The sequence below is a fragment of the Lactuca saligna genome, chromosome 2, assembly GCF_052625555.1.
Source record: "Lactuca saligna cultivar CGN05327 chromosome 2, ASM5262555v1, whole genome shotgun sequence".
NCBI lineage: Eukaryota > Viridiplantae > Streptophyta > Magnoliopsida > Asterales > Asteraceae > Lactuca > Lactuca saligna.
The window spans coordinates 118,652,334-118,724,422 of NC_136418.1; the positions used below are offsets into that span (position 1 = coordinate 118,652,334).

Consider the following 72,089-nt stretch of genomic DNA (forward strand, 5'->3'; position numbering starts at 1 on the left):
CAACTCCACTATTTTTATATTTTTATTAAAATAATAATTATTTATCCTCATGTATTTTCAGACCCCATGTCGCGAATTTCTCCTTCGCCTCTCATATTTGGAAATATACAATGAGGTGAGCTTCTGAAGTACTATCTTTTTCAGTGATTCATTTACAATTTAAAAAGGAACCCTAATCTCCATTTTTCTTTTATTAACAAATCTGAAAATTGTCTTATGTTTTTGTTTTTTTTAAGGTTGTTAATGACTTGTTGAATCCAGCTGGACAAAATCTAAGAATAAGAGAGGACACTCAAGTGAAGTTCTATAACTTCTATACCGATACCTGTTATATGATTCTCCTTTATATAAGAAGTCAAAAAAAAATTATAAATCAAAATTATTTATACAATAATTATTATTTACAGGGAACCTTTGTTGATGGTGTAAAAGAAGAAGTTGTATTATCTCCTGCCCATGCCCTTTCCATTATTGCAGCAGGAGAAGGTAATAACAAATATTTCATTAGACTTTTAGTTATTTAACTTTTTTAATCGATGAATTTTTTTTATTTTTTTTTACTTTTTTATTTTGTTGCTAATTCAGAGCAAAGACACGTTGGTTCCACAAACTTAAATCTTCACAGCAGCAGAAGTCACACAATATTTACAATGGTAATATTCTATTCCTTCCAAAAGTAATTAAAAAATATCATAATTTTATTTTACTTTTTATGTTTATGATTCTTAATTTCTTATTACTTTCTAACAGACAATCGAGAGTAGCCCATGTGGTGATAATAATGAAGATGAGGCTGTTAACTTGTCACAACTTGTATGCCCCTGAACCTTATTTTAGACATATTTATTTCCCCAGGGGTATTATCGTCATTTTACCTCGTTTTACAGAACCTCATAGATCTAGCTGGCTCCGAGAGCTCTAAAGCTGAAACTACTGGTATTCGTAGAAAAGAAGGGGCCTATATTAATAAAAGCCTCCTAACTCTTGGAACTGTAATCATTCTCATTAACTCATTACTTTATCAGTATAATCTCCAAGGGTAAAAACGGAAAAAAAGATTTGTGATAAATAATAAATTGTCACAGGTTATATCAAAACTATCAGATGGAAGGGCTGCTCATATACCATACAGAGACTCAAAGTTGACCAGACTTCTTCAGTCTTCTTTAAGTGGTCATGGAAGGGTATCTGTAAGTCTTTTATGCAACTTCCATATTTATTATTTAATCCCCATATATATTTTATTTATTTATTTATTATTTCAGCTTATTTGCACTGTTACTCCCTCTTCAAGCAATTCAGAGGAGACACACAACACATTGAAATTTGCACATCGAGCAAAACACATTGAAATTAACACATCACAAAACAAGGTTTGGGAGATTTGAATTTTATGTTGTGTAATTGGGAGTTTTGGAAGTAAAAGTTTTTTTTTTTTTTTTGCAGATTATTGATGAAAAATCCCTTATTAAGACATATCAAAATGAAATCAGATGTTTAAAGGAGGAGTTGGATGAGTTGGAGAGAGAAATTGTAACAGTTCCTCAATTGAAGCATACTGGAGCTAAAGATGCTTTGTTAAGTCAAATACAAAGTCTCACAAAATTGATTTTAGTTTCCACCAAATCTTCTCATCAATCTGATCCAGTAATCAGATATTCTTTTGGGGAAGAGGAGGTAAGTCTCTTTAACTTAGCTATTGAAAATTACGGTTTTGTCCTTGCAAAGAATTTTTTAACTTTTCTCCTCTCTAAAATGAATTTTTTTCCCTCAAGTTGTTGCTGTGTTGTGTATATCAATTGTTTGAAGAATCTTAAAAAATTATATACTAATAACTTTTTAAGAGTATAAGGGTAATATAGTCATTTTACATGGGGTTAACAGTTTAATATATGGTTTAAAATGTGTCAAGTAGTAAGAGATGAAAAGTGTTGCAAAACGTCATTTTTAGGGACCAAAATCTTTTAAGGATGAAATCTGTAATTTTCAACAGGCCACGGGGACGAAAGCTGTAATTTTATCAATATGGTAACAAACAACTTCATGTTGAAAATTCTAGTTTTCACTTTTCACCCTGTGTTTCGTTGAAAATTGCAGTTTTAGTCCCTGAAATGAAGTTTTGTAACACTTTCCGACACGTCACTCTTATCAGTTGAGTGAATAATCCAAAAAAATTAATATCGAAGTTTAACAACGATAAAACGCTTAATAATAAACGTAAGAGCAAGGGCAAAACAGTCATTTTACATGGAGTAATATGTTTACTATAGACTGTGTCAGATGGTGCGATTTACAAAAAGTGTTACAAAACTTCACTTACTTACTTTAGGGACAAAAAATTAAAAAAAAAACATTAAAAATTCAATACCGGGGATGAAATCTGTGATTTCAACAAACTACAGGGATGAAAAGTGTAATAAAGCCTAACTTGAATGGATGATCTTATAAATGGACAGCTTGTGTATCTCCCTGAAAGAAAGCGGGACTTAAGTTTAGATCATGAGAACATTGATTTGCATGTTTCTATTAATGGAGGCATAGAAACAAAAGAAGACAAAAAGATAAAGAAGCCTGGACTTCTTAAGTGGTTAAAACCACAGGTAGTCTGTTTAATTTTTTTTTTAATCGAGTTTAAAAAACCAGTGGAAGTGATAAATCTTGTTTTTTTTTTTTTTTTTTTTTTTTTTTTTTTGACTAGAAACGAGATGGTTTGACTTTGACTTTGACTAGTGGTAGTGATAAATCAAGCACACCTTCAACTCCTGCAAGTAGTCATATTCTTCCTACTGTTGAATCTAGACCTTCATACTCTTCACTCTCAGAAGCTACATCTGTTGGCTTTTTATTAGAACACAAACAAGATCTAGATATCAACAAGGAGGTAAAACTTAAAAGTAGTCTTCATTTTTATTTTTTATTTTTCTAAAAAAATAAATTTGTAATCAATCTTTATACAACTTATATCATATATTATCGTTCACTAATATAATCACTATGACAATAGGTTTAAAAAAAGGTTAATCACAACATAACACCGTTTTCTTAACAAAATTCATTTTACTTTTGCGAAATGACATCATCATTTGTGGTAAAAAAAAAAAGGCATTTTGAGAAATGGGTGGTTATTTTGTAATTAACGTTGAAAAGTATTTTGTAAGTGATGTGAAAATTGAAAATTATTGGATGTTTTCTAAAAACTTAATATGCATATACTATTTTTTAAACGATTATGTTAAAAAATATTTTTTAAAAACAAAAAAGTTTTACTATCTCCTTTGATAGGTTGAAGTCGCATATAGTGAAGTAATCGAAGAGCAACTAACCCAAAAGGTGAACTTTTACTTTTACTTTTACTTTATTATTATTATTATTGTTACTTTTAGTTTTCTTACATCTTGTATTTCCACAGAATAACGAATTAAAAGGACTTGATGAAACAATCACATCCTTGAAACAACAACTTGGTTCAGAAAAAAACACAGATACAAATGATTCACTTGAGATCGAACACCAACAACTGAAAGAAAAAATAGTCAACCTTACAGAGTCAAAGGAGAGATTAGAATCCGAAAACACAAGACTAAAAGAACAAAACTCATACGCAAAAGAATTAGCTTCAGCAGCTGCAATGGAGCTCAATATCCTATCTGAAGAAATCATAAAACTAATGAACCAAAACGAGAAACTATCAGCTGAGTTGGCAGCACACAGTAGTAACAGTAATTCTAATTCCCCAAGAAATACGACTAAGAGGAATGGACATAGAAAAAGTGTGAGTCAATTGGAGTTATTAAAGAGAGAAGTCGCAATGAGTAAAGAGAGAGAAACGGCTTATGAAGCTGTTTTGTCTGAAAAAGCTGAAAGAGAATCTGAATTGGAACAAATGGTGATGGAATCAAATCAACGTGAGGAGTATCTTGAAAATGAGTTGGCAAATATGTGGATTCTTGTGTCAAGGCTAAGAAAATCGGAAGATGTTGAAATTGATGCTTCTGAGTCGAGTAAAGAGAGTGGTTTTGAGATCTCAGAGGACATATAAAAGGATTTGTACAAAAGGGAATTTTTTTTTTTTTTTTAAACTTTTATTAGCTTAATTTGTGCTTGCAATTTGTAAATAAATAATTGAGTGAGTTAGAGTTTTCTGGTTTGGGTTTGGGTATAACTTATTTTTTCCCTTCTGAGGTGAGTTGATTGAGTTGAGTTGAGTTGAGTTGAGAGTGAGTCAAAGTTGATTGAGTGTTTGGTCTTGTACATATGTTTGGTGTGGTGAATGGAAATTGGTAATTGGTTTTTGAATAATTGTATATGGTATTCTGTTATAAATTATATAATAATTGCTAAATAACCTAAATAAGAAACATTATACTTTAGTGGATAAGCAATTTTGAGAACTAGTTAGTTTATAAATTGGCGGATTTTGTTGTGTTGCAACATATTATGATCCTAGTATAAAACGAAATTAAATATTAATGCAAAAAGAAACTTTCATACAAACATTGTGTGCCCAACATTGGTTTAAGTCTTGCCAAATGGGAATATGACTGTTAAGGTAATTAACTTTTCGGATTTTTCACATATAAGTAACTATCTTTTTTTTGTACACATCTAGGTAACAAACTTTTTGGAATTGTTCGCATATGACCATTATGACCTGCTGTAGCAGGTTACATCCAGCTACAGCAGGTCATAATGGTTATATGTGAACAGTTTCATCAAGTTCGTTACCTAGATGTGTATAAAAAAAATAGTTACCTAAATATGAACAAAACCAAAAGTAATAGTAAATTATATGAATGGTCCCTATGGTATAGGGGAATCTTTGCATTTGGTCCCTAACTTATTCTTTTTAACTCGGATGGTCTCTACTGTTTATTTTTGTTGCGCGCTTAGTCCCTGTCTTACCTAAAAAGACTATTATGCCCTTATTAATTTATTTTTTTTAAATAATTTTCTTATTTATGTTTTTTTATATGTTTAAAAAAATTAATAGACCTCACATATCTGTATCTCCTCATCGTAAATCTGAAACCACATTTGAGAAATTTAATTTGGATCCCACCGATCACCATCCCATCTCACATCCTCTTCAACCTCTATTTTTCTTCAATCTTTAGTGACATGGAAGTCTTCACCATCTTTTATTTTTATCCTTCAACTCTGGCGAACAAACACCATAACCCACAGTATCTACACTTTATTGGGTTGTGGTGTTGGTTCGCTGAAGTTGAAGGACCGAAAAAGAATAGATGGTGAAGACTTCATTATCATTAAATATGGAAAAGAAATAAAAGTTTAGGATGATGAAAGATAGGATGGTGAGGAGATACAGATATGTAAGGTCTATTAGTTTTTTTAAACATATAAAAAATACATAAATAAGAAAATTAATTTTAAAAAAATTAAATTAATAAGGACACACTAGTCTTTTTAGGTAAGACATGGACCAAACGCAACAAAACAAAATAGTAGGGACCATCCGAATTAAAAAAAAAATAAGTTAGGGACCAAACGCATAAATTCCCCCAAACCACAGGGACCATTCGTGTAATTTACTCTTACTTTTGGTTTGTTCATATTTGGGTAACTATTTTTCTTTTGTACATATCTAGGTAACGAACTTGTTGAAAGTGTTCACATGTAACCATTATGACCTACTGTAACCAGAGGTAACCTGCTACAGCAGGTCATAATGGTCATATGTGAACAGTTTCATAAAGTTTGTTACCTAGATGTATACAAAAAAAAGATAGTTACCTACATGTAAACAAACCGAAAAATTAATTACCTTAGTTAGTCTTATTCCCCTTGCTAAATATGATGTGTTTTGTATTTGCCTATTTGTTGGTTTTGCCGTTGCTGTCTAAAATCTATAACTGGCTATGTTTCAATATGGAAATTTTCAAGTTTATGTGACATTTCGATTTAGGTTTTATGTTCACCAACGAATTTACATTTTTTCAGTTATTTAAGAAACTAGTTTTTTTTAGCATATTTTAGTTTACTTAAATTCTTTCAAGTCATTATATTGAACATAATCAAAGTATATTAAATTACAAGTCGAAAGGTTGCATCATTAAATTTTAGAGATATTTATTTATAAAAATGACCAGAAAATGTGTAGAATTACCAATTTTTTTTACACTAAGGAATGAGTAACAATTTTTTTTACACTAAGGAATAAGTAATTCCGGACTTGGTGGTAATGTATAGTGTTTATTTTTTTTCTCATTTGTATTAAATATTTTTCAAAAACTCTTTCGCCCATATTTTAAACGGTCATTTCGAAATGTTTAATATAACCGATTTTTCAATCAAATTTCACATTTTAAGTCATTGTATCATACCTACTTCTTATTTGTTATGTTTCTTTGACATTTTGTTAGATTTCAGTAAAACACGAAACATTTTTTTTTTGAAATTTCAGAATTGTTCATCAGATTTCAGGCTTGTTCTTAAAATCTCATAATAATTTTTGTTTTTTTTGGAATGTTAGTCTGAAGTGTACTTTTCGTCTTAAAAACAATTTTAATCCAAAATGTCTGAAAACCGGATAAAGATATCATTTTTCTACTACACAAAAAACTATTTAATTACATTGAAAATTTTAGTTAAATACTACATTGAACAATAGTTAAACAACAAATAAAGGACAATTTGGTAGTCTAAGACTAAACCAGATCTGATTGAATCAATGCTTGATTCATTCAACATGTGTTATGTTTAGGATCCAGAGGTTTCGAATTATGGTATCAAATGGTCTAAATAACCGAGTCAGACCTAGGGCGTGTTTGGTAAAATTAGTTGGTAGCGGGTAGCTTGTAACGGATAGCATTTTGTTAAACGCTACATGAAGTAACATTCAGATTTGGAGTTTGTTTAAACTAAACGCTAGAAACTTGTAGTGCCGAACAAAACTTTCTATTCAAAACGGAACATTTTGTCAAACGCTAGAAACTACAAACTCTCAAATGCTCTGTGCCGAACACGCCCCTAACCTTTTATCATGCTCTGGAAAAAGCATACAAACAACCCATGAGTGTTTTAAATTAATTAGATATAATCATAGTTAATTTAACATTAAATTGAAAAATTAAACATAATTGTATTCATCTATTGAAATCATTGAAATATCAAATAAACTAAAAATATAGACTAAACTGCACAAATGGTCCCTGTGGTATGTCGAAAATTGCCACTTTGGTCCAAAAAAGTTTGGACTAGCACCAGAGGTCCAAAGTTTTCATTTTGTTGCTTGTTTGGTCCAATTTATTTTAAACTTTTTTAAAATACCAATTTTGCCCTTTGTATTTTCTTTTTCTATTTATTTGTATTACAATAATTAAAAAAGAAAAGAAAAAAACTCACCTGCATCACTACCCTACCCCTCCCTGCACTTCCCCTTCTCTTCTCTCTCTCTCTCTCTCTCCCTCTCTCTCTCTCTCTCTGTGAATTTTCACAAAACGAAACTAACGTCACCACCAACTTTCGGCGAATGGGGGTTCCGACCACCATAGATTATTCCCGATCGGAGTAACACAACCTCTCCATTTCTTTATCTCTCTCAACACCATTATAACTTGATGAAGATAGTAATCCAAAGAACAGATGGTTTGGTCGGAGAAAGAATTTAGTTAGAAACAGAGGTTGGGACATACTAAAGAAGACGAAGGGCAGCGAAGACGTGAAAACCCAGATCGAAGTCGAAGGTGGCTTCATCCTTCAGTAGTTCTGATTTGAAAACCTAGATACACATCATCGTCTTCACACATCGATGGCGCCTTCATCTGGAAACTCGAGCCACAAACTCCGCCTTCGTTTCTCTCTCTTCTTCAGTGAGTCTCGTCCTTATCATATCCTTCTTCTTCTTCTTCGGCGAAAACCATCTATCGTCGACGTCTTTCTTCGTCGAAAACCCTAATCTAGATGAGATAAGGTAGAGGTGCTAGGGTTTTAGAAATTATTGATGGTTTTTATCAAAAATTGGGTTTACAGAGATGGTTTCCCGACAGAGAAGAGGAACTAAGCAGGTGAAAAGATGGTTATCGGTGGTAGTAATCGATTATGGTTTGTTGTATGTAATGTCGGCTTTCAGATTTGCCAGAGGTTGGTGGTGGTGGAGACGATAGGGGTTGAAGGTGGTGGTGACTGACGGCGACGACGGTGGTGTAGTCGGTGATGAAGGGTTCGTGAGAATTACAAAGAACAAACGAAAATGGAAGAATAGAGAGGGAGAGAGAGAGAGAGAGAGAGAGAGAGAGAGAGAGAAGAGAAAGAGATATTTATTTTTATTTTTATTTTATTTTTTTAATCTAAAAACTATAAAAGCAAATAAGAAAAAGGGAAAATCATATTAATAGGGGCAAATTCGTCATTTTATAAAAAATCAGAACATACTGGACCAAAAACGCAACAAAATGAAAGTTTTGGATCACTGGTGCTAGTCCAAACTTTTTTGGACCAAAGTGGCAATTTTCGACATACCACAGGGACCATTTGTGCAGTTTAGTCAAAAATATATATAAAGTTTATCTTTTAGATAATTGAAAATATCCAACCAGATAGTTTTTTTAATTACTCAACAATAATAATAGTTATAATAAAAATTAAATTGAAAATTATATTTAACTAAAACTTACATAAAATAAAAAAATTATGTCACCGTGAAAATAACAATTGGTATTAAAAAACATTATATAGGTTCATTTGAGACCACCTATATTTTGTGAGACCGTGAGACGCATTTTTTTATTTTTTTTTATTTTTTTTTATTTTTTTTTATTTTTTTTAGTTAATTCATGTTCCGAAAATAATATTTAAAAAAAGAATTTTTTGATTTTTCCATTTATTTTGCATTTTAAAATTATTTTTAGAATATGTACAGTGTAATATTCTATTTAGAATATTTCACGTATTTTTAAAAAAAATATATAATTTTTTTTATTTTTTTTAGTTAATTCAAGTTCCGAAAATAATATTTAAAAAAAGAATTTTTAGATTTTTCCATTTATTTTGCATTTTAAAATTATTTTTTAGAATATATCAGTGTAATATTCTATTTAGAATATTTCACGTATTTTAAAAAAAAACGGAATTTTTTTAATTTTTTTTTATATTTTTTTATATTTTTTTTATTTAATTCAAGTTCCGAAAATAATATTTAAAAAAAGAATTTTTGGATTTTTCCATTTATTTTGCATTTTAAAATTATTTTTAGATTTGATCTCACGGTCTCACAAAATTAGAATGGTCTCAAATGAACCTGAACATATATATATATATATATATATATATATATATATATATATATATATATATATATATATATATATATATTAAAGGACATTCTCCTCTTCATAATTTGACCACTTTATTTTACTTCTTTATAATTTTGCCACTCAAGTTTCAACAAATTTTTCATTTTTATAATTTTGCCACTTTATTTTTACTTCTTTATATTTTTGTCACTCCTCTTCATAATTTGACCACTTTATTTTACTTCTTTATAATTTTGCCACTAAAGTTTCAACAAACTTTTCATTTTTATAATTTTATCATTTTATTTTTACTTCTTTATATTTTTGTCCTAAACTTTCACTTTTACTTGTTTACAACCCTTTTTCTTTATTCTTTATCATTTTCGTCTACCGTATTCTTCTATCATTTATATTTTTTCTAAAACGATTCAGTTGTGACTTTTCTCACATGTTTTTTAATATTTTCTCAAAAGTGCTCTATTTCTTTAATTCATTTACAGTTTTGTCTCCTATTTTTCAATATTATTCTACTTTGATACTTTTTTTTTCTTTTATTATCCACCCGAACTTTTTAACATTCAGACTTTCATCATATATTTTCTAAAAAGTTGCTAAATTCAATCAATTTTCTTTATTTTTTGGAATTTTCGTCAAACATAGTCTTCTACCCTTCATTTTTTTTCTAAAAAGAATGACCTATGCAAAGCATGGGCCTTTTCCTAGTTAGAATAAAAACATACACAAATGTGTGAGTGTGTATGCATATATATATATATATATATATATATATATATATATATATATATATATATATATATATATATATACACAGAGAGAGAGAGAGAGAGAGAGAGAGATCATAGGTCTTGGCATAAATATTTATCTTAAACCATATTAGTTTGAATTTCGTTTGTAAATTGTTTTCAACCATTATAACTAGAACTCTTTCAACTTATGTTTTTTAAAAGGATAATGACTTAATATGGCAACATAGTTTTTGTAATGTACATGTTTAGTCCTTATTGTTATTTTTTTTATAAAATAAGCCCTTGAACTTATTGTTTTTATACACATTCAGTCCTTATGATCGGATACTTCATATTAAGTTCATGGTTTGTACATAAGGACCTTTAGTGCAAGATTTGGTAACCATAAGGACCATCTATATCAATATTGTAAAAGTTAGACCAAAAGTGCATATTGGAACAAAACACAGTCACCAAAACTGTAATTTACTCTCAAATCTATTTCCAATTAGGGATGAAAAAAACCCATACCCAATGGGGAATCTAAAACCCACACCTGGTTTGACCAGGGAATCCCCAAGTTGACCGAGGATGGGGAATCCCTAAATAAAAAAAGCAAGGATGGGGATACCCCTAGTCCTCCGCCCTAGACCCGGCCCCGGTAGATATTAATATATAAAAATAATACAAAACATATATTTATAGTAAATTTTATAATACCTAAAATTTGGTCTGAGTAAGTGAGTAACCCAACTCATTAGTAATTATTTAGTTGAAATTATACTTTTACTTCTTCAATTGTTTAATTTAACCCTATGTACAAGTGTTTTTTTTTCCTTTGTTTATCTATCATTACCTCAAATAACACTCTGATAACTTTTTTCTACTTGATTTTCCACATATGTTTTTTCATATATGTATTTAAATTGGAAGAAAAAATAGTTATAGTTTTTATGCAATCTATAAATATTTTTATGTTTTGTAAAATCTTTAAACTTATGTTGGTAAAATTGAGATTTACAGTTTTTCTTTAGGTTAAAGATTTCATATTAAAATAGAAAAAGAATTTCATGATTCCCCGTTTGGGGTATGGATGTGGATTCGTTTGTATTCCCTGATGGGGATGGGGACGAGAATAAGGATAAAATTGGGGTCCCAAGTTTCCCGGCACCGTTTCCATCTCTATTTCCAGCCGACAATCAAATAAATACTTGAAATAACTTATTAGATTAATATTTGGGTAAATTACAGCAATAGTCCATGTGTTTGTACGAACATTTTGGATTAGGTTCCTAAAAGATTTTTATTGTTGATTTCATCCCTAAGGTTTCAATTCATTTTGAATCAAGTCCCCCATTATCAATACCGCTTAGTTTAAACTGTTAAATGTATGTGAATTTACTTATATACCCTTACTATTCTTAACTTATTTTTGTATTATTTATAAGATAAAATTGCAAAAATGGTCCCTATGGTATGTATTTTTTCCGGGATTTGGTCCAAACCACAACTTTTTTTGGATTGATGATCATTTTGACCATGTTTGTATGTGGAAAAGGTCCCTCACATAATTGAAAAGACTATTATACACTTCTTCCTTTTTTTAATAATTTTTTAATATTTAATAAATATTAAAAACAAATAGGCCCACATCTCTCTCTCTCTCTTTCTTTCTTTCTTTCTTTCTTTCTTTCTTTCTCTCTCTCTCTCTCTCTTTTTCTCTCTCTCTCTCTCTCTCTCATTTCTTACCTACCATTACATCCAGATTTTTTGGATACTTATTCAAAACTCAAGAACAATAGACACATATACATACTCATGTACATACAAACATACACACACCTACTCTCACTCTCTCCATATTTTTTTTTGGTTTGTTATATATTTAATTAGTCTCTTTTGATCACAAAATTAATTCCAAATTAATTCTTGATCAATACTAATTAAATAATATGATTTCATATTAATATATTAGAACTTATAATATATTAATATAAATCATAAATAACCTTTTCTCACTTGTCTATCAATTGTTCTGATGTCATGCAACCCAAATGGATCATGCTACTCTCGGGTCGAGTACATACCAATAATAGTTATAGGCTTAGACATCTAATCCAACAGTATCCCACTTGGATAAGTCTAAAACTATTATTCAAGTATGAGTCCAAGATCCAGACTAGCAATCGTAGCTCTTAAAGCCGTTGTCGAACTCTGACCTAGTCAAATGACGTGTCCATTAGATAAGGGATCATATATTCCTCCATTCTAGATATCATATGGACTGAGACATGGATTATAATCATTCTCTTTGTCTATTTATTGTTTCCCGGTTTCCGATTTATGACGACTGACTAATTGAACAAATCAAATTCGTCTAGGCTTAGCCAAGCACTTAGGTGTGTCATCACTAAATCATCGAGGGGCCCACAGATATCGTTTGTATCCCTCCAATGGTAAAAGGAATGGGCAAACTTTGACCCAAATGCTCGCTTGTACTTACTCATCAAATCACACACAACGATATGTTTTATAACAACCAAGTTGCTGGTTACGTTTACATATGTCAATGTACAACCAACTCGTAACTACAATTCACATGTCTCTGTTTGAAGAATATAAGATATTATCGTCTCATGATCACTCGTGATAAAATCCATGAAGTGATTCAAATGAGCATGGGTTGAATCCAGTACTCGAATCTTATTCCAGAAGCACTCATGAACACTGCATCCACTTTGTCCCAGCCAAACTACAGACCCATTCATGACAGTCTTGCCTTAATACCTACCCCTAAAGTATGATCGATTGTGGATGGTTTGAATAAATTAGTTATTCGGGAAGTCAAAACATGCAAAGTGAAACACAAGAGTAATCGAATCCAATATGGTCTCAGAACTTATGAATATAAATAAAACACCTTTTATTTAATCACCATATTGATTACACATTATTAATTGCATAATGTTTCAAATAATCAACTTAATACTTGAACTGAAACAATAGTCATGTCATGCTCTAAGCATGCACACTATGTTTGTCCAAACAATAGTTATTCCATACTCCAAGTATGCACACTATGTTTGTCTATGATCCTTACTTTGTGAAATAAACCAATTGAACATGATTCCAATTATGCTCATTTCACAATCCCAAATCCTTATCGTAAACGTAAGAATACCAAATTTTTGTCATTTACTGTAATATGTTAGATTTTAAATTCATATGCATTGGTCCTCTTGTAATGACTATGCACAAAAGTCACAAAGACTTGGCAACAGACATTACAAAGTATTCCAATGGAGATCAATTCCATGGAAATGAAGTCTCACATTCAAAGTGCTTTCCTTTGAACATCCTTCTTGCATTAAGTTTTTTTTTCTAATCTTACACAGATTTGAAGAATAACTTCCTCCTATAGAACCATTTCCATATTCCCATTTTGACTCTTACTTCTGAACAAGAGTTGCCTCTTTTCAGAATATGTCAATATGGTCCCTCTCCAAAATTTTACACATACTTCCAACTGTCCATGAGAAACCAATCTTAGGTAAACCTCGGATTATCCTCGATAATTGCTTAATCATTTCAGTCATATCCGGTTCTCTTCCTTTTTCCCCCCTTAATTCCCTAGGCATTTGGAAAATTTAGAACGGATAAGTATTATAGCACATGCAATCGATCCTATATCTGAAGCATACAAGACACGATTCATGATGTCTCACATAAAGACATGATACTTGACCAATCTTTTGCTACAATATTTCTTATAATTTTCCATGTTCTTATAATTCGAATTATGAAAAGGGATGCCGTAATCATAATCGAATTTTAGAACGCAAATAATGTAATCATGACTAAATTTGATTAAAATCTCACAATCTAAGCTTTTAGATTTGAAAGGAAGTATACTTTCCTCTCCTTCAATTATAGCAAAACAAAATTTTCAACCCCTGCAACTTCACGAATTGAAACTTTTGTTTTCTATAATTAACATTGCTAACTTGCAATATTTAGCATAATTAATTATGCTCCCACTAGCATAATAATTATTATCTTACCAGTATAACACTTATGTTCCCACTAGCTTTGACACGTACTCAGAAATCAACTGGACTTCTAGAAATCGATGCCTCATTGACTTTCATTACCAAAGTTCAGATTTCTAATACAAGATGCTTCGATAAAACTTTATCTAAGTTTCTCAAAATCATACACCTTTCCTTAGATAGATCACATGTGTGTCTAAACAATTATGAAGAGGGATGTCGTAATGATAATGGTTAGACCTTTTTCCATTCTCACAATTCAAACCATGAAGAGGGATGACGTAATCATGATCAAATTTGAGAATGCAAACATCACAATTGTTATCTCCTTAAAATCTTCTTAGTGAAAGCGTTTCCTCATCATCATTTTCATGAATCGAAGAGAAACCTTATGAAACTTAGATTTTATGGTGTATGTGTTCCTATCCATGTGAATTTGTCAAAACCATAATCACAAGACAAGGTTAGTGACAAATTCAAACTCATATGGACTGAACTTGTTTAATCTTAATTTCTTACCACCTGGTAGCACAAGGGCCTACCATTGCTTCCAAGTTGTTATGCACACAATTGAGAACTCATAGAACTCGCATACATAGTCAATTTTACTGGAATAGGCACATAAACAAGAATTATGTCAGCACGATAAGTTACAAACCTCAAGTCGTGTGCTAGTGATAAACTACATGTTTTATTCTTGATTAGTTCTTGAAAGACTTTCAAGATCTTTAAGACTCCACTGACCTCTTGACATATAAGTTTCTTTTTTTCAAATACCATTACTTGATAACAAACATTCAAGACTTAGTGAGGATTCTTATCAAGACAAACACTTCACACAGTTGGCCTTAGTTGGTCTTTGTTTTATCCAAAACATCACAACTTACCAATTTCAAATGTTCAAGAGTAGAAAACATTTTACTCTTACATTTGAGAAGTTTTATAAACCTTCTTTAAGATATGTCACTCAAGTTAAAATCTTGGAGTATGACTCTAAGAATTGCTTTGGAATGAAGTATGACTCATCTTCTTGATTTAACCACTTTAACAATTCATGACTCCTCTTCTTATCCATAAGAATGCACTAATATGTCCTTAGAGGATCAATTGTGATATTGTTTCATAATCATTAAGATGATCATAAAACACGATACTAAAGTACTCTCCCATCTTTTCATATTTGAGAAACTTTTATCTTTCTGCCTAATTTGATTCTTCTCATTCGTTCTGCCATACATTGAAACTTTTCCAATGTTTCAGAATTATTCTTAAACTTGTAACTATAACCATATTTACTAAACTTTAGTAAATCATGACGAATAGTCTTATCAATCTTTGTGGTGGACTTGATCAGTGCACAAGAACGTGTACTCGGTCCCTTAGTCCTTCACTTGACTCACATATACATGTGAACAAGGAATTAGTCTTAATTTTCCAAAGATGAAAATTCTCATTCATCATACAGTGCAACTTGCATGATTCCAAGTTTTTGTCCAATTGAAACTTGGGTGATGAGATTCTTTCCTTATTTGGTAAATTTAGACACTACCACAAATGAAAGAATCAAATTCATATTTCCAATATTGCTAGAAACATACAAACATCAATTTTTCATAAATGCCATTATAAAGAAATATAAAACAAAAACAAATTTTTATTTATTTATAAAACGCGAAACTTTTCCTTACAATGCAATTACAAGTAAAAAACTATGCTATTACATATTTCCTAGCAATGTATCATAACTCACAAGGAGTAGCTCAACAATCCGATCTTCGAACCATGCGATTGAAATCCATCTTCGCGATCAGATTCATCATACTCTTCTTTTAAGCTTCCTTCCCTTTGCTTGATCCTGCCAAACATCAAAATGCAACCTAGTCACATCATGTATTAAGAATCAATAATTAGAAACTTAACAGAGTTAGATAGTGTACTTACCTGAAGCAGAGTCAAACATTTTGTCTCTACTTTCTTTTAGATCTTTCAAGTAGTTAGGACAGCTTTGCTTCCAATGTCCCTTCTCTTGACAGTAAAAACATACAGACTCTTTGGGAATGGTACACAGAACTATCACAAACTAAGCCTTTCTCTCTACTATTTGGTAAACTGGGTTGACCATGGTCAATCCCTTTCCATTGGGAAGAGAAAACTTTTCTGGACTTCCAATGTTACCATTGTCAATGTCCATGGAAGTTTGAGAAGTAGATCTTCCACCCAAATTTAGTTTTCCAGTGCGCCAAAACATTGTTGATTCAGCAGCAACAAGCAAATAGATAAGATCAATAAGGGTCATGTAGTGGTATGTCACATAGTAGTCTTTAATGAACTCACTATATGACTTAGGAAGTGATTGAAATATTAAGGTTAGGACCCAACACAATATTTTATAACTCTTAATCAAGTTAGTTGATTTAAGTCCTTAATATAACACCCAATATGAAATCTTAAGGTTAGGACCCAACACAATATTTTATAACTTGGAAGAGAAATGTCGTAATCCAAGCTATAAAATATTTGAAGGTAGGTAAATGATGATTAACCAATTTCCACCATGAAAAACGAAATTGTTCATTAAGTTCTAATTGGATTGAAACTCCTAGATCCTTTGAGATTCATTGAACTATTTAATAGCATGTTTAAATCTCGATTGTGCCCTCTCAAGTTTGTGATTGGGATGTCGAGGATCACAAACAAGGTGTGAATAACCATGCAAATTAACTTGGTACCCTTAACTTTATCACCTAATCGATGTGTCGGTTAACCACATGCGCTCCACCAATCTATGATAAACATTAAGTTACCCTTTGCCACTCTTACTAGTCCATGTTAGTGTGTCGGTTAACCACACACGCTCCACCAACGACTTGGTAAGGTACAAAGTGTAATTTCATGGGTCCATATTCACATTTTCCTAAAGTAACTAAGGTTGGGAATTTATAAGTGTTTAGTTACTTTATATTTATCATTATACTTTTAATGAAGGGAGAATTAGAGTCCTATCCTACCCGTTCGGCTAATGACCCTCCACCAGTCAAGGAAGCGGTGGGTGAGAGTGGACACCCATTAAACTGCCATTTTATAAGCAGTAACTTTATATCCCCTTATAGATCAGCTTTGTGAATGAGGCCTACTAACTGTAAGATTGACTTTTACTCTTATATATATATATATATATATATATATATATATATATATATATATATATATATATATGAAACCTATAATATTATAATAGTATAAGGGTTGAACTTTAAACTATTTAAAATTCTAGGGTTTGGAACTAAAGTATTCCAAAGTGTAACTTTACAAATTCCAAAACTTGAGGGTAAGTTTTGAACAATTCAAAAACTTTTAAAATCTATAACATATGAGTTTAATATGACTTTTAATGGCAAGACTCTTGAAAATCCATAACTTGAGGACAAGTTATAGATGTCATAAAACAATTTATGGAAAAAAAAACTCTTCAAAACCATAACTCATGACTTTTTAAAGACTCATTAGCAAAAAAGACTTTTGGTTTTCCATAACTTAAGGACAAGTTGTGGAATCCATTAAAGGCCATTAAGATCATCTAATAAACAAACAAACATGTCAGGAAAAACTATGATCTAGATTAAACTCATATGAACAAGACAATTCAAATCAAACAATTTTCATGTAATTAGCCTAACCATTAAACTAATACAAAACATGAAAATTTTGACAATTATCTTTTGAATTGGATTAAAATGATCATTATCACATCAAAAACAGGTTTATAAGTTCAAAAACAGCTTAGGATAATGATTCTAGTCCAATTCTAGCCTTAAAAGTCGAAAATCTGCGCTCTGGGCCTCCAACTCGTCGAGTGTATGAACAAACTCGGCGAGTTGATTAGATTTTTCCTTGGACTCAGCGAGTCCACTATTCAGAAAGCTAGTTTTTCGATTTTCAGCAATTGCATCAAGTATAATTGAAAACCAAGCCTAGACTCTGATACCGCTGATGGGTTTTGAGCATTCTAACACTCCTATGGTGTGCATGCAACCCTATGTGCCTTGGATCTATATTTTCACTATTATACATGCAAAAATACAAAATTCCAAAGCATTATCCTAACTAGCATATTATGGAGAAACTATACTACAAAAGTCTAGTTAGATGACATACCTTTTGATGGAGCTTGAAGTCTTGAACCTTTAAGAGCTTAGCCCCAATAGTGTGGAAGCCTCAAATGGAATCACACAACACCACCAACAAATGGAATAACTTGAGAAGAAGGTTACTTTGGTTCTCCCTATGAAATCGTCCCTTGCCCTCACAATGTGTATCCACTAGTGCCATTTCATGAACCATGGGATCCTTTATGTAGTGTGGATCATTAGGGTTACACCATGTAAACCCTAATGTGCATGACTTTCCATTTCCTTCATGATCCATGGGTTTTAACCTCCACGGGGTATCCATGGGTTACCACATGGGTTAAGCCCAACATGAAGGACAATGGATCACAAGCCCACATATTTAAGAATGAATGATTTACATAATCAATCCCCATATATTTAATTAGTCTCTTTTGAATACAAAATTAATTTATGATCAATACTAATTAAATAATATGATTTCATATTAATATATTAGAACTTATAATATATTAATATAAATCATAAATAACCTTTTCTCACTTGTCTATCCAATTGTTCCGATGCCATGCAACCAAAATGGACAATGCTACTCTCGGGTCGAGTACATACCAATAATAGTTATGAACTTAGACATCTAATCCAACAATATTTTCATGTGACGAGCTACAAATATTTTGGTTTCGTTTGTGAGGTGAGTTTTTTCATTATACTTTACACTACAATACGGATCCTCTTATTTAGTAGTGATCTGTTAGGCAGGTAAATTTGTTAATAATTATCTATGACTATTTGTTTGGTAAGTCTGTTTATTTGTATATGTCGACATATTATGGGTGGGTTGAGGGCGGTCTAGTTAATGTTGTAGGCCCAAAGGGAGCTGTCCAACTTAATGTTGTAGGTTTAGGAGGTGATGTGTTGAAGGCCATGGTGTACATGCATTGTATGTATCCTATTATGTGGGGTATTTTAGGGGACTCACTAAGCTTTGGCTTACAGTTGTGGATTTAAATATTTTAGGTACTTCAGCTGATCGTGAGAAGGCAAATGCGTGACTGTACACATTATCTAGTAGATTTCATGATTTTGAAATATGTTGTAACGCCCCAAAAATACGAGCCAAAAATTTCATTTTTGAAAACATATACTTAGCAAAACATTCGAATTAAAACGTTTACTGATCATAACATTTTATAAAGATATCACATTTCTAGAAAACATTTCATAAAACATAATAATGTCAGAGTACAAATCCCCAGGAAGATCTCATGATGCGGAATACGAAACATGTGTGTGATGGGCCGCTACCGCGCCAGCTCCTTCCCCTTCGAAGAAGAGGTACCTAAAACCAAAACTGAAAACTGTAAGCATGAAGCTTAGTGAGTTCCCCCATCATACCGCATACCATACAATCACATATCATACATTTTGCCAGGCATTTATGGGGTGCCCGACCTACCCGATACGGCCATTCTGGGGCGCTGACCTACCCGTGTCAAGCCATTTTGGGGTGCTGACTACCCATGTCAAGCCATTCTGGGGTGCTGACTACCCTTCGGTCCTGACGACCGAACCTCGGGGACTATTTCACCCCCTACTGCTACTATCACATATATCATAACATAACATATTATCAGACATATCTGGGGTGCCTGAACTACCCTTCGGTCCTAGCAACCGAACTCGGGGATTGGTCCCCTCCTACTACCTCTATCGCATATAACATAACAAGCCAACATGCAAACATATAATCACATACTGTCAAACGTATCTAGGGTGTCTGACTACCCTTCGGTCCTAACAACCGAACTCTACTACTATCACATATAACATATCATGCTAGCATATAACATATCCGGTAGTAGCAAACCTAGATGATATCACAAAGACAATCATCTATCATACATCTCCTACTGGTGGGCCGGCATTGTGGCCTTAGACCCACCGCTACTGGAAGGTAACTCACCTCGTAGTAGCTGCTGATCTGTGTGGGAATAGTCTGTCTGCTGCTGCTGCTGCTCCAGAAATCCTCCGGCTGTAATTCCCACCAAACACTTAGTCAAATATTGCTAACCGCCCTCAGGGTAAATTGCCCATTTACCCTTAACAAGTCATGAGTTAAGTCATAGTCAACGGCCAGTTGACTAGACTCGCCGAGTCCCTTTCTCTATACCCAAGTCTTAATAGTCCTGCATCCTACTCGCCGAGTTGTATGAACAACTCGCCGAGTTCGCCTTCATCCGAAGAACACTCTACGCTGTGACTCACCGAGTTGTATGAACAACTCGTCGAGTCTGTTCTTGATCTAAGAAGATTGTCTTGAACTCGCCGAGTCATGGCATTGACTCGTCGGGTTACTCTATGAGTGAGTCTGGCTTCCAACTCACTGAGTCATACCCTATGACTCACTACTCCAACTTGCAGACACAAAAAGGAACAACCCTGGGACACGCGACCCGACTCGCCGAGTCAGATGAACGACTCGCCGAGTCGGCCACATGCAAAAACCATACACGCGATTTTGCTTGGATCCAGCTCATTCCATTCATAGATATGGGTTCCTGGGGCCTGGTTTACACGTAAAGTTTCCAACTTTACGTGTAGAAATGCATATAATGGGGATTAGGGGAGAAATAATGGCTAAGAGGGTAGATCTAGGACATTCCAGCAATTTACTCCCATAAAGGTTATAGATCTGAGCTTCTGGAGCTCAAACAAGACTAGTTCTAGTGGATACTCAACCTATTACGAATTCTATTTCATGCACAAGCTTGGAAAAGGTTCAAGAAGAGCTCAAAAGGTGCTCTAATGGGGTTTTAAGCATGCAAATAGAATAGAGTAGAGATATACCTCAGAGAACTCTGAAATAGCACCAAGATATCTGGTCTCCTTCTCCTCTTCTTGCTCCACTCTCCTTCTTCTCCCAAAAACTTCAAGGAATCACTCTAATCCCTTCAATCTCACAAGAAACGAGTTAGGGTTTGATGTAGGGCGCTCTGAGGGTGAAAGGGGGCGAGCTTGGGTCGCACAAGCTAGCTTAAATACGAGGCAAACCCTTGGAATTAGGGTTTCATCAAACAGCGATGACTCGCCGAGTCCAGGATATGGACTCGCCGAGTCACCAACTTAAGCGTGCCCCCGGACCGCGTCCCTACTCGGCGAGCCGGACCTACAACTCGCCGAGTCCAAGGTTAAAATGACAATTACTTAGATAAATTTTTACGTACCAGGAACCAAGTGCTACATATGTTATGTTGTGATACTCTGATTTTATTTCCATGGATGTTAAACCTTTACAAAAAGGGCTTTTATCTCCCTTTGAAAAATTGAAAATTTTTGCCTTGGCTTTTAGGACGTTACATTCGATTAACAAAAAAAAACCCAAATGTAATTCATGAACAAGAAATCCATAAATCTATTGCGCAACCCTAGAAATCAATGAACAAGAAACCAAAAAAAAAATCATAAACTGATTAACAAAAACCACTGCAACTTTCATGGTTTCGACACGTTCGTCTTCTACCTCAAGAAATCGACTAGTAGAGAAGAATGAGAGGGAGCAGAAGGAGGAGAACTACTTGGAGAGGTTGAGGGTAAGAGTGCTTAGGTTAGGGGTTGGAGGGGGTAGCAAGAAGAGTTGGCGACATAAGCCTGATGTTGTGGTGATGGACGATGTGTTGGGTTTGAGAAATCGACGAGAAGATATCTCAAAAGGGTGGGTGCGCGGACATGGGTTTCTGAATAAGACATCAAGGGTGAAATAGTAATTTGAACATATTTAATGAAAAAAAATAAACAGTGTTAATGATTGGGACTTGATTCAAAACGAATTAAAACCCTAGGATCAAATCAGTAATAAAATCTTTCAGGGACCCAATCTAAAATTATTGTATAACCACATGGACTATTTGTGTAATTTACCCTTAATAATTTCATAATCCAACTATTCAAAATTTTGGTCTACTTTCCAAAAGGGGGTAAATTGCTTACAACGGAAGCACAAAATCTTCTGCTAAAACTCACTTGTTTGCAAGTTGTCACCCCCACACTTACCCCTCTCACTCAAACACATCTCTCTGTAAATCAACCTCATTATTGTGTTCATCCCAAATCTTTCTCCGAAATCCTTATTTTGTTATTAAATCTCGATTCTCGAAAGCACTGAAAGAAAGATCTTCGGTAAGCTGATTACATTTTCGTTTTGCTTGATCTACTGTACAATAAATTTGGTGGTGAATTCAACAATGGCGGCGAGCCATGGAGGATCCAAACCGACGATTCAAGCTTGAAATGTGCCAATTCGCTTTCTTCTACAGCTTTGTCATCTAAACATTTCTAGAAGCTTCAGTTGATAATCCGAGCTAGAAAATTAGAAATAAGCACGAATACTTTTTCACCAAGAGTTCGACAATGAATTCTGAGAGATTGAAAGAGAATGTTTCAGTCACCATCCGATTCCGGCCTCTCAGGTGCTCAAATTGTGTCAACAAATTTGGAATAATTTGCGCGTCTTTATGTAAATCCAGATATGTATTTACTTTTGGTTAAGTTGTATACAAATTAATTGATTTTGTGTGGAGTAGTCCTAGGGAAATACGACAAGGGGAGGAGATTGCATGGTATGCTAATGGAGAAACAATTGTGCGGAATGAGAATACTCCCTCAATAGCTTTTGCATATGGTATGATACAATATTCTGATGCTTGTGGTGAAATTTATTGTTGCAATGTTTACAATCATGGAGTCATGCCTAGAATTGAAATTTGAATTTGAGAAAAGTAGGTTACAATGATAACCAACTTAACCCTACTTCATATCCAGATCTTGAACTCCATGCTGCCATACATTCTGCTAGTGTTCTTGATATAAGTAACTGTAGAGTAGGGAGATCTGGTTGAACATCTAATGAGTAATGAAACTGAAGACCATGTCATAAACTACTACATAAGCAATTCTTTCATGTGGCTGTTGTGGAACTTCCCCTTTCACAATTTGTCATCTCATTCTCAGATTTGTACTTCTAATATCAGAAAGCTGTAATCCCTGCATACATAACCTCCACTCCTGTCATGATCATCACATATGTGGACAATATTTAAAGAATTTTTAACTAGGTGATTACACTTGTACTACATAGCAGAAGTTATTATTAACCAGGGAGTACACATCTAAGAATGATTTCTTTGTTAAAAACTTTAGTTTATCAGCTTTGATCAATGTTTCCACCATCAACTGGTAGAAGCTTAGCTTGGTTTTGCATATTGTATAATTGAAGTTATCACAAGTATTGTAGGTTCTATTTCTTTATTGGCATTTGAAATCTCATTTCTTTTCTTTAAATATATTTCTAGATCAAGTTTTTGGGCCTACAATCACTACGCGTCATGTATACGATAATGCAGCCCAACATGTTGTCAGTGGTGCTATGGAAGGCATTAATGGTATGTTATTATTATTTTTTTCCTTTTGAAGAAAACCATGTTTTATTGCAATAGAATGAACAAATATGCATTGGCATCATGATATGATTAACTTAAAGGGCTAATGAACCTTAATGGTCAACTTAATTTGAAATGGATCCAAATATATTTATCATAGGAATTTAAAGGGCTAATGAATCTTTGATGTACAAAATAGTTTCTTTAATTGAACTTCAAGAGTTCTAGAATTAAAGTAGCACAAGGGATCTTATATAATAAAGGTAAGTCATTGTATGCAGTTTTACCAAAAGTTAATAGACATGTGGAAGGATATGGTTCCATTTATTTATTTGACTCTGTAGACAAGAGTCATTCACTCATTCTTGCAAGTGTCTTATTAGTTTCTATCAACTCTCTCTTTCTTATATATATTTTTTGATCCATTATAAGAACAGGAACTATCTTTGCATATGGTGTGACAAGTAGTGGGAAAACTCACACTATGCATGTAAGTATCTTTTTGTATTCCAATGATTTAACTTTTTTATTTTAATGAAATTTTATATTCCAATGAATTTATTTTGCCTTGATCATATCATACACACAAGACAGGGAAACCAGAGGTCCCCTGGAATTATCCCATTGGCAATAAAGGATGCTTTTTGTATCATTCAAGAGGTATGAATATGCATTTCTAAACATCTGATTGTTTTAAGAGAAATAATCATTAATTTTCCTCATGTGTTTTCAGACCCCATCTCGTGAATTTCTCCTCCGTCTCTCATATTTGGAAATATACAATGAGGTGAGCTTCTGAATGGGAAAAATTACCATTTTAACCTTCTAGAAAAACAAGAACACAAATTTCACATTTCACATTTCACATTCCAGATTTCAGCAAACATCAATAATGAACACATCAAAAACCTGGAGTCTAACTAAATTTATAAGTCTAGAAACAGATACATGACCTAGGAGAGCATGCCACATGTCAATGTATGAATGGATGAGTCCCTTTTGTCTGTAATGTTACTATCTTTGTTTTTTTTTTTTTTTTTCTTGCAGGTTGTTAATGATTTGTTGAATCCAGCAGGACACCATCTAAGAATAAGAGAGGACAATCAGGTAAAGTTGTATAACTTTTATATAAATTTATAACAAGTCAAAAATATTAAATCAAAATAATTTATGCCATGATTATTGTTTGAAGGGAACCTTTGTTGAAGGTGTAAAACAGGAAGTTGTATTATCTCCTGCCCATGCCCTTTCCATTATTGCAGCAGGAGAAGGTAATAACAAATAGTTCATTAGACTTTTGGTTATTTAGTTGTTTTAATTGGAATTTAATTTATACATTGTTCTTTTTTTTTTTTTTTTTGATAATTCAGAGCAAAGACATGTTGCTTCCACAAAGTTAAATCTGCACAGCAGCAGAAGTCACACAATATTTACACTGGTAATATAATACTCTGTGTATTCCAAATTCTATTATCTATTCTTGATTTCTTCCATTGTTTTATTGCTGTTTTAAGTTTTAACATCACCTCTTGCTTCCAAAAGTATTTAAAATATTAAATATCATAACTTATTTTAATCTTTTCTATTTTACTTTTTATGTATAGACAATCGAGAGTAGCCCATGTGGTGAAAATATTGAAGGCGAAGCTGTTAACTTGTCGCAACTGGTATGCCCCTGAACCTCATTTTAGACATATTTATTTCCCCAGGGGTATTATCGTCATTTTACCTTGTTTTACAGAACCTCATAGATCTAGCTGGCTCCGAGAGCTCTAAAGCTGAAACTACTGGTATTCGTAGAAAAGAAGGGGCCTACATAAATAAAAGCCTCCTAACTCTTGGAACTGTAATCCCTCAATCATTTTCATTAACTCATTACTTTATCAGTATAATCTCCAAGGGTAAGAACGGAAAAAATATTCATGATAAATAATAAATTGTCACAGGTTATATCAAAACTATCAGATGGGAGGGCTGCTCATATACCATACAGAGACTCAAAATTAACCAGACTTCTTCAATCTTCTTTAAGTGGTCATGGAAGGGTATCTGTAAGTCTTTTATTTAACTTCCATATTTATTATTTATTTCCCATATATATTTTATTTATTTATTTATTTATTTATTTTTATTTCAGCTTATTTGCACTGTTACTCCCTCTTCAAGCAATTCAGAAGAGACACACAACACATTAAAATTTGCACATCATGCAAAACACATTGAAATTCAAGCAGCACAAAATAAGGTTATGAGCATTTGAATTATATGCACTTGAGAATTAAATCTGTAATTAAGAGTTTTGAAAGTAAAACTTTATATTTTCAGATCAATGATGAAAAATCCCTTATCAAGACATATCAAAATCAAATTCGATCTTTAAAAGAGGAGTTACATCGGTTGGAGCATGAAGGAGAAGCTAAAGATGCTTTGTTAAGCCAAATACAAAGTCTCACAAGACTCATCCTTGTCTCAACCAAATCTCCACATCAGACTGATCCAGGGAGCAGATATTCCTTCATGGAAGAGGAGGTAAAATTACGATTTCGTCCCTGTCTTTCTTTATGTTTTTTTGTCTCTAAAATGAAGTTCTGTATCTTGATTAATGATATAAAGTTAATATTGCAATATATGTACTATGTAGTAATTATAAATCTAAGAGTAAGGGCAAAATAGTCATTTTACATTGGGTGGACGTTTAATATAGACAGTGTCAACCCAAAAGAACGGAAAGCGTTAAAAGTTTTTTAGGAGGATGATTTCTGTAATTTTCAACAAACCATAGGGACTAAAACTGTAATTTAATCAACATGGTGATAAACAACTTCATGGATGCTACATAGGATGCACAATGTGTATTTGTTCAAATTTGAAGTTTTTGTCCCTTAAAAAAGTTTTTTTTTGATGTTTTTCGTCCCTGAAATGAAGATTTGTAACACTTTTTGTCCCTGTAGTTGACTCTGTCCATATCAATTGATTTAATAATCCTACAAACTTAATAATAATTATAATAATACATGTAAGAGAAAGGGCAAATTAGTCATTTTACATGGGGGGTTAAAGGTTAATATCGACAGTGTCAACAGGAGGGACGAAAAGCATTGAAAAAGTTCACTGTAGGGACGAAAAACGTTAAAAGTTCTGTATACGGGGGATGAAATGTGTAACTTTCAGCAAACCATAGGGACGAAAACTGTAATTTAGGCTAACTTGAATAATCTGATAAATGGACAGCTTGCATATCTTCCAAAAAGAGGGCGCAACTTAAGTTTGGATCATGAAAACATCCAGCTGCATGTTACTCTTAATGAAGGCTCACACATAAAAGATGACAAAAAGATCAAGAAGCCACAGGTCTGTTTAAATTTTTTTTTTTTATTGAATTCAGATCAGTGGTAGTAGTGATAAATGTTTTATTGGTTTGACCAGAAACGAGATGGTTTGACTTTGACCAGTGGTAGTGATAAATCAAGTGGAGGCATGTCTACAACAAGCAATCCTACTCCTACACCTCCAGCAAATACTCATACTCTTGCTATTGTTGAATCCAGAAGGCTTTCTTACTCTTCTCCTTCAGAATCTACATCAGAGCCCTTGCAACATGTATGAAGTTTCTTCATCAAAATAAATTTAAAAATATACTCCAACAGAAAATATATATTAATTAATATATTATATTTATATATAATAGTTGAGTAAATTGAAAGATGTTTGTTCTACTATCAGGTTGAAGTACTCACAGATAGTGAAGCAATCCAAGAGCAACTAAACGAAAAGGTAAAAACTCAAGTTGTACATTATTATTACTTTAATATTTTTATTTAAATAATATTGTGTTTCCTCAGAACATTGAATGTAAAGGACTTGAAGAAACAATCACAGCCTTGAAACAACTTCTTTCAGAAAATACAACAATTAAAGCACAGGTTTGTCTCCATATGACAAAAAAAAAAAAAAACATATTTAAATAATTTACCAATTTCATGGTTAATCAATCAATCAGGCAGTTGAGATTGAACAACTCAAAGAGAAAGTGGCCAAGATTAGAGAGTCAAAAGAGCAATTAGAAATTGAAAACAAAAGGCTGAGAGAAGAGAGTGCATACGCGAATGAATTAGCCTCTGCTGCTGCAAATGAGCTTAAGATGATGTCTGAACAAGTCGTGAAGCTAATGAATCAAGGTGTTGTCTGAATTAAGTCAGTGAGGTTGATTGATTGTGTTGTAAACATTAACGGTGTGGTTTTCAATGTTAAAAGGCTACATGGGTGCACATATACTTGTTTGTTTGTAAACAAAAAAAGTGTGGTGAATGGAAAGTGGAAACTACTCATTGGTTTTTGAATCATCGTATTTGGTATTTTGTTATAAATTATATTTCTTGCAAAGTAAGCGAAATAGAAAATATTATGCTCGTATAAATAAGCAACCGACTGAAGCTGTATGATTATATATATACACATATATATAATCAGTAGGGATGGAAATGGGGCGGGGATACCCATTCTTATCCCCATCCCCGAGTGTCTAAACTCGTCCCCATTCCCATCTCCATCCCCGACGGATGCGGGGAATCAAATCTCTTCCCCTTTGTATTATTTTGGGCTATTCCCTAGCACATCCGCAGTCCATCCCCAACCCATCTTAAATCTATCAACATAATAAACTCAACTTACAAAAAAAAAAAAAAACAAGTTTAATAAGCGATCAAAACCGGATACCAAAATCAGATTTTGTTTACATCAATCATAAAGTTTAACAAACATTAAAACGAAAAGTAACGATTTGGTATGCAGATCGTCGAACGAAGTGACGATTGACGAACTCTTGAAATTGGGAACATAATTTGATATAGGGCTCAATCTCTGATGGTTTAATATAGGTTAATTCATTTTAATGAACTTAATTCAAATTCAATAAATGATATATATATATATATATATATATATATATATATATATATATATATATATATATATATATATATATATATATATATATATATATATAGTCATAAAAGCGGGGGCGGATTGGGTTGGGGATTGTTCTACCCGGCCCTGGTCCCATCCCCTATTTTAGCATAATGGGGATCCCCGAACCGGTACCCGGTACCCGTTTTGGCTGGGAATACCCGTTCCTGATTGGGGCGGGTTAACCGGGTTCCCCACCGGGTCGTGTGAAATTTTCATCCCTAATAATCAGTGTTGTAAAAGTCAGTTAACCTCGCTTGAGTTTTTGGAATTTGGTTATACTTGTATAATTATAGCATTTGCTTATTCAGCTATTCCAAATAGTTTTGTGTTATTGATAATTCATATATTTTTGTCATAACTTATTTATGAACTTAGGATATTCTTTATATATATAATTTTCCAATAATTAATAATTTTATAATTCATCTTATGTGAGTACTCTCTGACTATGTCGCATACTTGCTACGTCCTACCCACCTATACCTAGTACCTGCCTAGCAACTTTTGAAACATGGCATATAATACACTACTTTTTTGAACTCCTAAAATCTTGAACATCCAAATACAAATGTGGTATCTTGCTTATTCTTCTTGTGTCGGTGTTTTGTTTTGAAAAGATAAAATGTATGCAATCTTTTTCCCAAGTCAAGAGTATGTGGATCAGAAGTTTATTGTATTGTTTGTTTGTTTTTCAAAAGTCTGCAAAATAATATTTTTTTTTATTATGTATATAAAATAAATTAAATGAAATCATCATCTACTCGTAATTGTATCGAAGTCATTACCACCACTAATCGGCCACTACGACCATTATCATCCTAAAAAACATCATGTTTCGAAAATCAATAAAAACCATGTTCAAATCCAAAACAAAACAAATTGAAAAAAAAAAAACAAAAACAAAAAAAAGTCATAAAAAATTAATTTGAAAAAAGAAAACAAAAAGTCAAACCGAAAAAAAAAAATCAAAACAAAAAAATAAATGGACAAAATAACAATTGAAACACAAATTGGAAAAGATGATAAACTTTAAAAGCTAAGGGTTAGAAATGTCTTCAAACTTTAGAAATTATTTTTTATATCTTCTACAAGACAAACATTTGTTTTATGTCTTTTGTTTTCTAAAAAGGCAAACAATAAGTAGAAGTTGTTCATTTTCACAAAGATAAACACAACGTAAATGGCTATATTGTAGGATTATCCTCAGAAATAATTTATATAACCTAATTGACTACATGATCCTTCAAAACACATATTCGTGAGAAAGAACACACTTGTTTTCACTTATTCCTAACAAATAACACATTGAATTTCATGTACCATGCAAAACACATCAAGATTCAAGCAACACAAAACAAGGTACAAGCAATTGTCTCTTTAATGTTCTTCAAGATTTTGGAAGTAAAACGTTATATTTGTATAACAATGATGAAAATCTCTTATCAATACATATCAAAACGCAATTCAATTGATTATGTTGTCATTTGCTAACAGACTTGTAAAACACGTGCTTTGTTTCATTAATAATACACGTATATATACAAGATGTATATCGTACTATTTTCGGTATAAGATATGTAAAAATATCTTCACTAACTAGTATCCCAGAATCCAAGGAAAGGTAATCTGTTACGATGATAGGATAATCTCGGCTAATATACCCCCACAGTCGAATCGGGAAGAGCATGAACGTTGAGACTACTTTTGAAGTCATCTAATAGTACGGGAGGTAGACCTTTGGAGAAGATATTAGCAACTTGATAGCATGAGGGAATGTGAAAAACACGGATTTGACCATGAGCAACTTTTTCACGAACAAAATGGATGTCAAGCTCTATGTATTTTGTTCTTGATGTTGAACGGGGTTGCAGGATATGTATAACGCACGGACATTGTCACACTGGACGAATATGACTATTTTGAGGCAAATGAAGTTCTAACAGTATACACAGAATGATCACATTTGCTATGTTTGAATCCCAAGGTGAACACATAATCAATGAACCATTTGTACGAAGACTGAGGTGCTTGTTTAAGTAGGCAGACATGATCGTATAAAGATTTCTTAAATAGGCAGACATGGTACGGATAGGAGGGGTCCAAAACCCCCAAGGTTGATCCATGTACACAGTTTCGTGTAGATGCCCATGTAAAAACGCGTTTTTCACATCAGATTGGTGAATTTGTCATGCTTAATCTAATGTAAAAAAAAATAATAATAAAAATAAGTAATGTGAAGTGGTAACAATTTCTAAGGGATACTAGTATGGTAGTGAACATGTAGTGAATATGGCGTGTCGCAAATGTAGCAACACTTTTTTAGTGAGAAATGAAAGAAAAAATGGAAAGGAGCATCGTGATTGATTGGTATTTATTTATCTTCTTAATTTTTCCCCTTAAAATCAAACCTATTAAATTGGCATACTACCACTATTTTTTTTATAACTTATTATTATTATTATTATTATTATTATTATTATTTATGTTAGACATACTAAGCTTGAAAGATATTAAAAAAAAAACAAAAAAATCCTACATGCCACTCTCTCCAGGTCGATATCATAATCATTAAAAATAGTCGTCACAAACTCACAAAGGCTTATAAATTTAAAAGCTTCCATTTTTTTTTTTTTTTCAAATAAGACCCTCGAAGGCTCGAACAATTTTTATTTTTTTTTTCAATTTTTATTTTATTTAAAAAAAGCCCTAACAACACAGAGCACGCCGTTGAAGCCTTGGAAAGGCCACCTGTGTTTCTCCACCCCCATCAAATCATCAATCATCATCGTCTGTAACTCTGGTATTTTCTTTCCCTTGAACTATCTATCTGTTAACTACTTTCTCTATCCGATTAATCAATTTCATTCATCTCCTCAAATTCATATCATCTTCGAATGCTACGTTACGTTAATTTCGGTTGTTTTCCGATTTACAGTTCACAATTCACAAATTTGCCTATGTTTTAGTTTTAGGTCGAACACAGAATCGCAGATCTTTTTTCTATTTAATCTCGATTAAATTCCTGCGACCAAAATTTCATTTTATTATTAGGTTAGTCCCAAAAATCAAAATTGGAGCACAGTTTTATCAATTCTACACTGAATTGTCAAATAGATTAGGGAAATCAATCATGTTTTCCGATTCGACATGAATGAGTTGCTGATAAAAAATGTTTTTGTCAGATATAAAATTGGATTGAAGATGGGAAACCTAGCTGCAAAGGAAAAGGAAAAGAAAAGAGAAGAAGTAGTGATAAAGATTGTGCCTCCATTAGACTCTGCATATGTTCGTTGGCTTGCCAAAGATTTGGAGAGGATTCATGGGTATGTTCCTTCAAAACCTCGAGCCATAAAACCACCAGATCATTACATCGATTACATGCGGATGAATGGATGGTTAGATCTTGATCTAAATGATCCTGCCCTCGCCCATTTATTCAAATAGCAACGTGTTAAAGTGTTCTTGTTTATCATATCCGACTATTATCTAAGACGTGTTATAACTTGTTTTTGGAAACTAATTTTTCAAAATGTCTAAAAGTTGTAAGTAACCGATTTTATGTTTTAAAAGGGTAACCAACTTATATTTTCTGTATGGTTATTGTTATCTCAGGTTTAATTTAATATAATTTAATGGGTTATATCTTTTTCAAATTTTATATTTTTTGACTTAGATTTTAAATTTTATTATAAATTTAGTCTGAATTTAAAATTTTGTTATGAACTCTTCCCAAATTTAGTTTGTTGTTTACAATTTTTTTAAAGATTTTTTATAGTGGTTTATAATTTTTTTTTTCAACTTTTGCATTACTTCATATACATTAGCAAATGAACTTGTAGATAATATATCTGTAAAAAAAATTAAGAAAAAAAATCTTATAAACAATTATAAATTTGTAAAAAAAAAAAAAAAAAAACTAAATCAGACCAAATTTGTAATAAATATTAAAATTTGGACCAAAAGTGTAAAATTTGAAAAAGTGTTTGCCTATTCAATCCGAGATAGTAGGCTACCATTGGTTACCTTTTTAAAACATAAAATCAATTACTTAACAATTTAAGACGTACTTCGAAAAATGTCTTGTTGTTCGGAAGATATATATCGTGTTTTGTATTGTACGATTCCACTTTATAAGAACTCTGAATCATTCTCTTGAAGCTCAACCTCATCATCATAAACGATCTGCTTACCCCGAAATGACCCAAACCAATAGGAAAATCCCACACATTCGTCACCTACTAGTGAGCCGAAAAGCTTATGGATGTATTTTGTTTCGCACCTACGTCACTCACAACCCCGCCCCACTATGTTGTAGAAGATTTAAGCTTCTTGTTGGGTTGGTTACTCAAAACCAACAATTGGCTATTGGATTTTGTCCCACAACTAGAATGACATAGTCAACAAACGCCTTTATCATTTCATTGTTATCCATTTTCAAATAAGAAAAAATAGAACCTTCAATTAGCAAAAGTCGAACATTCTCCAAATTAGACAATGCAAAACCATTTGCTATACAATTTCATCCGGGTTAACCAACACAGAACTTTCAATCTCCAAATTAGCAAATACATAACCATTCGTTATACAGTTACAGACTTACATCTAAGTTAGAAGATACAAAACTTTTGGTTTCCAACATAACAAACACAGATATAATCAAAACATTCATCTTCCCCCGTTAAGCACATCATAAGCAATATTATTATTGGCAAAAACAAAAAAGTTTATGCAAATGAAAAAATTGTTAAATACGAGAGGTTTAATTTTTTATGTTAGGTTTTTAAAAATTTTTTTTACCAATTACTACTAAAAGGCTTAGAACGAAAAAACTTGAAATAAAAAATGAGTTTGGTGTGGTTAGCTTGGTTAATAAACTCGCAACAATGGGTAGAACAAAGGTTATGGATCGGATTAATCGGGTTTTGTTTAAGAAATATTTACTCAAAACCCGACCCTATTAAACTTTGGGTTAGTCGGGTTCGAATTAATACATGTTTTGAGCTTTTTGCAACTGAATGAGTGATTTAGTAATTTTAAAAGAGCTAAATATAGTTATGGAAAACAGCCCCATTAAGTCCATGACCCATCACATAAATAGATTCTAGAAACTCAAAAGAAAAAAAATAACAATAAAATAAACCGACCTTCATAATGGTTAATTGGAAAGAATACCAATGGCCTACTATAATAATGCTCCCACAAAGACGTGTATATAAATTTCTAAAAGACCTAAACGAATTTAATATTCAATGAATCAAATGCGAATTATATGATTAAGAAACAGGGTATAATAACTAAATACTAAATTAGATTATAGAATGAAGAAATACGTTTACCCAATCGAGTTGAACAGCCCTAATTATAAGTTTCACTTTCCAACCATTTATGTTACTATATAACTATATAAGTACCTATAGAATAAACTTTTAAGTATCAAAATAGAAATTCCTCTAAAAAAAAGTATCTTTTCATTTCAACTTTTTTGATATTTAATTTTCTTTTTTTCAAATCTTATTAGTACAAAATAAAAGTTTGAACTAAACTTTTTAGTTTATGGGTTGAGCCGAATTCATAAAAAGATAGAATAGGTTTAAAATATGTTCTTTTTGCTCTAAAGTTACGTGATAAAGTGCTTTAAATTTTGATCATGTTCATCATTTTGGTTAATTTTAACCATGATTTCATGTATGTTAATATAATAAAAAATCAATCGAAAATATTATGTGAATCTGGAAGTTCCTAATTATAATTAATCAACCAGTGCGAAAATGACATCAATCTTCATCATCAGATGGAGTATGTTCGAAGCATGAACAAGAACAAATCAACATGATCATTGGATATGTTTACTTGATATAACTTGTTCAAAATAAGAATAATCAAGATTTAATTTGTTTGTGATCTAGATCTTACCACAACAGGAATAAATGACTAATTCAACGATAAAGGGAAAGAAGATCATGAAAATCACGGATCAAAAGAAATCGTGAATCTTGATAATGGAATTAACAAGCGTTTAAGCTTTCTAAACGGTGGAATCCAAGTGTAAATCAATAGAATTCATCTTAATTATTGCTTCACGATTTTCACAATTATGGCTCAGCTAATTCACAGATTTAAAACAAAAACAGAATAGAAGAAGAGATCTATAACTCACTCATCAGTCGTCATCATCAATTGGTCTTGGCAGGATCCGGAATCTGAAACAAACCGGCGCCGGCAGCTCCACGAGGAGGTGCAAACCCTAAAAACTTCTGTAGATTCGTCCTGATACTGATCGAACACAAGAAATACAAAAACGCCATCGAACAATCCGTCGGATCGTCTCCCTGCAATCCTCTGTGACTCATCTTCTGGACAATCCTAGCCGGAACAAACGGCAACTTCGCAACCGCCTTTCCCTCAAACAGATTGTTCAAAAACCCAAACACAACGAACAGAACCAGAGCAACGACGCCACCAGATTTGAACTTGAAGAGAGACAAATCTCTGCTGGATTCCTTCAACGACGTTTCTACGCGATCTATTTTTTTGGTTTTGGACTTTTTGGGGGCGGCGGCGACAGTTGAATCGGTTTTCATGGTTTCGAGTTTCTTGGAGGCTTTGTCGATGGAGGATTTGAGTGATTTATAAGATGCGGTGCGGTAGATCAAGAGCCATGAGATTGCTTCGCAGATGACGGCGGTGCAGAAAGAGATTCCGACGACCGTTAGGCCGTCGGAGTACTTGAAGGTGGAGAAGAGGGATGTCATTGTTGACTGAAGAATTGGGGGAAGAGAGAAAGAGGGGAAAGGAAGACGAGGGTTTGTGGAGAGGCTGAGAGAGTGGCGTTGATGCTTGATAGATTCGCCGATAAACCCACTCACGTTGCCTACAAATCTACAAGGGTAAAAAATGGAATAAAATTACATTAATCTAGATCGAACTAAAGAAACTTTTTTTAGTGAAGTATAAGAGTAAATTACACATTTTTTTTAATCATGAAATGAAAACAAAAGCTAGTTAGAAATCATCAACACGAACAAACTAGTTAAGAATGTGAATTTTTAACCATCCAATTCAATTCTTCCTAGCTTTAGTGATCTAGCAGAAAACCAATTAAAAAAACGTTATAATTTTATTGAAAATAAAATATTTCTTATACTTGTTTTGGCGAAAAATCAAAGCATTTCGGTAAGTTCATAGAACCCAAAGGATTGACATACACACCGAGTCAAAGTTGCATGCTTTAAATGAGCTACAAGTTGGATATCAATCCACTCTGACAATAAGCAATCAAAAACAGGGAACTGCAATACCATACAACACGCAATCTGTGACCAAAGCTGATGAGCGAGAGAACATTTGAAGAACAAATGACTTACATCTCTGACATCACCACTACACATCGGACATAATAGAGACTTCATTTCCACATCCCGTTTATCTAAATTCCTCCGTGTTGGAATTCGATCCATCATAACTCTCCAAATAAAGGCATTAATCTTTACAGGAATCCACCTATTCCAACAAGTCACAAAACTACCATTGGAAGATATGTGTCATCTCATCGATATGGATTTTGATTGATCGAATCGAGAACGTACTAGAAGGATCTAACTGTTGGAAATAGGGGTCCAATGTCATAACTAAATTTGTAACGTCCCAAAAATTCGTACCAAAAATTTTCTTTTAATCATTACCAAAGCCATACTCATAAAACATATCATACGTCATAACATGAATTCAGAGTATCATTTCCAAAACATATGTTCATTATCAGAGTAAAACATTTCAGGCTGACTAATCAATGGTGTGTGTCATGCGACCACCCCGAGCTCTTCCCTCCGCTACCAGAAGTACCTGAAACCAAAACTGAAAACCGTAAGCACGAAGCTTAGTGAGTTCCCCAACCTACCACATACTTTGCGTAAACACATACAGCACATACTGGGTCACGCCCGCTATTTCGGGCCTCGCCTGCTACAACGACCCCGACGCTCCAGGCCCCGCCTGCCTTCGAGCCCCGCTGGGATACATATCTGTTTCACTTAGGCCTCGCTTGTCACTGGGCCTCGCCCGCTAACATATAATAGCACATAAACATATCGCAACACATAAGGTAAGCATATACTAATGGATCATGTCCTAAGGCCTCGCCTATCTTGGGCCTCGCCCTTGACCTGCTACTGATGAGTCATGGAACCCCGTCCACGCTCCTACTGATAGTGAGATACGGGCCCAACCCATACTCACTCTTTCCCTAACTTGGGCCTCGCCCCTGTTCTGCTGCTAATGAGATGTGGAACACCGTCCATACTCTGTTATTGGTGTTGGGTTTTGAGCATTCTAACACTCCTAAGTGTGCATGCAACCCTAAATACCTTGGATCTATGTTTTCTCTATTATACATGCAAATAAGAACATCCAAGGTATTATCCTAATCTAGCATACAAAACAATGAGTGTAACAAGATAGAATACATACCTCTTTGATGTAGAAAGTATTCATGAAGCTTGAGTGCCTAGCCCCAATAGTGTGGAAGCCTCAAATGGAATCACAATCATCAAAACACTTAGAATAACTTGAGAGAGTTCTACACTTCATGAAATCGGCTAGCCCTTTGTTACTCTCACTAGTGGCCGATTTTTGTCAAGAATAAGATCTTTATATAGTGTTACAATTAGGGTAAATCCTTAATTGTCATGGCTTTCCATTTCCTTGGATCCATGGGTTCAAATACACCATGGAGCATCCATGGACCATCCTATGGGTTTTAGCCCAACTTGATTATCCATGGAGCATTAGCCCACTATATAAGTATGGATGATTTACACAATCAACCCATATATTTAATTAGTCTTCTTTTGATCACTTAATTAATCCTAGATTAATTCTTGATCAATACTAATTAAATAATCTTATTATTCTTATTATTAATATACTAGAACTTATAATATATTAATAACCATAAGTGTCTTATTTCTCTCATTATAGTCTATCCAAGTGCATGATGGTATGCAACCCAAATGGACCATGCCGAGTCGGGTCAAGTCTTACCAATTATAGTTATGGACTTAGACATTAATCCAACAGTCTCCCACTTGGATAAGTCTAAAACTATTATTGCGTATGACTTCAGGAACCAACTGGCAATCGTAGCTCTCAAAAGCTTCTGTCGAACTCTGACCTTGTAGATGAACTCTGACCTTGTCAATGACTTGTCCATTAGATAAGGGATCATATAATCCTCTGTTCTCATGATATCAGCCAGACAAATACATGGAACAACGTCGTACTTATTGTCCAGCAGTTTGTTTCCCGATTTTCGATTTGTTTGACAAAGAACTCAATCGAACACATCAATTCAGTTCTGACCGGCCGGTACATAGGTCACAACAAAATCATCGAGGGGCCCAGATATCGCTTCTATTTCTAGAAGGAACAGATAAACTTCAACTCATATGCTTGTTCTACTACTTGTTGAATTGTACACAAAGGCACGTTTTATAACATCAAGTTACTGATGCGTTTACGTGCAATCAATGCACAACCAACTCATAGGTAACAACTCATATCTCTAGGTTTGAAGATTTATATGATATTACCGTCTCACTATCACTCGAGATAAATTCCATGAAGTGATACAAGTGAGCGTGGGTTTATTCCAATACTCATAACTTATGAGCACTCATGAATGTTGTAGCAACCATTGCTATGACTAAACCCATTTAGCCATCTACAAACCCGATTCATGACAGTCTTGATTCATACCTACTTCCAACATATGAACGACTGTGGAGTGTTTAAATAACTTAGTCATTCGAAAATAATAACCTAGCTATTTTGGAAGTCAAAACATGCAAAGTGAAACACAATAATAATCGAATCTAATATGGTCTCAGAACCCTTTTGAATATAAATAAAACCACTTTTTATTTATCACCATATTGATTACACATTATTCAATGTTTCAAATAATCAACTTAAGACTTAAATAAAAACAACAGTCGTCCCATGCTCCTAGCATGTACACTTTGTTTTTCTAAACAATAGTTATGCCATACCCCAAGTATGCACACTATGTTTGTCTATGATCCTTACATTGTGATGTAGATCAATTGAACATGATTCCATTGATACTCATTTCACAATCCCAAATCCTTATTGTAAATGTGAGAATCCCCGATTCCTATCATTTACCAAAAAAAACTGTTAGAATTTAAACTTTTATGCAATGTTCCTCTTGTAATGATTATTCACAAAGTCACCAAAACCTTGTCACTAGTCATTACAGAGTATTCCAAAGAAGGTCAACCTTTATGGAACGGAAGTCGCATATTCAAAGTGCATTGCTTTGAACATCCTTCTTGCATTAAGGTTTTCTAATCTTACATAGATTAAATAACTTCCTCCTATGGAGACATTTCCATAGTCCCATTTTGACTATCACTTCTGAACAAGAGTTACCTCTTTTCAGAAAATGTCAATATGGTCCTGCCAAAATTAACACTATACTTCCAAATGTCCTTGAGCAACCAATCTTTGGCAAACCTCAGATTTTCCTCGACAATTGCTTAATCACTTTAGTCATATCCAGTTCTAGACCTTTCCCTTCTAAATGCCTTAAGCATTTGGAAAAATTTAGAAAGGATGAATATTATAACACATGCAATTGACCCTATATGAGAAGCATATGGGACACGATTCATGATGTTTGACATAAAGACATGATACTAGACAAGTCTTTTGCTACAATATTTTTATTTGCCATGTTTTCAAGATTTAACTATAAAGAGGGATGCCGTAATCATAATCGAATTTTGAAAACACAATATATATAGAATTTTCTTAAGTCGAACCATTCAGACATAAAATTCTTATATATATTCTTGACTAAAGATGATTAAAATCTCAATCTATGCTTTAGAATTGAAATGAAGTATAATTTCCTCTCCCTTAATTATAGCAAAACAAGTTTTCAACCCCTACAACTTCATGAATTGAAACTTTGTTTTCTATAATTAACATTGCTAACTTGCAACACTAAACATAGTGATCATGCTCCCACTAACATGATGATTATCAGCATAACACTTATGCTCCCACTAGCTCTGACATATTTTCAGAAATCTGCTGGACTTCTGAAATTTAGATTCATACATCCTTTCTTAGATAGCTCACATGTGTGTCTAAACAATTTTCAGAACTATGAAAAGGGATGCCGTAATCATAGTCTCAATTGCTTAGGCATTTGCCATTTCTCACAAGTCCATGTTAGCGTGCCGGTTAACCACACGCGCTCCACTAACGACTTTTGAAAATGCAAATAACACAATTGCTATCTACGTAAAATCTACTTAGTGAAAGCGTTTCCTCACCATCATTTTCATGAATCGGAGAGAAACCTTATGACACTTAGATTTTATAGTGTATGAGTTCCTATCCATGCGAATTTGTCAAAACCATAATCACAAGGTAAGGTTAGTGACAAATTCAGCCTTACATGGATTAAACTTGTTCAATCTTACTTTCTTATCACCTTGGTAGCACAAGGCCCACCAATGCTTCCAAGTTGAACTCTGATAACTCACATGCAAATCCAACTTATTTGAAGTAGGTACAGAAATGAGAATTATGTCAACACGATAGGTTGCAAACCTTAAGTCGTGTGCTAGTGATAAATTACAGGTTTCACTCTTGATTAAATCTTGAAACTCTTTCAGGATCTTTAAGGCTCCCACTGTCCCCTTGACATATAAGTTTTCCTAGTCAAGAACCATTCCTTGACAAAACAAATATTCAAGGGATAGTGCGGATTCTTATCAAGACTAACACTTCACACAATTGGTCTTAGTTGGTCTTTGTCTCATCCAAGACATCACAACTTACCAATCTCAAATGTACAAGAGTAGAAACATTTCACACTACATTTGATAAGTGTTTTAAACATTACTTTATGTCACTCAATGTTACAATCTTGGAGTATGACTCTAAGAATTGTTTTGGAACGAAGTATGACTCATCTCCTTGATCTTAACTAATCCAACAATTCATGACCTCTCTTCTTAGCCATAACAATGCACTAAGACGTCCTTAGAGTATGAATTTGTGATATGGTTTCTAAATCATTAAGATGATCATAAAACTGATACTAAAGTACTCTCCCATCTTTTCAGATTTGAGAAACTTTTATCCTTCTGCCTAATTTGATTCTTCTTATTCGCTCTGCCATACATTGGAACCTTTCCAATGTTACAGAATTATACTTAACCTTATAAGTATAATCATATTTACTAATCTTTAGTAAATCATGACAAATCAATCTTTGTGGTAGACCTTGACCAGTGCACACCCAGTATACCTAATTCCTTAGTCCTTTAATTGACTCACATATACATGTGATCAAAGAATTAGTCTTAATTTTTCAAAGATGAAAATTCTCATTCATCATACAATACAACTTGTATGATTCCAAGTTTCTGTCCAATTGAAACTTGGGTGATGAAAAACTTTCTTCATTTGGTAAATTCAGACACTACCACAAATGAAAGAATCAAATCCACTTTCCAATATTGCTATTACTGGAAACATATAAGCAACAATTTTCCACAAATGCCATTGTAAGGATATTTTTTAAAATAAATAAAATTAAAAACCTTTTTTTTATTATTTTAAAACTTTGCGGAAAAACTTATCCTTACAATCCACATGAAAACCTTGTTGTTATCTATTCACAAGCAATATATTATAACTCCTAAAAAGTGGCTCAAGAATCCGATCTTCAAACTACGCGATAGAAATCCATCTACGCGATCAGATTCAGCATATTCTTTCTTTAAGTTTCTTTACCTTTTCTTTGATTCTTAAAACATCACCATGTGACCTAGTCACATCATGTATCAAGAATCTCAGAATAGAAACTTAGCAGAGTTAGATAGTGGACTTTACCTGAAGTAGAGTCAAACTTATCGACTTTAACATCCTTAGGTAAATTATGGCAGCTTTGCAACCAATGCCCCTTTCTTTGGCAATATAAACATATGGACCCTTTGATAATGGTACACGGGACTATCACAGACTTAGTTTTTCTCTTTACCATTTGGTCAACCGAGTTGACTATGGTCGGTCCCTTTCCATTGGGAAGAGAATGCTTTTATGGATTTCCTGTGTCACTATTGTCAATGTCCATCAAGTTTTAAGGAAGTTGATCTTAACAAATAGATAAAATCATTAAGGGTCTTGTCATAGTCTTTTTCATAGGTGTTCCAAAAGAACTCACTATGTGACTTAGAAAGTGATTGAACCACCAACTTTCTCAAGACTTTGACACCCAACTCTCCCGGCTTGTCAATATGTGACTTTATCTCCAAGATGTGAGCACACATAGACTATGCTTGCCAATAGGGATTAAGTGACTTTTAAACTTTTCAAGAACTTGTGGGTGAGGGAGAATAATTGGAGGAGATAGAGGAAGTGAAGCATAATGTTGAGGAACATCATCTTCAAGAGATTTGGGAAGATCATAAATGTTTAAACCAGACATGTTTTGGGAGATATTCAAGATAGTTGATTTAAAGTCCTTAATATGACACCCAATATGAAATATTAAGGCTAGGACCCAACACAATATTTTATAATTTGGAAGAGGGATGCCGTAATCCAAGCTATAAAATATTTGAAGGTAGGCGAATGACGATTCACCAATTTCCACCATGAAAAACGAAATAATTTATTAGGTTTTAATTGGATTTGAAATTCCTAGATCTTTTGAGATTCATTGAACTTTTCAATGGCATGTTTCAATCTCGAGTGTGCCCTCTCAAATTTTGTGACTGGGATGCCGAGGATCACAAAACAAGGTGTGAACAACCATACCAATTCACTCGGTACCCTTAATATTATCACCTAATCAATGTGCCGGTTAACCACACACGCTCCATTGATCTATGACAAACATTAAGTCACCCTTCGTGGTCCTTACTAGTCCAAGTTAGTGTGCCGGTTAACCACACACGCTCCACCAACGACTTGGTAAGGTACAAAGTGTGAATTCCATGGGCTAGCACCAAATTCACATTTTTCCTAAAGTAACTAAGATTGGGAATTATTAAGATTTTAGTTACTTTATTATTTATCATTAATACTTTTAATGAAGGGAGAATTTAAAGTCATTGTCCTACCCGTTCGGCTAACGACCCTCCACCGATCAAGCAAGCAGTGGGTGAGAGTGGACACCCATTAAGTCGCCATTTTATAGGCAACAACCTTATACCCACCTTATAGACCGGTTTCGTGAATGAGGCCTACTAACGGTAAAACGACTTGTTCTTATACATATATATAATAATTAACCATTAATGTTATAAATAGTATAAGTGTTGAATTTTAACTCTTTAGAATTCTAAGGGTTAACTTGGAATTAAAGTATTCATAAGAGAAAACTTTACAAATTCCAAAACTTGAGGGCAAGTTTTGAAACTATTCAAAACTAATTAATTCCATAACTTATGTGTTTAAAGTAGTTTTAATCCAAAAAAAAAAAAAAAAAAAAAAAAAAAAAACTCTTCAAGTTCCATAACTTATGGAAGACTTTAAACTAATAAGAGAATTAACTTTTCTTTATTTTTATAACTTATGGAATTAATTAAGGTTACACTTTATTTATTTATTTAGTTATTAATGAAGTGACTCTTGAACTTCCATAACTTGAGGACAAGTTATGGAGTCATAAAAAAAAAATTCAATGACACAAGACTCTTCATTTTGTAACCATTACCAACTTTTATGAGTTTTATGAGTCTTTAATGTGACTCTTCATGTAACTTGAGGACAAGTTACACAAACACATTTTATACTCAACTCTTAGATTAAAATGGATTGAAAACAACTATTTCAATTAACTTTTCTATTAATCTAAGCAACTCATAAGAACAAGATAATTTAAATCAAACTTTTTCATGTAATTAGTCTAAACCTTAAACTAATACAAAACATGAATCTATTGACAATTATCTTTGAAAATGGATTAGCATGAACATTACCACATTAAAAAACAAGTTTATAAGTTCAAAAACAACTTAGGGTAATGTTCCTAGTCCATTTCTAGCCAAAAACCTCGAAAATATGCTGTTTGGGGTCCAACTCGTCGAGTGCATGAACAAAACTCGGCGAGTTGGATGCATTTTGCCTTGGACTCGTCGAGTCCCTTCATGGACTCGGCGAGTCTGCTGGGCTGACAGCATCAAAACTCGATTTTTTAGCTCCATTTGCAAGTATAACAAGAAAACAAGCCTAGGCTCTGATACCACTGTTGGGTTTTGAGCATTCTAACACTCCTAAGTGTGCATGCAACCCTAAATACCTTGGATCTATGTTTTCTCTATTATACATGCAAATAAGAACATCCAAGGTATTATCCTAATCTAGCATACAAAACAATGAGTGTAACAAGATAGAATACATACCTCTTTGATGTAGAAAGTATTCATGAAGCTTGAGTGCCTAGCCCCAATAGTGTGGAAGCCTCAAATGGAATCACAATCATCAAAACACTTAGAATAACTTGAGAGAGTTCTACACTTCATGAAATCGGCTAGCCCTTTGTTACTCTCACTAGTGGCCGATTTTTGTCAAGAATAAGATCTTTATATAGTGTTACAATTAGGGTAAATCCTTAATTGTCATGGCTTTCCATTTCCTTGGATCCATGGGTTCAAATACACCATGGAGCATCCATGGACCATCCTATGGGTTTTAGCCCAACTTGATTATCCATGGAGCATTAGCCCACTATATAAGTATGGATGATTTACACAATCAACCCATATATTTAATTAGTCTTCTTTTGATCACTTAATTAATCCTAGATTAATTCTTGATCAATACTAATTAAATAATCTTATTATTCTTATTATTAATATACTAGAACTTATAATATATTAATAACCATAAGTGTCTTATTTCTCTCATTATAGTCTATCCAAGTGCATGATGGTATGCAACCCAAATGGACCATGCCGAGTCGGGTCAAGTCTTACCAATTATAGTTATGGACTTAGACATTAATCCAACAATTGGTGAGGTACGGGACCTCGCCCACACTCACCTCCCTACTAGGCACATACAAGTATCACACATACAACAAGTATACTCTATCATGAAAACCATTCCTTGGGCACCCGCCCGCTATCAATGGACCTTGGTCCTAAATATCATACTGGCACACAGTGCCTACGGCTAACCCTTGGGTCTTCCTACTCATATCTACATGGGCCGACATTGTGGCCTTAGACCCATTCACACAAAGGGAAACTCACCTGCACTGTTGAATTTGCTGATAACCCTCTGACTGCTGATCGACCATTCTCTGAACCTCCGCTCCACTAGCTCCCCGAGCTACCAATATCAATATCATAAAACACTTAGTCCCAAACTGAACTCTTAGAAGCCGTCTAAGTCCACTCTTGCCAAAGTCAAAGTCCTGGTCAAAGTCAACCTTCCTGACTAACTCTACTCGCCGAGTCACCCCAAGACTCGTCGAGTTCATACGCTCAGAATCCTTTCATTCACGACTCGACTCGCCGAGTCAGCCCCTGACTCGCCGAGTCTACCGATTTCCGAGTCTTGCCCTGACCAATTCATTGAGTCCCCACTCAACTCACTAATCCGAGTCTCAACTCGAAGGGTTTGGGGTTTCGCGACTTGACTCGTCGAGTCCAAGAACAGACTCGCCGAGTCCAAGGCAATCTTCAACAGACTCGCCGAGTTGTTCATCCAACTCGTCGAGTTCATCTCCATCTTTATACTAATCGTCGAGTCCACTCGAAGGACTCGCCGATTCTATTCAGTCCTTCAAATATTCAGAGGCTTTTGAGTCATGCATGGACTCCAAACTGCAGATCCACTCTTCTAAAGCCTATTCCTCACGTAAAGTGGCAAACTTTACGTGTAGCTAAGGAGATCTAGGCTCAAAACACTATAAAATAGGGTTTAAGACAAGGAGGCTTTACAATCAACCCATAGACTGATGCTTTATGATTCTCTAGGCCAAGATACACTTAGATTTGAAGTAGCAACTTCAGATATGGGCTTCTAACTCGAAATGGTTCTTAAACTTGCCCTTAAAGGCCCAAATCTCATGATAAAGGTTGATCTATATGCAAAAGAGTGAAGGTAGCGACTCATTACCTTCAAATGCTCTGAGAAATCCCACACACTCTGGATCTACTACCAATCCTTGAATCCCCAATGGTTCCCTTCTACATCCTTCCTTCAAATCACCCAAAATGGCAAGAAAGCCTAAATGTGCAACCATGGAGGCTTAGGGTTTCGTATTTTGGATAAGAGCGGCTATAAGAAACCCAAAGGGAGAGTATGAGATGCTTAAATAGTGCACAAAGTCCCGAATTTAGGGTTCCTTTCTTCAGACCGGACTCGCCGAGTCCTCTTTGCCGACTCGTCGAGTCGGTTACTTAATCGATCCCCTGGATCCCGCTCCGACTCATCGAGTTCCTCCCTGGACTCGACGAGTTCACCCTTTGACTTAGGATTTTCTTTCCTTTCTTGGCCTTTCTGATTTTGAGTGTTACAAAATTGGTATAACTTTGAGAATAATAATAATAAAGTCCTTTTTGGGTTGTCCTCAAGAGCTAAAATAGCTATAATAAAATTTAAGAGAGTGAGGAAAATAGTTTATTAATTCATTACATGATAATAAATTAATTAGAAACTAAATACAATTAATTTGAAATTAACTGGAATTGATTAAAAAAAATGTAATGGTGCAGAGACTGAATGTTAATTGTTCAATAGTTGAGCAAAAAGAACATTCCCCAATCCCTAAAGAGGGTGGAAAATTTTGGGAGCTCTAGAAAGGTTCTAGAATCGATCCTAATATATAGATGATAAGGATAATGATTTAAATATGAATTAAATCTAATTATTTAATTGATTCAAATTAGCTTTATCTACAAGTAATCTCAGTTATATAAAGACCTCTTTGCCTTCAAATTTTCGTTCCTAACATCTCCTAGAGTGAGAATTTTGTTCTCATACTCATCTCTCCCCTCTTTTAAATATTCTAGGGTTTTTGACTTTTGGGTGTGAGCCATTAGAGACATTCCTACTTTGGGTGCTAGTTCTTCCAAGTGATTGCAAGGGTTCGATATCTTCAAGTGGATTACAAGTGTATATGATTATACTTAAAAGGATGGTAATCTTATCCCTCTTGTTAGTTTAACTTCATAGTTTTGAAAATAGGTTGTTGTAATAGTAAAACTTCGATCTTGGGTGCATGTATACTTAGGATTATTTTTGAATGCTTCCATGACCTAAATCTAATGTAAAGATGCATAGAAAACCCATCACTAACTCCCACCCCAAGCATATGCTCTCGAAGTCAGTTGTACAACCTGCAACATAGACAACAATTGAGAAAAGTGAACAACCACCACTCCACCTAGAATAGGCATATTCCACGTAAACCTCCGCGATTGATTACTCCAAAAATATCGAACTGTCCCCTCTTAATTGCAATAAAAAGCATATAATATAGGAAACTGTTTTAGGATAGATATGCCCTCACACCAGGTATCCGTCTAAAACCGCGTTTTAGTCCCATTACCAATAAATTTATACATAGAGCCCATGATACTCGCCAAGATACCTCTCTGAACCCGATAACGATGGCCCACACCAAACCCACCATATTTCCTACATAAACCCTTAATAATTGTAACACATAAAGTGTCGCTTTCATTAAAGAAATGCCAATGCCATTTATACAAAAGGGCATAACTATATATTTCTAAGATCCTAACATCTAACCTACCTTTTGCTCTGAATTTAAGATGAGTTCCCATTTCTCCTAGCTAAGACGATGATCCTTAGAATCCGTACCCAAAAAAAGCAAGCTCTCGTCAACTCTAATAAACGGAGAATACCTCCCGGTACCTTAAATGTAACGCCTGGGTTTCAGGGTTAAGCATTTTAGATGATGTAATAGTCTAGGTCAACTATTGTAACTCTTTTTGAAGTAATAAAGATGAAACATTCGAGTATTATGTGAATTATGTGTATTTATGTGCTTATTATTTAATTATAAATGTATAATTAATAAAGAATAAAAATAAGCATCAAAATTAAAGTGTGAGATAAGTCCTATATCTTTACATAAAGTCTTGTTGGTCGAAACAAGGATTCCGGGGATATAAAGAACGCCAAAATCCGAGTTATAACGAAGAAGTTATGGCCCGCCGAAGTTTTACGGCAAAACTGGCACGGCACCGGAAGACGTAAATAATGAATTTACGATGGAGGACTTTTTAGCCTTAGTGATCTAAACGAAAGTCGTAGAATATGTTAAACCGAGAAAATCCATAAAAAGAACGCCCAAATCTGACTTCGTATGAAGAAGTTATGATTTTTCTAAGATTCGGCGTAGCAGTGCACGGTCCGAAACTCGAATTTTAGTTCGAGCGGTTTTTGGCTTACGCGACCTAAATGAGATTTGAATATCTCACTAATAGGAACTTAACAGTAAAAAGACAGATGAAAATGAAGTCCGTATGAAGGAGTTACGAATTCTTCGCGGTCATTTAACAATCTAAACGCCTCCTACTGTCAAATTTAAGATCAATCGATAATTAGCCGATGGAGTCTAAATGAAAGTTGTAGATATTGATTTTACCTATGTATTGAAAAAAAGAACGTCAAAAATGGAGCTCGTATGCGAGAGTTATGATTTTTCTAATTTTGAAGGTTGATACGCGATAGGGGGTGACGTGGCACCACCAGAATTGAACACGTGGCACCACCAAAAGACCACCACATGCACCAAATCGGCGAGTAGGTCCCCCTACTCGGCGAGTCCATCAGATATTTTCACTATAAATAAAGGTGTCGGGTCTAGCCTCTTCTTCACACCTCCCAAACCTTCTTTCTCTCTCTACACACTCTCTCTCTAAGCCTCCTTAAGCCCCCTAAAGCCTAGGTAAACCCCCTAGCATCCGAAGGAAGCCCCGAGGCTCCCAGAGTCCTGAGAAAAGAGCCTTTCGGCTCAGAAACGCTGCTCCAGCGAAGCCCGATTTCCAAGGAAACCCGCTGTAAGTGAGTTGTACCTAACCTATCTTTAGTATAGCTTATGTTTTAATATAATAACATTATTAGGACCTTAAAATAATTATTTTGGCTATTATTATGAGTTATATAGAGTGTTGTTTAACGCTTATATAATAATAATAATAATAATAATAATAATAATAATAATAATAATAATAATAATAATAATAATAATAGCTAGACTATTAATTAGTCACAGTTAACGTTAGACTAAACCCTAGTGGTATTGATACTAGGTTTTATCAAGGGATAATTGTTTTGAGATAACGAAGCGTTGCTTAAAGGCAGAATCACCACCATTTTCAAGTGAGTGCATAGTTACTTTCAGCTTACACATAGATATGAAGTATTTTATATAAATTACGTGCTGTGTGTGCATATTATCTGTATACTTGCTATCTATGCTGGATGAACGTTTTATACATGTTTTCAAGGATTTAAACTGTATATGTATTTTATATCTACGAAAATGTTGGGATAAAACAATGATAGATGTATTAGTTGCTGTGTGATAAAATAAAATAATGAGAGGCCTCGTTATAGATGTTATTGATGATCCAGTCATCTAGCGGAGTATAGATGACGACCACAGACTATTCTAGACAGTCCAGTGGAACACTAGCAGGCTCGTAACCTGTAGGTGTTTACTTGAACTGTGTGCTTACCAGGTGTACTCCATCCCCCACATGGTTGCCTTAAGGACATTTATTGCTGAGGAATCCCCTTAGTAGTAGTGTCCATCCCGATGATAGTCCTTAGACTTGGTCCTTTGTGTTAGATGTCTTAGGGACGTAAAGTGAGGATAACGGGAATGGGTAGTTGGGTTTGTTTGGTTTGATAAAGTTAATAAACTTATTTATTGTGGGTTGAAAACCCTATGTGCTCACCAGGCTCCCAAGCCTGACCCACTCAGTTTCATGTATTACAGGTTGTGGCGCATGAGCATAGATGTGATGTCTTGGGATGAGAGATTAATAGATTTTAGGCCTGTAAGTACGAAATAATGTAGTAAGGCCTATGTTGTATTGTTTATACTTATGTGTTGTATCGAACATGACATCCCGAGTCTTTTAATGAAATACATTTCTAAGGAAATGCTTTTGATAAATCTTTATCATATTATTGTTTTGGGACAAATTCCACAACTATTTTATTAAAAGGTTACTCTGGTTTTGAAATAAAGTATAAACAAAACCGGTCTTTTCTAGCTGTGATTTTGGGGATGTCACATTAAACATAGACATCTAATAGATACCAAGACTCCCTAACATATTTTAATGAGGTTAAGCGACCCTAAATTGAAAGCAACTTAAACATCCAGCTTGATAACTGTTTCTGAAACCTTTTTAATCATATGCTAATAGGTGCATTATATGCACCTATTTTGCACCTTTATTTCCGTCGTTTCATTGCATTTTAGGAAACTTCCTAATTCTTTCATTTAGTTAACAATTTGGGCGCTTGCATGTTTTATTTGGAATGCTTGGTACTTCACTGTTTTTAATTTACATTAGTAGAAAACAACCCTTTAATGACATGCAAACAATGACGCGTAATGATTTACAATACACATTCTTTGCATGTCCTAAAAATAATGTTAATTTTCTAAAATTTAAAGGATATAGGACACACATTTGTGCATGCCTTAGAATTATCGTCAACCAATAAAATTACAAACACGGAGGGCACCTAAATTAAATGGGTTTCGTGTAGAGATGACGTTTTATAATTTTTAATACGCCCGCATCGGCCTCTTTGATATAGCTAAGGGGAAACCAAAACCCCCAAAAATTTGAAGTACCCTGCCTTCCTCTACCTCTCTTCTCTAGGTCTCACGATTGGTTCGAGTTTTGAGCTCATCATGTGAACTAATTCACACCTTAGAATCTGTCTCTTCATCTCCAAAGTCTTCAACTTTGATATATATAGAAGGAAATGGAGCTCTTACACCCCTATTGCACGAACTGGTGTTGATGTTACAATCGATTTTCATCAACAAAAAATCACTTTATTTTTGTTAAAAAAACACATAAGAACTTGTGCCACTGGTACCCTTTTTCATCTCCCGTATCTCTGATCTCTTTTTCATCTAGCTCTTTTCTTCTTCACAACCATTGGCCACCATTTGTATCTCATTCATATGCCATTTTTGACCCCTCATTCGAGCACAAAAATGTTAACACAAAAATTAAAATCTAAACCAGTTGAGTGTTCGCCAAAACAATGTAAATGAGATTTAAAGATCTAGTAAATATGAAGCCATCGATATAAAGACAACTTAGAACAGAATTCGTATGAAAGAGTTATGATTTTTATATATATATTTGAACAGGCTAAGCCTATAAAAATATAACTTTAAAAATAAAGTGAAAATTAGCCGACGGAGTCTAAATGGAAGTTGTAATACTCGTCGATAACTACACATGTATATAAAGAACATAAAAAACGGAGCTCGTATGAAAACAATATGAATTTTTGAAAAATATTAAAAATTCGCGCACAAACAGCAGGTGCGGTGCGCACTGGTGGGATACAACCCACATGGATTGTGACATGTGGTGACATTCTAACAGAACAACGTCAAAAGCCCTAATAGAAGGTACGTTGCGCACCAGACATTAGGCACGACGTGTCCCTTCTCAAATCCTATAAATAGCTGCGTTTTGCAGCTAATTTCCTCACAAATTTCACCCAAATCCTATGGGAATCCTTTCCACCCTTATCCCCAATACTCCCTAGTTCTTGTTTACTTTAGCGAGGCCCTGTGGCATCTGTAACGCCCGTAGATCCGGGCTAGTTAATTTAGAGGCAATAGGGGTCGAAAATGACTTTTTGACAAAAGATTATTTAGAATAAATAATCTTAACCAAGTTGTAGAATATGTCACAAGGTTTCCGTACATATAAAGAACGCCGAAATCCGAGTTATAACGAAGAAGTTATGACCCGTCGAAGTTTTACGGCAAAACCGGCACGGCACCGGGAAGCGTAAATAGTGAATTTACGATAGAGCGAGATTTATCCTTAGCAATCTAAACGAAAGTCGTAGAATATGTTAAACTAAGAGCATCGATAAAAAGAACGCCCAAATCTGACTTCGTATGAGGAAGTTATGATTTTTCTAAGATTCGGCTTAGCAGTGCATAGCCCGAAACTCGAATTTTAGTTCGAGCGGTTTTTGGCTTACGCGACCTAAATGAGAGTTGAAGGTCTCATTAATAGGAACTCAATGGTAAAAAGACAGACGAGAATGGATTCCGTATGAAGGAGTTATGATATCTTCATGGTCATTTAACAGTCTAAACGCCTCCTACTGTTAAATTTGAGATCGGTCGAGAATTAGCCGACAGAGTGTCACACCCCCAAACCAAGGATGGCGGAAACATCCGGGGGTGGAGGACTTCATGTATAGTATCATAACCACAATTTCAATAGTAATTTAAGCAAACACAACCAACATATATATAATTGAAAAAAAGCTACATCACTTGTATAAATTACATGTTTCAAAATCAATTATAATATGTTGACAGAATATGAAAAGTTTGACGCCTTAACGTCCCATCCTCAAAAGCACTTGATTACCTGTTTAGTGATTTCCTGAGAATACAAGTTGTTTGAAAAGTGTCAACACAAAGGTTGGTGAGTTCATAAGCTTTTATTATAAAATTTAGTAGAAGTCTTTCACATGTAAATGTCGCGTTTGTTTAAGAAAAATCCGATATTTTCCTAAAAATCCGTATAATGTCGCCTTATAACCAAAGACCAAAATGTATATGAAATCATCCTTTCTTAGTAGAAATGTCGTGAGTTTGAAATGATATGGAAAGTAAATTTTTAAATCAACCTAAAACCTACTTAGGTTTTATGAAATCTCGTAAACTTTATGAATTGTTATCTCCCTAGGTGAGTCGCTATAATCATACTGTGACTATGTGAACCTGCCACAACGTTTCTCAGGCGTCGCGAAAATGAAATGACATTTGTCACCCGTAGACCTGCAGGTCCCACTGTAGCTAGCAGCAAGGTGTGGGGTGTCAAACCCAATATAGATCTATATACAAGTATCACGTTCTCCCTCAAGGAGATTCTGATTATAACTACCAGGAATTATATCCCGCACTCGGATGTACGGGGAGAGAGAGAGTCTCACAATATAGGTTAACAAGTTTACGTGAAATGTGTGTGAATATAAATCTTTCTTGTATGAATGTACCCTTTTTGTACGAGTGTGTTGAGTGATGTATCATAAACTATACCTATTATAGTTTATCTAAAATGTATGTAATATGTATGAACTCTTTTATGAAAATGTATTAGTGTTATGAATTTGTCAAACTATACCTTTATAGTTTAATATACGTGTTCTAAAATGAATGATTAGTATTTATTATGAATTACTTAGTTTCAGTTCATAATGACAAACTAACAAGGAAACACATTCAATAATTAGAACTTATGATTATACACTTTGCTCAACATAATACAAAGTGTTATGATATTTACATGCTGTTGGCTAACTTTAGCCATTCTGCCCTGTTTTGGAAAAATCATAGAAAAATCATACGAAGTCGAAAACTAGATCCGTAAATTCTGAGAGTTCACAAAATGTGTCTAGTTTACTCATAATTTTTATCACGATTTTTAATGACCTCCAACTTGGGTGAATAAGTCCAAAATCACAGACTGGTCCGGATTGTTGTTTGAAATGATAGACAGTTTTGTAAAAATCACCATAAATTGTAGAAAAATCGCATGGAGATGCGCAAGTAGTCATTTTAAAGGTAAAAACTTGAACTATTTTCACCTTGTACAGTTTTGAAAACAAAAATGTTTAAGATGTCCAAAACAGTCCGTGAATGGAGTTGAACTTTTCTGATGAAGGCTGTTAGAAAATTTTAGTTATGTTCTTAGTGTTTTAACTTGTATTCCCCCCCCCCCCCCCCTAAAAACTTGAGAAAACATGAAAATATAGGGGTATGAACTCACCTTAAGTGATTTCAGTAGATGATTGTTGAAGAATGGAAGTGTTTAATTCAAGAACACTTGGAGATGCCTTGAAGATTTTCGAGAATCTAACATTATAGTTATGGAGTTTGTGTAAGCAATCAAAGATTTGAGTAGAATGAAGTGAAATAATAATAGGGAGGATGAATTTTACTTACTAAGAGTGGAAGAACACTTGAAATCAGCCTTGAATCTCGAAATTTGTGTAGAAAAAGTTTGAGAGAAAAGTGGTGTTTGTTACTTAGTGGAATGAGAGCAAATGAGAGAAAATGAGGAGAGTGGATGTTTGTTCCAGCTCAAAAAAAAATGTGGGAATGAGTGTAATTTGAGTGTAAGGGACATTGAAGTGACATAGGTAAGGTGGGGAGGTATGGCAGGTCATAGAGTGGGTGTGGGGTGGTTGCTTGTATCATAAGTTAAGGCAAAGTCAACACTCCACCTTAAATAAATCCCCCATTAGATCTTTATTATTTAGATAATGATTTTCATAAAAATATGTTTAAATTATGAATATTTAGAGTTTATTATGTTAAAATATAATTTCTGGAGAAAATCCCGCTTTAAAATCACGAAAAACGGGCTTAAAATGTTAAAAATATCAAAATTGGGCTAAAAGTGACAAATTTCCGAAATCTGGCCGAGGTTTGGCCTTCTGATGCTGAAACCGAGAGGAGGGAGGGTAGAAACCGAGAGGGAAGAAGAGGGAGAGTAGGAAACGAGAGGGGAGAAGAGAGAGGGTAGGAACCGAGAGGGGGGAGGAGAGAACAGAGAGGCGCGAAGAGACAGAGAGGAGAGGCGGAGTAGAGACCGAGAGGAGGGAAGAGACAGAGAGGCGGAGTAGAGACCGAGAGGAGGGAAGAGACAGAGAGGCGAGAAGACAGAGACCGAGCGACCGAGTAGAGACAGAGAGTGAGAAACGACCGAGAGAAGGCGACAGAGACCGAGCGAAGAGAAGAGAACAGAGAGGAGAGAAGGAGCAGAGACCGAGAGGGGCAGAGACCGAGGCTCGGTCTCGCATACCTCAGCCAACAGAGGCTCGGTTCTGGTCCTAAGAGGCCTCTCTTCTTGGTTTCGGTTCCTAAAGCCTATTTTTCTCGTTTTCGCCCCGTTTTAAGCCGTTTTTGACCCGGTTAAGGGTCGGAATGACCCGAATGATTCTAAAAAGTTACTGGAACTTTTGAGAGAGATTTGGGAGAGATTTCACATACTTGGAGAGATTTGGGAGAGATTTGACATTCTTGGAGAGATTTCTCATACAAAGAGATATTTGAGAGAGATTTCACATACTTGGAGAGATTTGGGAGAGATTTGACATTCTTGGAGAGATTTCTCATACAAAGAGATATTTGAGAGAGATTTCACATACTTGGAGAGATTTGGGAGAGATTTAACCTTCGTGGAGAGATTTTTCATACAAAGAGATATTTGAGAGATGTGAGTGTTTGGCTCCGCAATGCAAGGTTCTTGAGCCCCGTTAAGTCATGATTAAGGATCCCACACACTCCCGATGAGTATGCAACATGGTTTTTATCAGTTTAGTTCATTGATTAGCACTAGGGCTTAGGAAATTTTAACACAAGACTTTTCTCAAGTGATGTTTTCCCATTAATATAGCAAGTTATACAGTATGAACATAAAACAAACCCTAATACACAAGGTTTAATCGAGTTGACCGGTTTGACTTGATGACTTGACTTGACTCAAGATTGACGATTGTCACACAGAGTCTAAACGAAAGTTGTAGATCTTGATTTTACCTACGCGTGGATATAAAGAACGTCGAAAACGGAGCTCGTATGCAAAAGTTATGATTTTTCTAAGTTTGAAGGCTGATACGCGATAGGGGGTGACGTGGCACCACCAGAATTGGACACGTGGCACCACCAGAAGGTTGCCACATGCACCAACTCGGCGAGTCATGACTCAGACTCGGCGAGTCCATCAGATTTCTCCCCTATAAATAAAGGTGCCGGGTTCCATTCATTCTCACACCTCCCAAACCTTCTTTCTCTCTCTAAACTCTCTCTCTAAGCCTCCCTAACCCCCTAAAGCCTAGGGTAACTCCCTAGCACGAGGAGGAAGCTCCGGAGCGCCCGACGGCTCCGAGAAAAGAGCCTTTCGGCTCGGGAACGCTGCTCCAGCAAAGCCCGGTTTTCGAGAAAAACCCGCTGTAAGTGAGCTACGCCTAACCTATCTTTAGTTTAGCTTATGTTTTAATATAGGAATGTTATTAGGTCCTTAAAATAATTATTTGGGCTATTATTATGAGTTATATTGAGTGTTATTTAACGCTTATATAATAATAATAATAGTCAAACTATTAATTAGTCGCGGTTATCGTTAGACTAAACCTTAGTGGTGTTGATACTAGGTTTTATCGAAGGAAATTGTTTTGAGAGTATCGAAGCGCTGTCCGAGTGTTGAGTCACCACCTATCAGGTGAGTGCATAGTCCCTTTCATCTTACACATAGATATGAAGTATTTTAATATAAATTACGTGCGGTGTGTGCATATTGTCTGAATACTTGCTGTCTATGCTGGGTGAAAGATTTTATACATGTTTTAAATGATTTAAACTATATATGTATTTTATATCTACGAAAATGTTGGGGTAAAACATGGGTAGATATAATAGATGAAATATGAGTTGGATGATGAGTTGAGAGGTGATATAGACTATGAGGTGTGGGTGAGAGGTGTACGATGTGAGAAACCTTTTTCCCAAACGATGTCCTCGTCATTCAGCAGAGTATGGATGACAACCACGGACTATCCTAGATAGTCCAGTGGAACACTAGCAGGCTCGCAACCTGTAGGTGTTGTGAACGATGTGTTCACCCAGTGTACTCTAAACCTTGGTGATCATGCAGACTTGATACCTAGACCCTGGCGATCATGCAGACTTGGTGCCAAAACCCTGGCGACTATGCAGACTTAGTGCCTATTGTATAAATTCCGGCGACTATGCAGACTTAGTGCCTAAACCCCGGTGACGATGGACTTCGTGCCGATTCCTTAGGATGATCCTTAGGAACGTATGAACGAGGAATAGTTGATTCTTAGGGTAGATTCTTAAGAATAAAACAGATAATGGGGATGGGTAATTGGGTTGATTGTTTGATTGTTTGAAAATAATAATTATATTATTGTGGGTTGAAAACCCTATGTACTCACCAGGTTTCCCAACCTGATCCACTCAGTTTATTTATATCACAGGTATTGATATGAAGTCACTTTACACTGAGAGATTTAAAGAGATGTAGATCACTAGTGTAAATAAATGTAAGTTCTGTTTATGCTTATGTTTCTGTATTAACGATGACATCCCAAATGTTTTGAAATGAATAAAATACGTTTCCTTGAAAATGTTTTAATAACGTATTTATCATGTTTTTCTGGGAACAAATTCCGCAACATTTTTATGAAAAGAAGTACTCTGATTTTTATAAAGCATAAACAAAATCGGTCTTTTCTGGCCGTGAAAATGGGGATGTCACAGCATCAGAGATTCAGAAAAAGAGGAGCTCCCGAGTCAGATTTATGCCCGCTTAATTATCGATTCTCGCTAGAAAACTCGTAAGTTAAGTTGCACTTACTACGCTTTAAATGCAACTTATATTTATATTCATAGTCGTTATTATGAATTTATAAATAAGATTTATCAATAATTCCAAGTCATAATACTGATTGGTCTACTTACGAGAGTGATGTCTAGGCTAAATCTAGTGAGGTGTTTAAAGTAGGACTTCCAAACAGTATACTATGTATATCAAATGGACCCTACCTCCGATATGATCTTATATGGTTATTCCTTATTGATGGGTTTTAAGCATAACTACAACCTATGTGTTCATGCAACCCTAATTGCTTTGGATCTAAGTTTTTCACTAGTTGACCATGCAAATTGAATACCAAAGCAAAACCCTAGATCTAGCATATATAAATCTAAATCTACATATAATAGGGTTTAGAAGTTTACCTTACTTGTTATGTAGCAATAACAAGAAACCTTGTAGATCCTTGACTCTTAAAAGCAAGTGCCTCAAATGTTGCACCTCTAATAGCTTACAAACACTACTGGAAAAAGGATGAGAGCATAGAGGAGGGAATACTCTTAGAATTTCTGCTAGGGTTTAGAGTATAAAGCATTGGCCGAAAATCATATGAGGTGGGGTCTTTGTATAGCTAAGGGTTGCTACGGTTTGATGGAGGAAACCCTAATTTCATGCTTAAGGATTAAGCAGCCCATGGAATCTTATTAAGAAGCCTTAGATGAAACCTATAGGGCCTCCCTATAGTTTTCGTCCACTCCTAACTAAGGAGTCCAATATCCCAGTTTCACAACTATCAATGATTTGCAAAACATCCCTTGTTCCTTTAGTCAGTTCCTTTAGTCCTGAAATTAATTCCAAATTAATTTATGATTAAATACTAATTAAATAACATGATTTCTAATTAATATATTATTTTCATAATACATTAATAAATCAATTTATTATTCTAAATAATAAATCCAACCTCTCTCTCCAAAAGTCATCATGTCAAGTTGCTAAAGTGAAGGTAACCCAAAAGGACCATGCTACTATCAAATCAAGTACATACCAATTATAGTTATAGGCTTAGACACCTAATCCAACAGTCTCCCACTTGGATAAGTCTAATAACTATAATTGCAATTATGACCTCAAAATTTGACTAGTAATCAAAGCTCTCAAAAGCCGTTGTCGAACTTTGACCTAGTGAAACACCCCAAAAATATGGTCCAAAACTTTCATTTTAATTCAGTAATAAAAACCATAAGTATCATTCATCATATAAAAGTCATAAATCGTGTATCTCAAAAATCTGATATCATCTGTCAATATAACAAAGTCATATGTCAAAACATCAGAGTGAATCCTCGCAAGCTAAAAGTTGTGGTGTGCCATGTAGTCATCCCGAGCTCTTCCCCTTACTAGCGGAAATACCTGAAACCAAAACTGAAAACTATAAGCACAAAGCTTAGTGAGTCTCCCCAAACTACCACATACCATACACATAATCACATAATAGCATACATTGGGCCTTGACCACTGCATCGGGCCCCGCCCGACATCGGACAAATCCAACATCGGGCCCTGTCTGGCATCGGACCGAATTCTGGTATACATATAACATATCAAACATGAATATAACATAAACACATAACATATAATCTAAACATTCCTCGGGCTTGCCTCGGCATCGGGCCGAAGCCCGGAACATATAAACAAACACACGTAAGAACCACGAAGACCTCAAGCATACAAACATTCTTCAGGCTTTCCCCGACATCGGACCAAAGTCCGGAAACATATAACCTACATCGGTTTAACCCCGGCATCGGACTTAAGTCTGACATATGCTAACATACATAAACGGGCTGACATTGGTGCCTTCGACCCGTTCCTAGTAGAGGAAAACTCACCTCGTAAGCTAATTGTGAAATCTCGGGTGAGGAATCTCTAACGGCTGCTCCAACGAATCCCCGGCTATCATTATCACAATAACACTTATTCGAAAAATGATAATCCTTCTTAGGGTAAAATGAAAATTTTACCCCTGGTCAAAGTCAACGTTCTGGGTTGACTCAACTCACCGAGTTGCTCCATCAACTCGCCGAGTTCTACAAGTCAAAACCCTAAAATCATGATTCAACTCGTCACGTCATCCCCCTGACTTTCCGAGTTCCCTGGCTACTCATAGTCACGATTAAGAGAGTCAACTCATCGAGTCATCTTCGGACTCGTCGAGTTCTACCATATTCAGCATCAGGACAACTCGCCTTAACTCGTCGAGTTCCTTTATAAACTCGACGAGTTCCTCTGTCTGTTTGGGCCATATTAATGGATTAAGCCCCTACACTTCAGATCTAAGCTTCTTGTTTCTCATACATACTGAAAACGTCCTTTCCAACTTTACCCATTAATACCCTCATTTGATGAGTTTGGTTCAAACCCTAACTCTCTAGAACTTAGATATTGGTCCACAAGTCATCCATATTCCAACTAAAGCATACACATAGAGATCTAGGCCTTGGACATCATTTGAACATGTAAAGCTTCTGCCTTTTCCTCCATGCATGGCCTTTTTGGGCTCAAAAGGCCAAGATGATGTCTTAGAGCTTGCCTGGGGGATCCACTGGCATAAAGTTTGCACCTTTATGCCATGTCATCCCTTAATGATTCCAAATCTGAAGGTATCCTCACTTGGGACGTCCATATCCCAAGGATCAAGCTTCTTGGACCAAAAACCCGATAAAGAGCAACTAACGGGATTTAAGAAACTATTAGGCAAGTTAGAGACTTGATTACCAGAAAATGATAAGGATGGAAGAAACTCTTTGGATCTACTATCTTCTCCTTGAATCCTCTAGCTTCTTCTTCTTCTACAAGCTTCAAAGACACACAAAGATCACTCAAAAATGGCTCACAAGCTCACAATGGATTAGGGTTTCTGAAACTAGGGTTTGGGACTTGGAGGCTAGAAATGAGGTCAGGAAGTCGGGATTAAGATGCTTAAATAAAGTGCAAAATTCTAAAATTATGGTTTCATCCTGGCAACCCTACTCGTCGATTCAAGGCTCTCAACTCGTCGAGTAGGTGACTTAAAATCCCACGGCCATTCTGATTTCTACTCGACGAGTTTGGGGCTCCTAACTCGTTGAGTAGATCTGCAAAAGTGAATAAATTATAATTAAATGTATACCAGGAACCAGGCATTACACCTAGTCAGTTGTGTGTCCTTAGATAAGGGATCATATAATCCTCCGTTTTTCAAGATATCATGTGAACAAATGACATGTAATAGGATTATTCTCAGTGTCCAACAGTTTGTTTCCTGATTTCTGATTTGTATGACAATAAACTTAATTGAACACATCAATTCAGTCCTGACCGAGCCCGACACATAAGTCAACACCAAATCATCGACGAGCCCAAGATATCACTTTTACCCCCTTGGAATAAAAGGAACAAATAAACTTTGAATTATATGCTTGTACTATTTACTCATTACACCGTACACAACAATACGTTTTATAACATCAAGTTACATATGCGTTTACATATTATCAATGCACAACCAACTCATAAACAACAACTCATATATATCGGTTTAAAGATTATACACTATTATCGTCTCATAATTACTTGTGATAAATTCCATGAAGTAATTCTATGAGTGTGGGTTTAATCCAATACTCAAATCCCCATTTTAGAAGCACTCATGAACATTGCAACAAACATTTGCTATGTCTAAACACTTAGTTAATCTACAAGCCAATTCATGACACTCTTAATTCATTACTTACTTCGAAAGTACGATCCATTGTGGATAATTTGAATAATCCAATTATTCAGGAAGTAAAACATGCAAAAGTTGAAACAAAAAGATAAACAATTGACAAAAGATAGTAAACAATACTCATAAATAAATCTCCATTACTTAATCATAAAATGTTAATTACATTTATCTATTACAAGTTTCTAAAACATCTATTTAATCACCTAAACTAACATCATCCTTCAGACCAATGCTCCTCACATGTTGAACGTGCTTAATCCTGCTCAGACCCTTTGTGAGGGGGTATGTAGGATTCTCTTCTGATGATCCCCTCTTGACGATGCAGAGTCCTTTTTCTACCCGATGTCTGATGAAGTGGTATTTTCTGTCGATATGTCTGGATCTTCCATGATGTAGCGTACGTAGATCCGGGCTAGTCACTTTAGAGACAATGAGCATAAAAAATGATTTTTGATAAAACATTATTTAGAATAAATAATCTTAACCAAGTTATAGAATATGTCACAAAGGTTCTGTACATATAAAGAACGCCGAAATCTGAGTTATAACGAAGAAGTTATGACCCGTCGAAGTTTTTCGGCAAAACCGACACGGAACCGGGAGACGTAAATAGTGAATTTATGATAGATGAATTTTTAGCCTTATTAGTCCAAACAAAAGTCATAGAATATGTTAAATTGAGAGCTTCCATAAAAAGAACGCCCAAATCTGACTTCGTATGAGGAAGTTATGAATTTTCTAACATTTGGCATAGCAGTGCATGGCCCGAAACTCGAATTTTAGTTCAAGTAGTTTTTGACCTACGTGAACTAAATGATAGTTGAAGATCTCATTAATAGGCACTCAAAGGTAAAAAGACAGACGAAAACGGAGTCCGTATGTAGAAGTTATGAATTTTACGCGGACATTTAACAATATAATCTCCCCGTACTGTTAAATTTAAGATCGGTCAAGAATTAGCTGACAGAGTCAAAATGAAAGTTGTAGATCTTATATTTACCTACACGTGGATATAAAGAACGTCAAAAACAGAGCTCGTATGTGAAAGTTATGGATTTTAGAAGTCGGAATTGTGTTATGCGAAAGTGGGTGACGTGGCACAATCTTGGCCGTTGTTTTCTCCCCAAATCTTGTCATCAGATGGTGACATGTCGCACCAATTTCAACCATATTTCACCCTATAAATAGAACCTCTCCCACCCTCATTTTCTTCGCACATTTCCCATTCTTTTTTCTCTTTACTCTCTCTCTCTCTCTAGAACCTCTCTCTAGCCCCGAAACCCCCGAAAAGCCTAGGGAACCTCCCTATCACGAGGAGGAAGCCCCGGAGTGCTCGACGGCTCTAAAAAGAAGAGCTTTTCGGCTCGGGAATGCTGCTCCAAGCAAAGCCCGGTTTTCTATAAAACCCGATGTAAGTGAGCTACGTCTACGCTATTTTTAATATAACATTTATTTAATTATAGTAACGTTATTAGGAACTTATAATAAGTACTTGAGCTATTATTATGGATTATATAAGTATTGTTTAATGCTTATATAATAGTAATAATGGCTAGACTATTAATTAGTCTCGACGAATAATAAACTAAACTCTAGTGGTAATAATACTAGGTTTCGTCGAATGAAATTATTTCAAAAAAGTGAAGCGCTGTCTGAGTTCGGAATCACCACCTTTTCAAGTGAGTGCATAGTTACTTTCATCTTACACATAGATATGAAGTATTTTATATAAATTACGTGCTATGTGTGAATATTATCTGGATACTTACTGTCTATGCTGGATGAATGATTTTAGACATGTTTTAAATGATTTAAACTATATATTTATTTTACATCTACAAATATGTTGGGATAAAACATGGGTAGATGAAATAGTTGATGTGTGATGAAATAAAATGATGAGATATACGTGATGATAATTAGGTGATGATGAATCGATGATGTAGGATGAAAGCTACTATAACCTTGACCGACAATTTGGAGATGTAGTCATCTACCAGAGTATAGAAGGCGACCACAAATTATTATAGACAACCCCATGGAAACTCCAACAGGCTCATAACCTGTAGGTGATGAATTACGAGTTCAGACGATGTTGTAACTACGTATTCATGTGATGATACTCTGACCCCTTACTATGAATTACGAGTTTAGACGACGTTGTAACTACATATTCATGCGATGATACCCTAACCCTTGTTGGGCACGTATTGAGGGAGTAGTCCCTGAATCAATACTGTCTATGTGATGTAGGCGATGATCCTTAGGGAGAGTCCTTAGGAACAAACATATAAGGAAATGCGATGTAAGGAGATGAGAGGTAAATATGATGTAGGAGACGACCCTTAGGATAAATCCTTAGGGAAGGTACTTAGGAATAAAGAAGATAATGAGGATGGGTAATTAGATTAATTATTTGATGATTAAACATAATAATTATATTATTGCGGGTTGAAAACCATATGTACTCACCAGGTTTGCCAACCTGACCCACTCAATTTACTTGTATCACAGGTGACGATGTGAAGTCACATTACACTGAGAGATTAAGAAGATATAGATCACTAGTGTAAATGAATGTAAGTTTTGTTTATGCTTATGTTTTTTTATTGACGATGACATCCCAAATGTTTTAAAAGGAATAAAAATACATTTCTTCGGAAATGCTCTGATAATAAAACTATCCTGTTTTTCTGGGAACAAATTCTGCAATGTTTATATTGAAAAAGATACTCTGATTTTTATAAAGCATAAACAAAATCGATCATTTCTAGATGTGAAAATGGGGATGTCACACATGATCTCTTGGTTCCTTGGTCAAGGCACCCGCTCCTTCATTATCGTAGAAAATCTCAATGAGCTCCTTTATGGTTGACACAACTCCAAGGTCTCCAATGAAGTTCTTCAACCATATGGTTTGCTCGCGGCTATATACTCTAACTCACATGTTGAATCAACCACCGTCTCTTCCTTGGAACTTTTCCAAGTCACAACTCCTCCATTAAGGAAAAACACCCAGCCTAACTGAGAGCAGAATTTGTCTGTGTCTATCTGAAAACCGGCATCACTATACCTTGTCACTCTTAAGTCATCACTGCCACCAAGTATAAGGACCCAGTCCTTAGTTCTTCGCAGATACTTAAGAATATTCTTAACAACTATCTAATGAGCCTTACCCAGATTTCCCTGATATCGACAAACCATGCTCAAAGCAAAAGCCACGTCAGGGAGAGTACATGTTATAGCATACATGATCGGTCCAACAACGGAAGCATATGGAACTCGACTCATTTATGCTATATCAGCATCGATACTCAAAATCTGAGTCTTACTTAGCTTGGTGTTGCTATGGATAGGTAATTCTCCTTTCTTGGAATTCCCTATGCTAAAACGCTTCATCACTTTATCCAAGTAAGTACTTTGACTAAGTCCAATTAGTCTTGTACTCCTATTTCTCAAAATCCTTATTCCTAAAATATAAGCAGCCTCTCCTAGATCCTTCATAGAGAAACACTTTCCAAGCCAGGACTTAATTTCTTTTCGGGTTGGAACATCATTTCCTATGAGCAGTATAGCATCAACATACAACACTAGAAAGCTAACTATACTCCCACTAGCTTTAATATATACACATGACTCATCCTCACTCCTAGAGAAGCCAAACTCTTTGACCTTCTCATCAAAGCAAAGATTCCATCTGTGAGAAGCTTGCTTCAATCCATAGATTGATTTCTCAAGCTTACACACTTTATTGGGGTACTTAGCATCTACAAAACCCTCTAGCTGACTCATGTAATCATCTTCAGCCAACTTTCCATTAAGGAAAGTGGTTTTGACATTCATCTATCATATTTCATAATCATGAAACGCAACTATGTCTAGCATAACCCTAATAGATTTGATCTTAGCCACTGGTGAAAAGGTCTCATCATAGTCAAACCATGGGGTTTGAGTAAAACCCTTCGCAACCAGTCATTCCTTGAATGTGTGTACATTTCCATCCATTTCGATCTTCTTTTTGAAGATCCATTTGCACCCAACTATCTTACGACCTGGTACATTGTCAACCAAATTCGAAACTTGATTGTCATACATGGAATGGATCTCGCTATCTATTTCCTCTTTCCACTTGGCAAACTCAGGGCCCGCCATGGCTTTTTTGTAGTTAGAAGGCTCATCAAAATTTACCAGTGTACTATTCCTGATGAATATACCACCATCCATAGTAATATGAATACCATAAAACTCTGGTGTCATTCTAACTCGAGTGGAATGCCCTAAGAGGTAACGACTTGTCAATTGGTTCAACAAGAATTTCTTCCTCGGGTTGAGCGCTAGTGTTAGAGGTTCCTTCATCTCTTGACTCTTGAATTTCTTCAAGATCAATTATACTCCCACTGTCCTCTTTTCATATGAGTTCCCTCTCGCGGAAAACTCCCCTTCGTGCTACAAAGACCAAGTTCTCACTAGGTTTGTAGAACAAGTATCCAAATGATTTATGTGGGTAACCAATGAAAATACATCGCTCACTTTGAGGTTCAAACTTGTCGTGAGTCTCTCGTCTAACGAAATCTTCACAACCCCAAACCTTGATATATGCCAACGAGGGAACCTTCCCTATCCACATTCGTGAGGTGTTTTGGCAACCTTCTTTGTTGGGACTAGATTAAGGATATGGGAGGCAATCTCTAAGGCATACCCCCATAATGATATCATAAGCAAAGCTTGACTCATCATGGAATGAACCATGTCCAACAAGGTTCGGTTATGCCTCTCAGCCACACCATTAAGTTGTGGTGTCCTACAAGGTGTCAATTGTGAAACAATTCCACATTCCTTGAGGTAGTTGTGGAACTTGATACTAAGATATTCACCACCCCTATCGGATCTAAGCATCTTGATCTTCCTGCCTAATTAATTTTTGACTTCATGTTTAAACTCTTTGAACTTTTCAAAGGTTTCTGACTAATGCTTGATTAAGTAGATATATCCGGATCTACTATAATCATCGGTAAAAGTCACATACAATCGACTTGCATCCCTTGTCATGGATCTAAATGGCCCACACACATCGGTGTGTATGAGATCCAACAATCATTCACCTCTTTCATAAGACCCAGTGAAAGGTGATTTAGTCATCTTTATAAGCAGACAAGACTCGCATGTATCATCTGACCTTAGGTCAAATGATTCTAACACTCCATCCTTTTGGAGTTGGGAAATTCACTTCTTGTTGACATGTCCAAGATGACAATGCCACACATGCTTTTTCTAAACCATTAGACAAATCAATTTGCAACACACTATTTCCTAAATTGTCTATAACCATCACAGTTGCATATACACCATCACAAGGCATTGCTTCAAAATAAAATACACCATTATAATAAGCATTAATAGATCCATTCTCATTATTAAAAGAATATCTGAAACCTTGTCTGTACAAACCATGAAAAGAAATAATATTTCTCGTTCTTTCTAACGAGTAGCAACAATTATTTAAGTCTAAACACAACCCACTACTAAGCATTTGTAACATCCGGACTTCCAGGTATATTATTTGTTATTTATTTATTTAATCATCTCTTGAGCTACTTGACGAGTCGGTGCTCCAACTCGTCGAGTAGAGTCGCAATGAGCCATATGGATTAATGACATACTCGACGAGTCCGAGAGTCAACTCGCCGAGTAGGCGTTGGGATGAGAAACCTTAAATCCCTGAGTTTGGGGCCTATTTAAAGGCACTTATAGCCTCATTTGCAACTACCCTTCCCTGAGAGCAAACCCTAAACGACCATTGAGTTTAGAGAGAAAGAGAGAGAGAGAGAGAGAGAGAGAGAGAGAGAGAGTGCCTTGCTAATTGTGAGTGTTTGGTGCATCTTGTGAAGAGAAGAGAAAATTTCCAAGCCAAGGGACACTAAGGTACTGCTAGATTTGAGGTTGTTTCACTTTAGAGCTTCTGGGAAAGGTATAAAGCTTGCACCTTTCTCATTATTTTGTATAGATCTCATGATTTTGTGAATCTAGGGTTTTTCCACCCATATATGAGGACCTTGAGTGTTTCATGCTCCTTAAGAGGGTTAAACTTCAGATATGGACCATGTGAGGTCCTTAGAGTCCAAAAGTCCCTGCTTTATCCAACAATAATAGTGATCTTGAGTGAAAAACCCCATTTTGAGGTGTTTTTTTTTGGCATTTTAAGCTCGAAATGCCACGCATGAACGTAAAGCATGTGACTTTACGTGATAGATGAGCCTTAGGAGTGTAGATCTAGAGTTTGGGAAGGTTCTCTACCTTGAAATCAACTGAATGAAATATAAGTCTGAATGGACTCGCCGAGTCAACAGCCGACTCGACGAGTCGGATAGGGTTGTCCCGAGGGTTTTGATCGAGCAACAACTTGGCGAGTTGACGGGTCAACTCGAAGAATTGAGTAGGATTTTTGAGTATTTTTGTGAATGAAAGGCAGACTCGTCAAGTCCCATAAGTGCACTCGACGAGTAAGGTCAACATGGACTGTTGACTCGAGTTCGACTTCTGTTGACTTAGGGTTTGGTCAACCTTGTCTTTGGGAAATATTGGAGGGGTAAAATGGTATTTTTCCCACTTCAAGAGAGAGAGAGGGATAGGGGAGATAACTTAGTAAATGTGTGATTTAAAGAGTTAATTAGATAAATTTATCTTATGTGATTAGGTGGAGGCTAGATTTGGTGATTCGTGAGCGAGAAGTATTCATTCACTTAGCTTACTTACGAGGTGAGTCTTATCAATATACTTACCAAGAGTGGTATCCTTATGTGATTGAGTTGTCTTATGTGCTTATCTATGTATTGTAGTATTCTACATTATGTCTTTGTGATCTATGTTGAATACTGTTGATATGAGTTACTGAGTTGGGAATAGAGGGTCCCACTGAGACACATCAACCGGAGGGTCTTACTTAGTTATGGCCTAGAGTGGCTAATGAGTTGTGTGTGGTATTTTGGGGAACTCACTAAGCTTTGTGCTTACCATGATATGTGTTATGTGTTTCAGGTACTTCTCACGATCATGGGAAGGCATCGGCGTGATTGTACACACTTGTTCATGATTATGTTGAGGATTCTGGGATTTGACTTTTGTTGAGAATTTATGTTGACATTGAGACACTTATGGTTTTATGAAATATAATATATAAGTTTTGTGTGTTTTAAAATGAAAATTTTGGTTTGAAAATTTACGGTGTTACAAGTTGGTATCAGAGCCTTGGTTTGAGGGATTCGGATGCACCTCCGGGTGTGTTTGGACTAAAACTAAGGATTTGAGAAGGAATTTAAAAAGAAAAGAAAATTTTCCAAAACGAGAAAGAGTTTTAAGAGAAAACAAGTGGAAGCGGTGTACACAATCAGCCAGAGCCCGAACGATGATTTCCTAAAATACCCTTACGTTTGTGTTGTAAGATGATTATGAGATATTTTGTTAAGATTGCATGCTAGAGGGTAGGCTAGGTATTCCATCTTCTAGGGCTAAAGTTGCCTGATTTGTGATACCTTAGTCTAGGAGATGCTTTGATCAGTGTTATCTTTTATTTGCTTGAGTATGAGCTGAGTTTTGAGTCAGGAGATGATCTAGGAAGAGATACTTATATAAAATTAAGATAGGGGTCTTCTGAGAGAGTAGTTGGAGATTTGTGAGACATAGAGTATTTGTGAACTAGAATCCTAGGAGGAGGACTTGGGGTGACTACAGATGGAGTGTGGAAGGTAGTATTGGGCCCGTACTATTGAAAGAACCCGGTCTGTACGCGATCCAAGTAAGAATCTTTGGGATGATAAGGAGAAAGTAGGGATGATTCTGTCTTATGTTTCAGAGACATCATGGTAGGTACACGTTACACCCCAGAGAGCAGTGGAGTTAGCGATGATGAGATTTGCAGGATGATTCATGACGAGGTGGCCGCCATACGTGAAGCTATTCCGGAGATGTTTGGGTCTATTAAGGCCACTTTGATCGAGACATTTGACGAGCGATATGTTATTGTTTTTGAGGCGGCGGCTGTTGCAGTCACCGCGGCTATCGCTGCTGCCAGACCACAAGGGGATGATTCATTGCTGTATCGGGAGTTCAGCAACACGAAGCCACCAGAGTTTGATGAGATTCAGGATCCGATTGCTGCGAGGAGATGGATCTCTGATGTTGAGGGATGTTTCTACACTTGCTAATGCCCAAAGCAATTGAGGGTGTGGTTCGCACTGAACCAACTTCGTTTGGGAGCGAAGGATTGGTGGAAGTTTGTGGCATCCATTTTTACTCCTGCAGAGCATACTGTAGTGACTTGGGATAGGTTTGTTGTGATGTTCCGAGATGAGTATGTTCCCCTAGTGGAGAGGGAATGGTTGGCCCAAGAGTTCCTGTCTCTTAGACAGAAGACAAAGTCAGTGACTGTGATTATGCGGATGTTTCACAGGAGGGCGTTGTTTTGCCCTGAGCATGTGGCGACTGAGCAGACACGCATGAGTCGATACTTGAGCATTATGAGGAGGGATATTAGGGAGTTCGTGGAAAACTCATCTTACCGTACATTTGTTGAGTTCCAGGAAAATTCCAGGAGGAGGGAGATCGAGCTGGAGACTTAGGCGGGGGAGGACGCAGAGTCTCAGGGGAGAGACCGGCGACCGGTGCAGTCGCAGCTGGTAGCTAAGAAGGCTAAGCTCGTTGATTCGAGATTAGGAGGCCAGAAGGGTTGCACTTGTGGCAAGTGCGACAAGAGTCATGAGGGAGCTTGTCGGGCGGGGATTTGCTACAAATGTGGCAAGGAGGGGCATATGGCGAAGGATTTCCCCAAGGGTATTGCAGTCTGCTTCCACTGGAATCAGACCATCCATCGGAAGGTCGGGTACCCTAAACTTGTTTAGGGATCAGCGCAGGGTTCCACTCCTGCTTCATTGCGTGCTACTGATGTTCAGCCGGTGAAGGTCTAGGTTCCGAAGGCTCGTGGGAGAGCTTTTCAGCTGACAGCGGAGGAGGTCCACGCAACACCTGATGTCGTGGATGGTACGTATTTCCTTATTTATTTATTTATTTATTCTAAGATTCTCTTTTTCATATTATTCTGGGCTATATTTAGGTAAATTTCTTGTGAGTTTTGTACCTAATTTAGTGTTATTTGACTTGGGTGCGAGTCGATCCTTCGTGTCTCTAGCCTTTAGTTGTCACATCGGTATCCGGTGTGAGGCGTTGAGTCGACCTATGAGGGTTTCTATAGTAGGTGAACATGCGGTTTTTGCTACTGAGGTATTCCGAGGATGTGTGCTGGAGATTTTTGGTGTCGATTTTCCGATTGTCTTGGTACCGATCGAGATAGGTGATGTCTGCGTCATCATGGGCATGGATTGGTTGAGCCGCTTTGGAGCAATGATCGACTGCGAGCGGTAGTTGGTGACTATACGAGACCCTAGTGGGGGAGTGCTTATAGTGTATGGCGAGGGTACTAGATCTGGGTCAGTTTTCTGCTCTACCTTCTAGGCAAGGCAGAGTTTACAACATGGTTGTACGGGATTCATGGCGTATGTGATGGATTCACAGGCTGTGTTGGAGAGGCCGAGTTCTATCTCCGAGGTTCGGATAGTATGCGGGTTGTCGCATCCAAAAATTTTACGCCAAATTTAAACTTTTTCAATCATAAATAAAACCAAATAATATTTGTTTACAAAATGTTTCCAAATCATTATTCATCAGAGTGTCCCAATAACTAGATCGAAAAGATGAGGAGCGATACGGTCACGCCTTCGCCTTGCCATGATCTCCTAAAGTACCTGATACAATAAACTGAAAACTGTAAGCCCGAGAGCTTAGTGAGCTACCCCCAAAATACCATTACCATGCTGATAATACCATATCAGTAACAGACAATTAATAACATGAATACTAGGCCACCGGCCTGACTGAACCGCCCTGCAGGGCCTTCAGTCTATCTAATTCTGTCCCGAGCCTTCGGCATGACTGGACCGCCATGTGGGCCTACAGTCTCCCCGGACCACTCATAGGGTATGTTGGCCTTCAACACAAAGCAGGACGGCCTCAACCCAACCAACATGCAAATAACCATGTGCGCATAACTATCATATACTGGCATATACAAACATCAAACATATATATCTCACTGATCATCAATCATAGAAATCTCTCATAACTAGAGTACCGACCTAGCAGGTCACTAACATACCAATCCTTATGGATCATAAGAGCATAATATACTATCTATCCTGATTTCAATCTAACAAATCATAAAAACATATAGCACATTATAATAATAACAACTCAAGGGCCAGCCTTGGTGTCGTAGACCCTACTGATATAGTGAGGATAACTCACCTTGCATATGTCGACTCGATAGATGAACTCCAACTCTCGGATCACTGACAAAAACTCCACCACCTATTACCATAATATAATTATACCCATAAGTTCCCAACCTTTCAAGGTACCCCAAAATCCACTAATCAAACCCTGGTTAAAATCAAGGTTACCAGTCAAGGTCAATAGTCCATGTTGACCCTAACTCGCCGAGTCACAGAGTGACTCGTCGAGTTCCTTTGGTTTATGATTGAACTCTAAGTCCACTCTTCGAGTTTCCTTCTTGCGACTCGATGGTTACACACACATACATAAATTGGGGAAAACTCATCCGACTCGCCGACTGGTTCATACCACTCGTCGAGTTCTATGGCAATCTTCATCGGACTCGTCGAGTTGTTCATTTAACTCGTCGAGTCCTGGCCTATCTTCATATGACTCGCTGAGTCGACCTTGCGACTCATCGAGTCCCTTCAGTCCATAAGCCATACATACCCTTTTTAAGCCATGCAGTGGCTCCAAATTACAGATCCAAGCTTCTAAGGCATGCATTTTACGTAAAGTTGCAAACTTTACGTGCATGCATGGCTACAAAGGCTCTAAATGTCAAATCCAAGCTTACAATGGGGTTTCATACGCAAGGAAGGTTTCATACATGACCAAGTTCATAGCTTTCTGACTCTAGAACCCAAGAAGGGTCCATATCTGAAGTTATAACTTCAGATCCAACTCATATCCCACA

General features: G+C 35.4%; 4 protein-coding genes across 4 annotated transcripts in view; 3 read left to right on the top strand and 1 right to left on the bottom strand.

Moving 5' to 3' along the window:
• LOC145031412 (kinesin-like protein KIN-7K, chloroplastic) overlaps positions 1–4,299 on the top strand; it is a 6,495-nt gene extending 2,196 nt beyond the window's left edge. The window contains exons 6-18 of the mRNA XM_078979956.1: positions 62–115; positions 237–296; positions 408–486; positions 586–653; positions 751–813; positions 888–992; positions 1,086–1,190; positions 1,266–1,373; positions 1,447–1,677; positions 2,457–2,600; positions 2,699–2,881; positions 3,283–3,330; positions 3,410–4,299. Of these exons, the coding sequence (XP_078836082.1) occupies positions 62–115; positions 237–296; positions 408–486; positions 586–653; positions 751–813; positions 888–992; positions 1,086–1,190; positions 1,266–1,373; positions 1,447–1,677; positions 2,457–2,600; positions 2,699–2,881; positions 3,283–3,330; positions 3,410–4,039 (1,878 nt within the window). The 3' untranslated portion in view covers positions 4,040–4,299. The remainder of the gene's footprint in view (positions 1–61; positions 116–236; positions 297–407; positions 487–585; positions 654–750; positions 814–887; positions 993–1,085; positions 1,191–1,265; positions 1,374–1,446; positions 1,678–2,456; positions 2,601–2,698; positions 2,882–3,282; positions 3,331–3,409) is intronic.
• Positions 4,300–22,162: 17,863 nt separating this feature from the next.
• LOC145031413 (kinesin-like protein KIN-7K, chloroplastic) lies at positions 22,163–27,957 on the top strand. The gene is made up of 19 exons (XM_078979957.1): positions 22,163–22,645; positions 22,760–22,857; positions 23,528–23,617; positions 24,052–24,104; positions 24,209–24,274; positions 24,348–24,401; positions 24,662–24,721; positions 24,807–24,885; positions 24,985–25,052; positions 25,219–25,281; positions 25,356–25,460; positions 25,561–25,665; positions 25,752–25,859; positions 25,940–26,143; positions 26,846–26,965; positions 27,041–27,214; positions 27,338–27,388; positions 27,457–27,537; positions 27,615–27,957. The coding sequence occupies exons 1-19, from the start codon at positions 22,587–22,589 to the stop codon at positions 27,801–27,803; spliced, it is 1,827 nt and encodes a 608-aa protein (XP_078836083.1). The 5' UTR covers positions 22,163–22,586; the 3' UTR covers positions 27,804–27,957.
• Positions 27,958–31,220: 3,263 nt separating this feature from the next.
• Positions 31,221–32,176, top strand: LOC145031415 (aspartyl/glutamyl-tRNA (Asn/Gln) amidotransferase subunit B). The gene is made up of 2 exons (XM_078979958.1): positions 31,221–31,382; positions 31,765–32,176. The coding sequence occupies exon 2, from the start codon at positions 31,784–31,786 to the stop codon at positions 32,024–32,026; it is 243 nt and encodes an 80-aa protein (XP_078836084.1). The 5' UTR covers positions 31,221–31,382; positions 31,765–31,783; the 3' UTR covers positions 32,027–32,176.
• A 2,364-nt stretch (positions 32,177–34,540) lies between these two features.
• LOC145031416 (uncharacterized) lies at positions 34,541–35,453 on the bottom strand. Its single transcript, XM_078979959.1, has one exon. It carries the CDS (start codon positions 35,332–35,334, stop codon positions 34,756–34,758), a length of 579 nt encoding a protein of 192 aa, XP_078836085.1. The 5' UTR covers positions 35,335–35,453; the 3' UTR covers positions 34,541–34,755.
• Between the last annotated feature and the right edge of the window lie 36,636 nt (positions 35,454–72,089).

Excerpts from the sequence above, each read along its gene's own strand:
- LOC145031413 (XM_078979957.1), top strand. The coding sequence starts at position 22,587 with ATGAATTCTGAGAGATTGAAAGAGAATGTTTCAGTCACCATCCGATTC. Across the intron at positions 25,053-25,218 it reads GTCACACAATATTTACACTG|ACAATCGAGAGTAGCCCATG; the intron begins GTAATATAATAC and ends TTTTATGTATAG. Across the intron at positions 26,144-26,845 it reads ATTCCTTCATGGAAGAGGAG|CTTGCATATCTTCCAAAAAG; the intron begins GTAAAATTACGA and ends ATAAATGGACAG.
- LOC145031415 (XM_078979958.1), top strand. The coding sequence starts at position 31,784 with ATGGGAAACCTAGCTGCAAAGGAAAAGGAAAAGAAAAGAGAAGAAGTA.
- LOC145031416 (XM_078979959.1), bottom strand. The coding sequence starts at position 35,334 with ATGACATCCCTCTTCTCCACCTTCAAGTACTCCGACGGCCTAACGGTC.